Here is a 58,465-nt window from a genome sequence, read left to right on the forward strand (position 1 = left end):
AACTGGTTGGAGTGAAATTGTTTAGAGTTTGAAGACCCAAATTAAGCTTGTAATTTGTTGGCTTGTTTCATGTCTCATTTCTGTTTGGCTGTCATATAATGAAGAAAAGAATCAATTCAGAGCACTGAATCCTTAAAGACAGTGCTATTAAAATGAAGGGAAAAGGAGTTAATTTGCAGTGAAAACTGGTCACCAGTTAGGAAAAGGGTTATAATGAAAACCTAAAGCTACTGCGGCCCACCAGGACTGAATGATTTCAGCTGTTTTCACATAATATAGGAGTTTATATTGCTGCTCAGCATAAAGCATATGTCTAAAAGTTGTGTGTCAGGAAAGCTCGCTTTTTAGAATATCAGAGCCAAAAAAGCATTGAGCACATGTCTTTTCAACTGTAATCTGTGCCTCATTTAAAAAAATTTTTTTTTTGTTTGGGAAAAATCGCTCACTGGAAGAATCTGATGCACACTATGGTGTTAGACCCCTAATTAATTTTTATTTCCTGTATTAGGTACCACTATTAAATGCACACTAGAGCAGACTGGTGATAGAGTAGGTCATTGAAGCAACTGCTGATTTACGTAACTACATTTTCCAATCCAGTAGCTCTACTGTATCTTTACATTTTCACATTTATCTTTAGGTTATTTGATTTTCATAGCCAATACCTTTATTTACTTATGATAGGGAAATTTGGTGAGTTCTGCTTTGCCTGTTCCCACCTGAGCATCTACCAGGACAAGCAGGATGAGAAAGAAAAGGCAGCAGGAGAATGTGTGTGTGGTTCAGCTTCTGTCTGGTACTCATGTGGGTTTCACATGTACAATCTGCTTGCCTTCAATATTCCAAATGACCTGGGACTGATGGATAACTCATGATTAGAAAAAGTATTTGGATTGCTTGAAATTAACTTTGTTTTAATTGGAAAGCATGCTGTAATTGGGTATTGAGAGGAACACAAACTAGAAGGTAAGGTAAAAGAGAATTTTAAGAAAACATAAAGAGAACCATAAAGGTTGCTTCTGGCCTGCAATGGTTTTTCACACTTCCTGTGTTTTATTTAGGGTCAGTGGAAAGGAGGGACCTGCCCAGTACAGTTATGGGTCTTAATCATGGTGGGCAAGTAAATATCAGCAGTTAACATAAGTGTTTCTGTGAAATGGTGCTAAGAGAAAAAGCAAACCATGTAGTGGTGGCATTTCAACCCCCAAATCAAACCAAAATTTGTAATGTTTTGATATGGTTGGGATCATGATAAATGTGACAGAGTGCTGCTGCATTAGAACTTAATACTTCCAGCTTCAAATACTGTATTATGCATACCTATGAGGAGTTTTCAGAGTTTTCCCATGTGCATATTCATTATATCTAGGCAGTCTGGGTTCCTCTCAAATTCAAAATGTGTTCAGGTTAGGTTGATCAGCAACTCTAAGATAATTCTGGTATGAGTAACTAACTGTGTGTGCATGAGTTTGTCCGAAAGTGGACTGCCATGAGGCAAAGGTGCGTAAACTGTTGTTAATCCCGTGGACATTCCTGGCAGGAGGTCTGTGAATTGGCACACACCCACCTCCTAGGAGGCCATTTGCGCACAAAAAAAAAACCCTGGAGAGGATTACGCTCAGATTTTATTGGCCAGGAATTAATGAGGTGGTTTGTTGCTTTTACACATTCTATCCGGAGTGTCAGTTGTATCAGATTCTTAGGAGGGACCATGCTCCTCTAGTTCCCATTCCCCTGAATTATATCCCATTTGAAAGAATCAGGGTCAATCTAGTAGGACCTCTGTAACCCTTAGCTAGAGGACACAAATATATCTTAGTCCTTGTTGATTATACTACCCGATGTCCTGAAGCTGTTCCATTGCGCTCAGCCACTTCTAAAGCCATCGCATGAGAATTGGTAGGGGTCTTTGCGCAAGTTGGCATCCCTAAAGAAGTCCCGAAGGACCAAGGACCATGGTGTATCATCCTCAAACCGATATCTGTTCCTTTTCTGTGTTTCAACGACCTACAATATACAGGGCGGCTACCCCAAATCTTTTTGTGGCTCCTTGGTGTTCCTGTTGTGACACACTCCTAGCAGCTTTACTTCAAAGTCATAGATGCCTGGAAATTTTGTAAACTTATAAAAACTTATAAAGCAATACTATTACATCAAAGCTCCACCTGACTTGGTTCAAATCCTGGTGAGGTCAACATCTGTTTTGAGTACTTTCATTGGCTTGTGCTATAGAATGCAATCAATGACACTTTACAGTATGTACTTTAAAAACAACATAACATTCTCAAACCTGCTTAATCTAATTCAGGGTTATGGTGGGTCTGAGACTATTCAGTATTTACATATACTCATCATATGCAAAGACTCTTTACCATAAGGTCAGAACCATATGAGACTTTAAAATTGGGAAGCTCATGAAAACAGCTCTGTCACAAGTAAATGTTTCCCCAGTTTAACATTCGACAACTATGAGTATTTCTCTCTTTCTGGTATGTTTTCATCAGGATGCACCTTTACCTCTTTCTAAGGAAGAATTGGGATCTGGACATGCAGATATACCTAGGGAAGTGCTGGGGGGAATGACCCTGAAAATTATTTTTAGTGAGTTCCCAAAACAGTCCCTGACGAAGGATAAAAACCCCTTCTGGTCAGTCAGTAATTCAATGTAAGAGCAAGAGGTGAGCAGGACTAGGATTCAGCTGGTTTGAGGAAGACAGATAAGGGTATTGAGAGGGAGAGACAGAGAGGATGAATCGGGAGATAAATGAGAGTGATTTAGTGCAGTATTTAATGATGAGCAAGTGAGTAAGTTACCAAACTCAGACACAGATACCAACCTGTGCAGGATGACTCAAAGAGGCAAGTGAATTTAATTTGTTCTTATTAGTTTGTGCTCTTGTATCTCCCCCTTTGTTTATCCTTTCATTAGGTTTGTTTTTATAAAACTAAAACACCTTTATTTTTTAATTTACCTACATTCTGAAACAGATCAAACACTCTTCCAATCTCTCTCTATGTAAGTATATATATATATATATATATATATATATATATATATATATATATATATATATATATATAAATAAATACATATATATGTGTATATATATATATATAAATACATATATATGTATTTATATATATATATATATATATATATATATATATATATATATATATATGTGTGTGTGTGTGTGTGTGTGTGTGTGTGAATTTAAGGATTGTGTATTCTGTTCCTTCTACTGAATGTCAATCATCAGCAAAGTGCTTAAAGAAAAGAAAAAAGTGCTGGGATTGTTCTCCCCATTGGCAGCCCTGCATCCCACTTTCTTTATGTCCATTGCATTCCACTAAAAAGGAGGCCTGAGAATTTTATAATGTGCCAGCTGTCCATTTGCCAGCACTATTCTACTGAGCCTGGAACATGTCCACTATTCTCCCCACGCCCAAGTGTTACTCTCTGCTCTTTAGAAGGGCAGCAATGCAATCAAATGCCTCCTTCTGATTGGTCAAAATCGTTGCCTTGTTGCTATGGAAGGAAAATGGGAAGGTAACTCAAGGGCAGTGAGCAGAAGAAGAAAGCAAAGTGTGTTCTCATAGGCTACCGAGACAAAGAAAAGGGCAGATCACAATTCTTTGACAAAAAAGTCAAAAAGTGATGATACATCCAGCATTTAGAATATGTTAACTACACCTCTCACCCCCTGCCAAACCTCAATTTACACTTTCTTTTGGGAAGAAATATCAATGCATAATTAGGAGTAAAACTTGATGTTAAAAGCAAAAAAACAAATAAGTGCCTTTCATTAATGAATAATATCCCATGCAGCCTCATGAGTGCAGAATTATGGTAGATTTATTTTCATATTACTTTACTTGCTAAGAGTTACACAGCGTGTCACTGGTGTAAAACAAACTTTACATGGTATTTACTTTGTAAACTATGTCTAGACTATGTCAGAGCAAATTCTCTAATTAATATATATTATATACATATACATATATAGTGGCAAATGTAAGAATGATTGCATTAAGGAGGTTGAGTTTTTTTTTTTTTTTTTAATATAAAAGTATAGACAGTACAATGCCACTGATTACTATAGCACACGCTGATTAGAGGAGGGATGAGAGTAGTCTTATACAGGAAGGGAGGCAGAGTTTGAATCTGCACTGTTTTCCTCTTTAGGATCTGTAGGCCTCTCTCAGTTGCTTCAGACTAAATGCCTTCTTAGGTAACTTAACTGGCCTTGAATAAGTGCCAAAAGGTGCTACCTTTTCCCCCTCTAATCTCTAGTCACTTTTTTCAAAAAGGCAGTTTTAAAAAGCAGATTTGTGCTACAATATTGTCTAAATAGCTTAAACAGTACAATACTAGCATTAATAAACTGAACAAACAAGCACACAACATTTTTTCAAGGACCTTTTTTCTAAACTGTGTACATCACTTTGAAACATCCTGTATAAACAGATATGAGTTTAAAGTCAATACACTGTCACTGTCTGTAATACATGCAATAAACAAGCATACAATCAATTCAGCCATAAAGTGAAGGTGTCACATACAGTAGGTCTGTCAGCATTTCAGTTTATGTGCTTTCAAAACACCAGCAATAGAAACAACTCTTTTATATCAATCAGCCAGGTAAACATCTATTGTCTAAAAGTTACCCTATCTTCACACTCTGTCTTAAAACACAACAGATTTTTCACCAGGAGCTACACCAGCAGTGAAATAACCTTTTATGTTTCTGCATGTAAAGCAGGTTTTCACACAACCTGTCTGTTTTTTTTCGTGTAGTTTCCTTTCCAGGAACTTCTTATTTAAAGAAGTTCCTTATTTATCTATTCAGTGCTCAAAGTATCCAAATCTGCTTTTCAAAGCACATATATATTTCATCCTTTGTCATACTAGCTGTACACATCACATTTTTACATCCAATTAGAAATTTGGTGAATAACGTTATCTCTGGGCCTGCACACTGCATTTGAACACCTTGACATGCCATACAAAATGTGTTAGGATGCTCTTCACTCTGTCATACATCTAAACTAGTCTTAAAACTATGCGATTTGAGCCTATGTAACTCTATTTATAACTGAATGCTGCATTTCTTATTGGGCACAACACAGGTATCAGAATAAATGCAATTAATCACATCTTCACGGCCTGGGAGCCTGCAACTGTACTAGCTCTTTACCCATTGCCAATATATAAGAAAAAGAATAAGAAAAACATCACTTGAGTTGCCACTTCAGAGACTAAAATGATTAAGAAATAGGCCATACATGGGAATTTAGAGGGGAGGCAATCTTGTCCTTGACATTATTGAGACAAAAGTATTCATTTGCCACTTTACCACCTGCTCGGGGAAGGTTCATGTTTTATTTGTGTTTTTTTTCCCCTTTCTGAAACTACCCACAAAATTTTTTACAGGCTTGCTTGATTCCCTCTCCTTTTGTATTATCTTCTGTGCCAATTGAAATGCCATTAACAAAGTGAAGGTTTTAAATGTCTAAAAAAGCATTGTAATTAAAAGCACCGTTTTTAACTCTCATTTTAGTTCATTAGCTCCTGGTTGTTTGTTGTGCTAGGTAAGCTGCACCAAGTTTAAACTTCAGAGGACAGAGAGAGAAAGAGAAATCAATCCAAGTGACCATCAATGGATGGAGCAAAGGCAAAAACTGTCAGGTTGTTCAGATAACTTGGATTGCAAATTACAAATAATCTGGACAGACTCACAACACTTAAAAGCCACAAGTACTATCTGAGGCAGATCAGAAAATTCAAATCAAGCAAATGAACACTGTGAACCTTATCATCGAACCACTGAAAGTGTCTAGAGTAGACTGATGCCAGAACTATATTTTACAGTAACATGACCAAAAAAAAGACACAAGGCCTTCTACAGAGTTGTGAGAATTGCTCCAAAAAATGACCATGGTATGTGCCTTACTTTTACTGATGAAATGATGACTGTGTAAAAATGAAGCATCTACTGCAGTGTTATAGTCTAGGCCACCAGACCCAAAAACAGGTTTTATGTCATGAACTGGTGGGCCACCTCGATTGCCAGACTGCAATACTTTTACACAAGAGCTAGCCAAAATCATAATTTTTGTCTTGGCTTACTGCACATTTTCCACACATTGCTGTAAGCTTTGTGTTCAGTATTTCACTGCCTTTCTATATGTTGCACCAATAAGTATGTTTTACGACTTGTTTATTTTCCCATTTTACTGTACTGTTACTAAGAAAAGAAATATGAGTTAGAATTCCAATCTATCGATTACATGACAAATAAAAGCTGACCTTCTGTCTTAAGTTCAGCAGACAGCAAAAGCCACGACCAGTACCTGATGAGAACATATACAAATTACATTGAGTCATGACAAAGAAACCGAGCATACGGACATGTGAAAAAATAAAAGTCAATAAAACAATGAAGTCTGCTTCATTGATAAGTAAACTGATTAAAATTCTCAAAATATCCTTTTTCTGAACCTGCTTATTCCAGCATATGGCCAGAGAGAGTGAAAGTACACGTCTGCAGCATCTGATTGTAACACTCTGTAACACACACTCACTCATACCAACTGAATTTAGAAATTCAGAACCATCAGTTAATTTAGTGGGTTTGTCTTTGGGCTGCGTGACTAAACCAGAGAGGACATGGGTATAATAAAAACAGATCCTTGGCTGCAAACTGAGCCCATGGTACAGCAGCACGAACCACTGCCACGTCTTTAGTGTCATAGCTTTCCACTTGGGAGGATACTACTTATTAGTTACTTCAGACAGGCACGCCAATCTGGTTTGGTTCTCACTTTATATGCAACAAAGCTGGCAAAGGTAACAGCACCTGAAAATATAAGAAACTTAGATAATGAATTAGTGTATGGATTTTGGAAAATTCATGTTTGTATTTAAACTTTTTTTTTTTTTTTTAAAAGAAAACACAGGACTGCTCAAGTTTCATATATCTGATATTGTATTGCAATCTTGGTGGTCATTCAATTTGTTTTATGATGTACATGGGTAGTAGCATTACAGTGGCTGGACTGTTTTCATATACCAGTGTGTTTCTCATGAAACAGTACACTATTCAAAAACTTTAATCTTGTTAAAACCATCTGAATACTAAGAGTTCTAAGAAAACAAAGGTTCTGTGTTGTTTTGATCAGTTATTTTAATGGTTTATCATCTAAATTATATCTCCACTCTAGTAATTCATGTTCATGCAACACATAATGGGGCAGGGAGAGAGGAGAACGGCAATCAGGTGAGGGTTAGTAAAGGCGAACACAAAACATGGCTCAGTTTCCTACATCAAAGAATGCTATCAATGTTTGTGATCTTCAGTCCTTTAATTTGAAGGCACTGAGCCTTATTGGTGAAGGGAAACTTGAGGGGTTATCGGTTTTCATTCCTCAATGAAATGATCGGTTATGCTCAAGCCTTGCCTCAATTAGCATGGTCAGAGTGCTACAGATCATTCACTTTACTACAATATGTGCTGCCCACTTATTCCCATGATGTAATTATTAAATTACCTCTAATTATAAGTTAGATGAAAATGTTTAAGGCAGCTTTTTTCTCTCTGAACACCCACCTCCCTTTTTACCCTTAACTGGATGGCAAGAGTGTGAAAACACAATGGAACTTGGCTTTGCTTGATCAATGGGGGAAGGCAAAGCTATTTCACTGCATATAATATGAAAAAAAAACCAAAAAAAAAAAAACCCTTGTATTCATTTCATCCTTAATATACAGATAATTAGCACAGTAGTGGATAGCAGATTACTTAGTGGCTCCAGAAGATCAGGCTCCTATTGTGGCCTGGTTGGTGCCCATGTGTTGCATCATATTTTTTTCCTCTGGGTATTATGGAATCCTAGACTAGATGGATGCTCAAAACCGAGTTAAGTATACTTCATGATGGATGGACACCCCAAAGAAGGTTGGCTGCACACAGGCTACATTTCCATTATGTAGTTTCAGTAAATGGGTGGACCTGGTGTGTGAGAACATTGCTCAATAGATACAACAAATGGACACAAGGTCCTCAGATTTATATCTAGAACAACAAAGCTTGTTCATTGGTTGATAAATTAAAAAAAAATATAATTTCTAGAAAAGTTACCACCAAAAATTGATTCATCTACTGCAGTCCATTTCTCACTTGTCATAAGTACCCCTTCACCACTCCGCCAAACTACTGATAGATATGGAAAAAATACAACACTTAAATGAAAACAAGCAAAACACTGATTAAGAGATAAAGACTTTTTAAATTTTATTTTAGAAATATGAAAATGTGCAATACAATTAAGATTAGGTAAAAAAAAAAATACAGAAAGGTGAAACAAACAAACAAAAAAAAAAACACCACTACGTTTAAATTCAACTACTACCTCTTATGGAAGTGGAAGCAACCCAAATCTTAATGAATTCTCTGAATCATCCATCGCATCTGACATGTAAATTAAAGAGTTCTTACAAAATGCTGGAAATGGACAAAATTTTTTAAAAAGTCAATGTTAAACTCATGTCATATTAGTCAGTGTACATTCAGATATTCAAACTTTTAAGGCTTCTTACTGTTATGGAGGAGATAGATGACAATTATGCAAAGAGAGAATATGGTGAAAGTCACTGGCAAAACAAGGTTCTCTCAGTGGGTAAAGCATTTTCAGGACAATACAACATCTCTGTTTTTCTCAGAACATGTGTAACCACTCATCTGCTTTAATATTTTGTCAAGGGTACCAAATACTTCCACTGAGCTTGAAAATGTTTAGGTTATAACTACCTTATCCTCTTTTCTTTTTTAAAAAATAGTTTAATGTAGAAACAGATAGGTTTTTTTTATTTTTAAAAAGCACAAGCTTATAAATAATTATTCTTTGAGGCCTTAAAATAACTAGGGACGGAGAGAAAGATGTATTCCCCATAGCCATTCCCAACCAATGATGATAACCAAAGGCTGACATTTCCATACCACTCCTAACAGATGGGGAGTAAGTGGGAGTAGCGATGAGAACATTGTGGCATTTACTTCTGACTATGTATTCATTCAAGTATATGCAATCATCATTCTCAAAAAAAAAAAAAAAATAGATTACTCTTCAAATGTTAATTTCTGTGCTTCAGTGGTTGTACGTATTCAAACCCATCTTCTTCCTGCAAGAGGCAGGTACACTTCCGAAATACCGCTGAAACTTTGGCAAAAGTACCTCAACTCCAATTAAAAAAACAAAAAAAAACAAAAAAAAAACCACACACACACACAAGATTGTACAGGTGCTTCCAGTCCACTGAAAAAGATCCATCCAGTGCATGAATAAACAAAAAAAAAAAAATTATATACCTTATATACCTTACATATAGTCTTTTTCAACTCAAATTGTAAAACTTCCACCACCAATCTCCTGCTTGTAGCGAGTGGTAAGGTGATTAGCCTGAATAGTCAATTTGGAAAGGACTCCAAAGAGCCCACGAAGGTGGTAATGAAGCTGACTTTCAAGATCTTTGCCTTCTTCTCCTTCTCGGGACTCCAGCTCCCTTAAACTTATTCCTCCATTCATCTCTCTCTTCAGCAGGCCCCACTCAATGTCGTTCCTGATGGACTTCAGTAAGAGGTAGCGTTCATACATGTCCCGGTGTTTGCTCGTTCCTGCACTGCCCACATTGTTGTTGAGTTCTGAGTCACATTCCTCCCCATCTGCTTCTACAGGTACATCTCGCAGGAGAGTGGGGACCATGACGGTTTCATCCATGTTGTTGGTGGCAGCAATAAACTTGTTCATGATATCGAGGAGGGAATGCTTCGGGTTCACATATTCACTAGTGGACTGCATCATCTTGAGAACTTAATTTGAGGAAGAGAGCAGGTTGCTTTGTCTGTATAAAAAGTTACAAAACTAAAAATTAGTCAGGACACCTTGGCGGAAATAGCTTTTAGGATTTCTTAATACTCAATACTCAGAAATGATTCATCAAGGCATACTTTGTAATCTAAGAGAAAGTAAATAAGTTCCTGGAAGGCTAAATTAGCTCACCTCACTCTCAACCCCCCACCCCTTTACTCTTTCTACAGTCATAGTAATACATACTCTGTACTCTAAGTATCTGGCATCTGAGTTTCCATTATTTTTCTAAGGAATATCTGCTCTGACTTGTATTGGTTTCCACAGTTTCATATAGGGTTCAATGTCTTTCATGCCCAGACAAAGTTTATGAAGATCATAAAAAAGTAAACATTAGGGGTGGCCAGTATATTTGGGCTAGACAATTGTCTACACTATGTGACTCTTCAATTCCACCCGGAGGGTTAAACGCTAACATTATTCCCACTTATTGTCCGTTTTTTTTTTTTTGTATCAGTATACTGCTGCTGGATTATGTAAATTTCCCTTTGGGATTAATAAAGTATCTATCTATTTATACCAGTTACATACCAGGATATAGATTTCTTACTGGAGAAAATAGTAGGAGAATGGAATTTAATGTTTATAAAGATTGCACTGCACACATTGCAAAAATAGGGTATGGACATTTCTGTCATATTTTAAATCCATTATACATAATTCTAATTATGTTTATCTAGCTAATATGAAAATCAAATAAGTTCAAAATTATTGATTTCTGGCCATTTAGATGTCCATTTATCATGCATTGGAAGTTTTTAAAAATAAAATTAAAAAAAAAAAATCAATCCACAACCACACCACATACAAAATCACACAGATGCCTAGTTTCCTTTCCAAGAACAAAAAGTACACATTGACTATTTGCAAAACACAAATATGCCACATTTGCGAGATGGAAATAAGAGATGAAGTAGTTGAAATGAAAGATGCTTCAGCGTTTTTTGGATAAGATTTGTAATGGAAAAGCTGGGCCAGAAAAGTGGTGCAGGTAGATGCATATTATGCTGAGTGACAATATTAGCTAGAGTGGTTTATACACCTAGGGATGGAAACAACAAGTGTTGACCGCCACATATAAAAGAGTACAAACGTGTCAAAGCTGTGCATCTTAACCTGAAAACACTACAGAGTTTTGTACACAGACTTCACATTACTTTGCTATTGTAATGTAAATTCTGATCCAACATCATGTATTTGAATGCTTGGAGTCAATACATTAATGCTACAAGTTTAAAGTATATTCAAGTTTAAGATTGTTACTTTGCATATTACAGATTTAATTAAGACTCCTAATTGTATTGTTTCAATTCTAGAAATGTTTTTAAAATGCTCAATGTTTATTTCATTAAGAAAGTTAATAACTTACAGTTAACTCCAGGCATTAATAACTTCCATTTAAGTCATGTTTTATTGAAATTGAGACAAATCTAGATCACAATACAAAATCCCAGTAACACTCAAAATTATAACTATGCTGTACATGTAATATAAATGTAGGCCAGATCACCCTGCCCTAAAACATTACAACCCAATCAGTGGACACTTCATGTTTGTGAATCGACTTGGCTTTGATAGAGAAGCTGCCACTGTCCTGTCAATCCCTGCCTAACAAGTCAAGCATTTAAAAACAGATACACAACTACACCGTAAATTATTCATACTGCCTTTTTGTAAAATGAGGAAAATTAATCTGTCAAAAAGTTAAAAAAAGTTAAATGTACTTTGAAGGTCTAGATTTCCCCATAAAACTCAATCCAAATCATATTAAAATTCCAAGGCGCTCAATTTTTCATTTTTCCTCCCCAAATTTTTCCTCACACATTGTTCCCAATTCTATTTCATTGGATGACTGGGATTATTGCTGGGCAGACATTAAAGCTTTCATCTGTGCATCTCTCTCTATATATATATTTATTATACAGTGTATTATAGTATTATATTATAGATCACTTGAATGACTTTCGGTGAAATTCCTAGTCTTTTGATATTAAAATGTTTAAACCTCAACATCCCTATTCAAACCCAAAGGTTTGAAGGAAAAAAAAAATTCACTATCATGTTTATCTGTTCAGAATAGTGCTGCCTTACTAGGTATTTTACTTTATGCCAATGATTTCGTTCTTGAGGGAGACATATGAAATTCCTTCCAAAAAGAAGAAGGCAGCCTGAGAACTTCTTTGGAGGAGTTTCTAGCCAACAATCGCGTACCCCACCGACTATCAGCAACGATTATCTGGCTAATAAACGGGTTGATAAGCTGCGGTTTAGCAGGATCAGGTGTGCTAGTGGTGCAAACCAACAAGAATGTGGACAGGTTTGGGCTACCTGTAGGACTTGTTAGGGAAATACTCGTTTATGAGACGTGGTGGACACCCTTGAGATAACCACACAGAACGATAAATGCACTAGGATTACCGATCTATCAAATATATTAAAAGGAGTACATAATGGTGTACCCTTTCAATGGGGTGCTAAAATGGCCATGCGCTGTCACAGCTTCTAGGGCTACCTGATGACTGACAATCGTGCATACTCAACAGGACGGGCTGACTCCACTTAGCCTTGGCAACCACGCAACAGGTTTCTGCCTAATTAAATATGCAGAAGCCGGAAGATGCACGCCATTTAAAACGGCGGCTGTTACAACTTTCAAGATATTACCTGAATTACAGAAATGTCAGCCCACCCGGCGCACAAACAAAATGATCGAGACGCGCTTCTCGGCAATATCGGCGCAGCAAGTAGCAAGCAAGGCTTCGGCGGCGCAGCCTACTGCCTGCTTTGAAATCAACACGTTAACCACTTAGCCTTTAGCGACTAAACTAGAAGCGACATATGGAACACGTACAGTGCAAACAAGCCGGAAGTTGCCTGGACATACTGGCGTTCTAGAGAACTAAAACAGCGAAATGCAAGGCTAATATTTTGAAACAAGAAGCTAATCTCCTTTGATGTCTATGGCTTTTGCAAAACACATACTGTATGTATTGTCTATTAAGATGGGGGGCGGGGGGCATGCTATAGCCTATACTTGAATTGTACCAGACGTGTCGGTATTTAAATACAAGGAACAAAATTATTTTTACTAGATTAAAAAAGTTAGAATCAAATGCAGTTTTATTATGGACACTACAGGTCTGCGTTGCTCACGTCCATACTCCTCGATGAGCTAGAATATTCCGTCTTTACGCCGTGACGGGCGAGTGATACGGTACAAGACAAATAGGTCTACTCACCTGGCAATAGAGCCCAAGTCTGCAACTTGTTTCTCCTTAATTTTCCCCAGCCCCCCCTAAACCTCACCCTCTTCCAAACCCGTTTCCAACAGCATACACAGACGCTCCCTGAGCGCTTTATACATCTCCAGGACTCTGCACAAAACACCGCCTTCGCAGCTGTTTCCTTCACGCCACAGAGCCTGTAGTTTGACTGACACTTCTTAGAGCCAATAGGAAATTTATTTTACCCCCCCCTCCAAACTCTGCGATTATAAGCCGGGGGAAGCCTTGGTCTGAAACCCCGCCCATCTGATGAAACTTTTCTTGCAAACTTTTCCTGCGTGTCCTTGCTTATCCAGAACGCGTGCGATCCAATTGGATGACAACTGGCAGGGCAAGTACAGCATTTTAAAGCCGCCTGGATGAGGGCAGATCTTGCATCAGAAACACTTTAAAATAAAGTCTTGCATCAGACAAGCTCGGGTTATTTCGTGGCTGACCACACACTGTGTAAAAGTACAAACGTTTTAATATGTACACATTCACTTTATGCCGTATTTTAAGTAAAATAGGACAGGAAAATAGTTTACAACAACAAATATATTAATGTCAATAAAACCATATACTGTATAAAAACTCTTGTAGGCCTACCACTTAGAAATTGTTAACGTTAAACCTCTGTTTCTTCACGTTTATGATGGCAATGAATAATATTTGTCAAAACAAATAAGCAGTGGCCCATTCGAAAAATCACAATACATAACTGGGGACTTTTAAAACGCATTTTAGGAGCAAAGGATGTTCCAACATGGGCGGATGTGTGCTGGTGGTTTGTATAAAAAAACTCGCCATGACTGACACTTCAAACAGATATACACAACAGCGTTGAGCCTTATAAGCACACAAAAGTACTGTATATGGCGGCACATCCATATAGTCACTGTGCATGTTCATTTGCAATGGAGAGTGTGCAGTGGACTGTAGTTGTTGCATAAAAGCCTTCTACCCATATTTTGTTATACCTCAACTATCCAGGGATGAAGACTGATGACACATTGGCATTTGCACACATGGCCATGGACAATGATGAGATGTAAGCTGTAAGACAGGCGACCCGGCGGTTGAACCGTCCTTAGAAGCAATTAGGTAAATCCACTGTTTCTGATGATGGTGCCTCACACCTCAATACTTACTGTTTGAGGCCACTATACAGCATGCTGTACTGTCTGCACTGTCTTCACATTCAGGTCCATCCCCTATGGCAGAAATGGGAATTGTTGCCGACGATGACCATAGATGCCAGTCCACAGCAGGCCAGGGTGCCGAGGTGGAGACCATTCCAGATTTAGTCAGCAATGATGAGCAGTTAGGACAGAAGGCCTCCTTATCTCTCTTGGCCTTGGCTTCAAGACTGATCGAATGACATGGAATTTGAGAAAGAGTACTTCTTTGTTGCGGGTGCAAAATGTAGTACAGGTGCTGTGGGCATCTGATTTTACTGTGTACTTCTCATGTAATCCTTCCTTATAGTCATACGAGTCTTCAGCCAACACTGTTGTTAGCAGTCTCATCTGTACAGCTAGCTGTGAAGTACTATAATATGCTGTGCTGGCCACCCAGCCTAAGGAAGGCCGAAGATTCTGTCCCTGGCCTCATCAGACACAGTCTCTGTTCACATGAATGTCAAACAGGATATATTGGCAGTCACAACATTCTGCAGAAGTGCAGACAGCATTGCATTATGGTATATTTGACGTAGTTGTCTGTCAAGTCTGAGGTAGGCCCTCTAGAGGTAGTCAAGTGCATAACTGAAATGCAACCTTTGCATACCTGGCAGCAATTCCCTCACATACTGGACGACTGCTTGTGGTCTAAAATGTATATTGTAATAGATATTCCGTTTGTAAGCCAGTATGCTACAATCATGAAATAGTGTAAAGGCTTAAATCAGGGAAGCATGGGGGACACCATTCTTTCCTTTTGTATTCAGCCCTAAACCTTTCCCTCTAGGTGCCCCATCTGTTCTCCATAATTAAAGGTGTTTCTGCCATGCTGTACATTCTAAATAGGTCACAAATGAGCAAGAAGGTTCATCTGTGAGGAATCACTGCTAGGACATGTTGTGAGAAAGACATCTTGTGTCTGATGAGTGTGTGTGCAGCATGGGCAGCACTTGTGAACCAGCATCTCTTAGAGCACTGATGGTTAAAGCTGGGCAAAAAAAAAAAAGTGGTGGGCCGCTGGGCGACTCTCAACATTAACTGTATTGTCCAATGGTCGCGATGTGTTTTTATCTGTGAACCCCGAATACAGTTGTTTCAAGTATTGCTTACAGCCTTTAAAGGTTTATGGGCATCTAGAAATTTAGACATTACTAAACCTTTAGGTGACACCCTCATGGTTGAAGACATGATTAGCCTTGACAAGAAGCAAGGTTAGTTCTTCTACTCAGAGTTCATGAGCTGGTGACTGGGATTCATTGTAAAGGGGCAGAAAGGCGCTTGTAAATGGGACTCAAATTCCATTTGATTTAATGTAGGCCTAGTGTTGTAGCCACGCTTTACTGATTCGGTTATTGAGTGGGGTGTATTATTCTGTGGGCAGTTAACATGTTGTTCCTGTGTTCATGCGAGTACAAAAAGGCACTTCCATTATACCAGAAACATTTTTATGTCCATGAAGGATGCGTTTTGATATTAGATCTCTGATCATAAGCCCAATTTTCATTTATGAAAATAGACAGAAATGTGAATGTTTTACAACACATATGGGGGAAAAAAAGAAATGTGACCAGTAGGCCACAAGCCTTGCAATACAAAATGAAAAGAAAACAAAAAAAAGTGTCACAAACAAATATATCGAGAAGTCACAGTTCACTCCATACAGCCTGTCTACCAACTCCGTCACATTCTATAAATATCTGGGTCTCTGGCAAGGCCATGCTGCACACAGACAAACCTCCTGGCTTTAACATCTCATTTAAGGGCTCTTTATTTGTGGGAATATAACTTTGGAATGCCCCTTCTTTAAGTGCCAAATGTTTCATGTTTTAAGTATTTATTATAATTGCTGTTCTGACTAAAACTTGCAGAAGAGCACCCTTTTTGTGCTAGAAAGGAGGTTCGGTTCAGGTCAACTCAATGTTTTCTTTAGTTGGGCTTCATCCAAAGAAAACATTCAGTCACATTTGCTGAAATGCAAGAGGATAATCATGAGAGTCTGGCATAATAAAGATCAGACTACTAGTCAGGTAATGTGGAGAGCACGTGATCACTCTGGACTGTAAACATAACTACCAAGGCCGTCTTCCAAAGTTTACAGAAAGATGGAGGCTGGTCCTATCCAGAACAACAGTTGTATAGTTAAACACAGCAAAGAGCTACCTATGCAACTACAGCAGAAGTTTTCATTACAAAGGAACTGTTCTTTATGTGCAAGCATTATGTAATTACTAATTTGTAAAATCTGTAATTGCATTTACATGTGAACTGTTACACCGTTCTGAGCTTGCACTTGATCATGAGTGCTATACAAAAACAAACTGGAGGGGGTGCATTAATATAACACATCCACTTTACGGCACAGGATGACTACACTGAGGAGGTATGGAACATCACAGCACAAACAGTGATGGCAAGTGGGAATGTCATTGGGTAATGCAGCACCACAGCATCTTAAAAGGGCAAAATGACAAATACTCACATAGCGGGGGATAACTTACGCACCCCTCTTTAAAACAAATAATTCTGGCAAGTCATGGGCATTTGCACATCATACATATTAAGTTGCACAATGTACCTGCTTTCTTGAAGGCTACAGATGCCTGAAGGAAGTCATTTCTAAACCAACACATACTCTCTTTATATACTTTACTGGTTGTCACATACAATAAAGACCACAACATCAAAATGACACATTTTAAACAGTAACTTAGAAATACATCCAGAAAATATAAAAATAATCTTTTTAAATTTCTTATTCATTGGGTGATTCTGAAACATCCCCATAGGGAATGGCAGTTGAAACTCTGTAAATTAAAGCAACACTGGTGTCAAACAGCTAGCCACCCATGTATATTTTGTTATTACTTACACTGTATGTCTTGTTATTAGGCAAAATGTTTACTGTGAACTTTTACTTCATACAATAAGTTTATGACAGGCTTGAAGGTGACATTCATACTTTGATGCTGGTATTGTTTAGCCAGCAAAGACGGGGTATAATTATGGCAAACAACCTGATAAATAAATAAAATGTATTATCTCAACTGTTTAAATAGGAATAATGGGATGCTTGTCTATGCAGACCTCTGATTAGCAATTATTTACTGCACTACTTTATTGGTCTTTGATATGGTTATCAGACTTATCTTACTATAGTCTATAATTTCTATTTTTGAAAAGCAGCAGCAACTGCTGTATAACAATATAGGAGCACTTGTAAATTAGCTGCAGTTTCACAGAACAGCTCAGGAGTGCCACCCTCTGGGCTACTAGTGAATAAGTAGCCAGGCTCAATATGACAGCATGCCTTACTCAACTTTCATTTTATGCAAGTCCCACTCTCCAAGCCAGCTATCCACAAATACCTACTGTAATCACATATTTATTTGTACATTTTCTGTTGCATGTCCCTTTATGTAACTGTAATTGTACTGTAATGACTGACTGGCAGGCAGGCAGGCAGAGACGGAACCTGAACTCGATTAAGTGGGGATGAGTGTGAAGTTGCATCTGCTGTACACTGTGCTGGGCTTATTAAACAGGAGTGTGCATTGTATGTATAAACAGAACTGAACAAATATATTACCACATACCTTATGAAGGCTAAGCGTAACAGATGTAATGTTGTCGCTAACCTTTGTTTTACTTTTTCACTACAGTAATAACCTTTTACCTATTTTTCCTTTTACTCAAACTCTCATATGTCCCTTTCCTACTACAGGCCCATACATACATGAAAAGCAGTATTTCATGTCAAGTAACATTATACAACTAGCATAGATAAAAAGACACACAATCTGAAGGAAATTGAAAAGTACTTTTATTTCAAGTATAATTCATTACATACTGTTTCTGTTAACTGGTAGCATTTAACACTGATAGCTCTGCAATTGCAAAGTACATAAACATCCTTTCTATACTTAAATGCACCCACTGCACAAATCTACAGTTGTCTGCAAAATGGACTAAAGTGGAACACATCTACTGGCAAAGAACATTTAAATAGGAAAAATTAGTGAGGTATTTATAGTCACTGCCGATAAGAATAAAGGGCAATCCATTCACTGCAAAAGTGTCTAAATGATCAAACAGATCATTTGATTTGATTATAAGCTAAAAAAACCTCTGTAGTGTATTTTTTCAAATTAAATGGGCTAAAATAGTTATACTGTATGTAAACACAGCATAATTTACAATGATACCTACTGTAAAAGAACTGTCTTCTTGTTTGGGGTTTATAACATGGAGCCTCAAATCCAAGCAACTCTACACTCCAAACAACTCCTGTAATTCCATGAGAACATACAAGATCTAATAATATTGGCCAGGTGTATTCTTCTATTCTGCATAACAAATGATAAAATGCCTACTGTGCACGAAATAGATCAAGTACAGGTGATGTCTATGATACTAAAAGCAGGTAATAAAAACATTAACTAGAAAAATATTACGCAACTATAAACTATACTTTACTCAGGCAATCTGTAGAATAAATCATCTGACAATATTAGTGTATCAAAATAAAAAAAAAAAACTGGACAAGTGTACATTTCTTTCTTCACAGTCTAAAAGTTATTAGTTTGCTTGTTTTTATAGTACAATACTTTTCTTATAATGCTATTATACAAACAGTAATACAATATCCAATCTAAAAAGGGATAAAATGATTATAGAGTCCAAAAGCAAATGTGCTTCTTCATTACTGAAGCTTCCATAGTGACAATTTACAACATGAACACAGTTTCATCAAACTTTCATTTTTAAATGTAGCAGAACTCTAGTAAATTGTCTGAATAGTGTAATTTGACCAGGTTATTTCATCGAACATGTTACAATAGGCCCCCTATCATATTTTGAAACACTAAGTCACTATATCCCTGGCAAGCCTTGTCCAATGCCTGCATCTAAAATAGCCACAGTCTTAATATTTTTGTGGAGAGATTATAAAAGAATATGGCAACTCAAAAGTAGCTAGCTGTGGCAAGAGGCAAAGTTCATTTACACATGACTTGTTCAAATTTCAAAAGTAAAAACTAGTTCTATACAGAAGTATTGCTTTTGAGTGGGAGACTGCTTGGCAAAAATGCATGCTGCACTATTAAATGTACAGTATATGCTCACATTGACCAGCTCTAAGTCTCACATGCACCTATTATTTGGCAATTAGGAACGCTCCCATATGAGAAAGAATACAAGGAGGCTTGTGGAATGAGCAGAAATGCGCATTGTTATATAAGAAACACCCAAGGATCACCATAACTGCTAAAAACTTTCAAAAAAGTAATGTGAAATTAGAGGTGTAACTTCCAAATACATAATATACACACTATCACCATGGAATTAAAATATATCCTCATTTATCAGTAACAGGTAGCTTATTCCAGGTATTAATTTAAAATATTTAGGTAAAGGGCCGTTTTGCTACAATGCTACTGTTTTTTTTCCTATGGAGTTATAATATCAAAAATACAAAACATACAATTAAAAACAAAAAGTACAAGTAAAAACCAGTCTTCCCTTCAGGTTATCTTCTTGTAGGTGTTTTAAGAAATCATTAAATCCCTGTAAAAGAAAAGATTTAACTTGTATTAGTTGGAGTTCATCACTTAAAAAATAATGTACTTTCACAAATTGACACACATGAAGAGTTGCATGTATGACCTACAATACCATGAAGCTATTGTATCAGCCCTAGAGATGAGACAACTGCGAGAAAGGCAAGGTCAGCATCATTAGGACAATTCAATACCAATTTTGACAAGGAATGGAATTTGTATCTAAACATTTGCTAATACAGCAAGGACAAAGACATTTGGCAGGTGCTATCAAACACTGCCCAATTATTAATTCTTATGAGATATCTACTTGCCATGAATAATAATGCAATTTAAATTAAACTCCTTCATAGTTCATATTTTATTACCATCAATGTGACAAAATATGAGATTTCTAAAACAATTAGATTACTATTACCTGTTTATGACCTGAATGTAGCAGCATGCCAATCACTATAATAAATAAAGCAGCACCATTTTTTGTACATTACCCTACACGCAGAGTAAGGAACTGACACAAGACCGCCAAGCAAATTCTGGGCCCACTCACTGCCTTTCCTTGTCATATCTGAGAAGCTTGGTAGACTTAATCCATGGCAACAAATATCCACAATTTTGTCTTGTTTCAGGAACCTCCATGGCAACTAAACAACTGTGCAAATCTTTGTAATTCAGCATCAGTTTGTTTTCCCATTTACTGTTATGACCAGTTCACTTTTAAACTGCTGTAGCATTTTATACCAAACAGCATGGCCACAGACTCTTTGTGACCGATGTAAGGTAGAGCTTCAATAATAGGGACATTGTTAACAGCACTGCTGCTTTAGTGTACTGGGGCAGGTCCTTCTGGTGACGGGGATGTCAGCTGTGCAGACTTCACCTGTTAATTTATTCACATTCACATTTACTAAGTGGTGCCTCTGGCTCAGTCCTGAAAAATCTGAGGCACCCTATCTGGGTGCTTATCCAGCATTTTTCGCTATGGACATTGTAGACGGTTGGGCACTGCTGGTCAAGGAAAAGTCATGTATCCACACAGATGTAGTTTTGTGCAATATAATAATTTATTTTCTAATTTATTCTCTGAAAATACAGACATATATCATTTTCATGTGTTTGTGTGTATCTAGTTAGCAGTGTATTGGATATGACCACATATTCCTGTTCTAACCCATTTTTCTAGTTTAGTGTCACTGGGATAATCTAGTATAACCTTGCTGTGGTAATTTGAATTTAGCAAAAAAAAAAGTAATTTCACCTAACAAATTATTGTTGATTCTTTTAAAATATCATTATGTAGTCTTTGTCTGTGTAATTTAATCACCCTTTCAATATATCAACTGAGCTTAATTAATTATGGCCAATACTGGTAGGTATTGATGACATAACAACATAAGAAATTTGACAAATGAGAGGAGACCAAGCAGTCCATCAAGCCTGTTTGTTTAGCCAGCCGATAGCTAAGCTGGCCCAATAAAAATGATGGTATGGAATGAAGACAAAGTCCTCTGGGATGAGTACCCAGAACTACTTAGCGCCAGGCAGCTGTGATAGCACTACGCCACCAGGCTACCCAAAAAATTAAAACTTTCATTGCTTGTTTTCTGGATCTGGGATTGAACCACAGTTCTTAGCTTGGCAACACAGCTTTCAACTGATGTGCAACTGGTCAGTACATGACATTGGTCAGTACAGATATACTACCTATTCAATTTGTTAACATGCAGGAAAATAACTGTTTAAAACTTTTGAAGACCTTAATGAAATGTTTATATGAGAAAACATAACACATCCAAGTTTGTGGTGAAAGTATGCCTGGCATAAGATCAGCTTTTATTTACATTCAAACATTATGGTAATTGCTAAAAGGTCAAATAAAAATGGCGTTTTGAAAGTTCATTATTGGTATCCACAGCCTAGCCTTCGTTGACAAGACGTTTTCAAAATGGAAGTACAAACACAAAATTAAAAAGGAAAAAAAAAGGTGCTTTTCTTCATACAACCAAGAACAAGATGGAAAGTAAACACCTACCCAAAGTGCAGCGCTAGAGTACAATTATTTAAATATACATATTTTAAAAAATAAACACAGGTACATTAAGCAAGTTCTTTTGCTTAACTAGATGAATTAGTGGTGGGGAATGAAGAGGAAGCCCTTTGGTTCACAGTCCAGTACCTTTATTGACTAGTCCATAATGCCAACCTAAACTCTCCAATGAATACAATATATTGATTGAACTAAACAGTCTAATGAAGGATTTAGTTTCTTTATTTTACTATTGTATACAAACGATGTTGATCTGTACCACTTATGATGCTCTAATAACTTTGTGTGCTGTTTAAGCATCAGGGCTACTTACAGACTGTAGTGAGTCTCAATCAGATTATATTTGCATATTGTATTTATGATTTTCTTAAATGATACAGATACATTCATATGTTTTTTATCCTGCTACTAGAATGAAGGATCTGTGTCTCTCACATGTTACGTTTTTCTCTAGACACACCTTGCTTTGGAGTTCCCCCTATTTATAGAACTTTCTGTAGACCGATTACTTGCGTCTACCACATTTATAACACATTGAGGTTCACTGTTAATGAAGATCAGTTCGCAGTGTCTTGCTGAAAGAATGTTTGGCAGCTATAAAGCTTTACTCTTACATATCTTTGCTATCTGCTTCAAAATGTCTTCATATGGCCTAAATTAGGAAATAATATCACCTGACTAAAACCCAATGTACCCCACAGTGATGAAATGATGAAAGTCACTGCTTCAAACCGACATTGCATTGTCTTTCCTTGATTCCACGTACAAAAAAAAACATAGTCATACCTGACCGTGAAAGTGATCACACCATTTCGTACTGGTTGTTTGTGATATACCGTGAAAGGCAGCATGCCAAAAATATTCCAATTAACTAAAAATAAAAAGGCAAAAAAATTATTTAAATCCAAAATGTAAAACATGACCAGTTAATGTCACAACCAATCTAGACTTTACATGAGACAGCTTTGAGTTTACAAGTTACAAGTGATTTTTAACAGACAAGTAAAACAATATAAACAGATACAGTATAACATGAAATAATGCACATACTATAGTAGCAGTGTCTTTTTTTTTTTTTGACCTAATGATTTGCTGTAAAAGACACATGACATAACCACCAGGCTTTATAGAATAAGGATCAGTAGAAACAACTCATATAATTATCTGTGAAAATGGCCTTTAAATGCCCTCAATTCACAAATAGCACACTACTAAAAATAATTTAATCACACTATAGGAAATACAATAAGATGAACTGAATATAGAGCATGAAAAAGGCTCTTGTTAGCAGTAACTACCTGGAAGAAAGCAATTCCAAAAGAAATTCCAGCAATGACGCCAAGGTTGGATTCCATCAGATTGGTTATAAAATTGATGCAGCCCTAAGGGAACAAAGGAAGACACCTGTAAATACACTTCTACTAAAATTATATTCTGACCCTATTTATATACGTGAACTATGTAAGTTGAGTGTTTGAAAACCATAAAAATGGTTGATAAAAATTACATCTCTATCATGGGGAAAGAGGGAAACATTTTAAAATACACAAACTAGTCTCTGACTTACAAGACTATTGTTATGGTAAAATGATGACTGTTGCTCTGGCTAAAGTTTATTTTTTATTTACTTAAATATTTTTGTTATGATTTAAATATAATTTTTCATCTTATGTTTTTAATTCTGTTTGTTCTTTGTATTTACAGTATGTAATATGATTTTTTATTAATATGGGGTGATCTATTAGTTATATTTCAATTTTATATTATGTTAATTCACTTCACTAACAGTTAGCCAATTTAAGTTATTCAGTCATCCTGAAAATATGCCAAAATAGGGACAAAAATTCTTACTACTGGCATATACTTTTATGATGTGCTTCCCAGAAGTGTACTGTACATATCTCCTAATGGAGGGCAAATATTTAAGAACACTCCAGTGAATGTAAATATCTGCTCACAATGTTAGTGGATTTAAGAGAACAAAAATTATGTTGTTTCTACCTGGCTTAATTGTGTCAATTGTATATTGTTTCACATGTTAAAAGAAGACCTAAAGTGCAAGTTATACCAAAACTGAGGTATATAATAATTCTAAGAAACTGGAGGGCCTGTGAAGGATACATGTTTTTCTTGCATTTGGAGATTGTTTTATCCCAAGCCTAGATATTGGGGACCAAAATGCTAAATGATTGCCATATTTTACATTTTACACTGTTTTATACTATAATTTTTCAAATTGTATTACAAAGTCCATAATAGGAACACTTGTGACATATAGACATAATACAATTTTATACCCATTTCCTGTATTATGTTCATTAATAATTTATATTTTTCCACCAAAACACATTTTTTCAAATTGACATTAAATATGCTAAAATTACCTCAGCACATAAAAAAAATTGGACCTACTTCTTAATAATAATAATAATTCATTACATTTATATAGCGCTTTTCTCAGTACTCAAAGCGCTATCCACACAGGGAGGAACCAGGAAGCGAACTCACAATCTTCCACAGTCTCCTTACTGCAAAGCAGCAATAGAGATGAGAAGAAGCAACAGTTTTTACAATTTGTCTAGAGAGACAAATAATAAACATATCACTAATACATCACAAAAGGGTCCACATGTCAGGAAAACCTGTACGAATTTGTTGCTGTCCATTGTATTTCTTCACTTGATGTATGTTAAAATGTAAACAGCTTAATTTTAAACTACTGAAATAAATCATAAGTGCTACCATTCAAGCTAAAACGACCATATAAGTGAAGGAGTGCTGGATTATCTGTAAATTATGTCAAATGGGTCTGGACACCAAGTGAGCTTCCACTATAGGTGCAGCTTAAGCTAATTACAGTACATCATGTTGTACAAATAAAAGTGTTTATTCATAATGGTACTGGCCCTGTAAGTGTTATAATAAGCCCATTTATGAATGAAAAAAGCAATCAGTAGCACAAAGATGGCATTGGTTTTGCTTAGCAACACAGATAAAGCAGTGCTCTTGGCTAATATTTACTTTGGAATAAATAACCAAGTGATACAAAAAAGAGAAGTGATTTTGATTGGAAACATGCAGACTACTCAAGTCACAAATAAGTGGTTAATTGCCAATGAAGTTACATTAACATACACATATTACGAACAAATTAATACATTAACATTTTTATTCCTGCACTAATTCTAAAATTAATAAGTAAAAGGGCAAAAAGACAGCAGGACAGACATTGCCATACATGTCATAGACATAAAAAACTCAATCTGTACTTCTCTATATACAAAAAAAAAAAAAACTACTCTCATCAGCATTCAAATAAAAATATCAAATATCTCACCTTATTATGGACAACTTTTTCAGCCATGGTAATGTTTTTCAGAGCATCAGAACTACATTGATCTACTTGAATGCAGCAGCTCTTTGGAATTCCTGCTTGTAAAAAATATTTTGTTTTCTCCCAGTCAGTGAAGTTTGTTGCTCCGCAACACTTCAACTGTAAAAACAGAGGAAAAAGGATATTTTTGATTAAGATTCTCATTTTCTCAATCATTCTAAATAACAGGAGAAAAAAACTAATTAGGTACACAAAAGTCCTTTTAATACTCTACTTGTTAAAACAGTACAGTATTTTAAATCCACACATGTAAATGGTGGTATAGAACCTTAAACAATCGGTGGAAGGAAATAGAAAATAGAGAAGTTAATGATTTTTTGCAGTACAATCTGACCTGTGGAAAGAGCTATTGTAGCATGCTTCCTTAGGATATATCAGAAAGCATTTACATTATGACTTAATAAGATACTGGTACTGTTTAAAGGGCTGCTTCTCTTCTCAGCCAGGAGCCGAAGTGTACTTGATTGTTATACACAGATGATCTAATTTCCACTGCAACACATTCAGGAAGTCTCCTTTTACTTGTAGCGGGCCTCAATTGCACAACAAGATCATGCAATGAAAAGCATGATGAGGAAGAAACAGACTTCACTAGTCGTTGTAAATTTAGTTACATAAATTTAATTCACTGGTATTTTGAGCGCTTTGAGTAGTGAGAAAAGTGCTATATAAATGCAAAGAATTATTATTATTATTATTTTATTGTTCTTATTTGATACCTAACTAATGTGCAATTTAAGTAATATTATAGTAATATTATGATGTAAATAGCAGCAAATGAATGTATATAATCTATAAGCTAATTAGGTATGTCTATTAGCTGAAGTAATGTCACACGTGTAATACACATTATCCATTTAACAAAGTTTCCATGGTATTTTATCAAAATGTACTTTAATGCCATCAGATCAAATGTCACTATTCAAAAATATAAGTTGAATTTATTTGAAAAATATCTTATTTGATGGCAAAAGCTGACATTCAGTTGTAAAAACAACGGTTGCTTACGTAATGCAACAGAATTTTGCACATCACTTCCACTACCTGCCTTTTTGTAATTTTGAATAGATAGACAGAGAGATAGATAGATAGAGATAGATAGATAGATAAAAGAAAGTCTTTTTCTTTGTTTCATTGCAATTTTAGCTTTCTCGTGTTAAACTTCAGTTACTTTCTCTATTTAAAGGTTGTGTTATTTTTCCAAAGGCAAACTAAGCACATTCAGTACATTCTCTATGTATAGTTTGAAACTGTTTGCCCTCCATGCCTTACCAACTGCAAGGCGGATCATAAACTAATAGTAGTCTATTATCAGAGGGACAAGAAACAATCGGAAAATTCCATTTATAATTTAGCTTGTAGGGGTTAATAGAACCTCCCCTTGACTATGCACCAATACTGTATATAAGCATACATTTTAACATAGCTAAGAAAATACATCAATTTAACATAAACTAACTAACCAACAAATGGCTCTTACAGCTCGCTGTCTTAATAAGTAAAACTTACAGCCCACTATTCACTGTCCCTGCTGATGTAATACTTGCTTGTTTTACAGCACAATTAGATGGTCTCTGTAGTGCGATGCAAACAGAATCAATGCTTTAAATGGTTATACAAATATATTTGCATTTTGTCTGCTATATTTAATATACATATTTGGTGTAGTCGTATGTACATATATACTGTACAAAAGCATTTAGCTTATACTAGGTATAGTGCACTACATAAGCTGCAGAAAAAGATTCTTTTGAATGTAAACTGGTGTAACTGATCAGACTTTCAAAATATCAGGTCTTACTGGTGTCCCAATTGTTTTATTTTATATATGATTTAGATAAAAATAAACCAAAAATTATTTAATTTTCCAATTTTCCATTACTAATTTAGACAAAGTAGTAGCAGATACACAACAGCCTGTCCAGAGGCCTTGCAGGTGTAAGTAATAAAAAAAAAAACAGCTTAAAAAAATCATAATCTATTCAAATAGATTTTTGGAGGTCGTGGTGCCTATTTGTTACAATTCTGGGGGAAAACTGCTGTGGTGTTAATATAACAATAATGGAACATTATGAGACTCCAGAGTTTTTATTTTTTTATTTTTGTTCAAATCCTGCACATTCATTATTTTCTATCTGGACTTGTGGTCAGTGTGGTAATCAGGGGAGTCTCATTGGCTGAACGCTAAAATCTTACTTGGGTACTACAGAATGCATGTATAAATTATATATAGAGATTCTTATCTGTTAGGATATGCATAAACTGGGTATATTAGAATTTTGCATTATATATGGATATGCAGTTTGCAAACAAAAATACACCAGCATTACATGGAAAACCGCTTTTCATGACATATAGAACTAAAAAGCTACTATATCTGCTAATGATTGCTGCAGCTTTGCCTGAACCATTTGAATTCCCTCTGAAGTTTAACACCCACTTCTTTTAAAACATGTGTTGACCTACCAGTGGCCCCTGTTCACTACTTACGATTACTGGAAACTGAAATCCCCTTGGTAAGCATTGCTACAGGCTCATCCTAATAATGGGCTTGTTTACTGATCAAATAAATGCAGGAACACTGTGTCACCCGCATTAGAGTTTGATTGTTCATTTCCTAAGATAGCCTCCACCTTCATCCTTGAATCCTCCTGATTTAAAGGATGCAAATATAAATTACCATATTCTCATTGGGTTTTTTTTTTTAGCCTAAAATGCACAAAATATTTATTTCTGTTTAAAAAAAATGTATTAAATTTTCGAGGTTGGATATTTGTGCAGCTCTTACAAGAGGCCACTTTGGGTTTAGAGGCCGGTTGCTGGGACGTCCCCTAGGTCAGTGACAGTACAGCATATGAAATTTAACTACAGATGATATCAGTCAAGTTTAAAGAGGTTTGGGTGACTCATTTGTGAAATCATATACTGTATGGAATATTGTGTGCTGTTCTCTTCTGATCTCCATCTACAGTGCATCCGGAAAGTATTCACAGCACATCACTTTTTCCACATTTTCTTATGTTACAGCCTTATTCCAAAATGGATTAAATTCATTTTTTTCCTCAGAATTCTACACACAACACCCTATAATGACAACGTGAAAAAAGTTTACTTGAGATTTTTGCAAATTTATTAAAAATAAAAAAATTGAGAAAGCACATGTACATAAGTATTCACAGCCTTTGCCATGAAGCATCCTGTTTCCCCTGATCATTCTTGAGATGTTTCTGCAGCTTAATTGGAGTCCACCTGTGGTAAATTCAGTTCATTGGACATGATTTGGAAAGGCACACACCTGTCTATATAAGGTCCCACAGTTCATAGTTCATGTCAGAGCACAAACCAAGCATGAAGTCAAAGAAATTGTCTGTAGACCTCCGAGACAGGATTGTCTTGAGGCACAAAACTGGGGAAGGTTACAGAAAACTTTCTGCTGCTTTGAAGGTCCTAATGAGCACAGTGGCCTCCATCATCCATAAGTGGAAGAAGTTCAAAACCACCAGGACTCTTCCTAGAGCTGGCCGGCCATCTAAACTGAGCGATCGGGGGAGAAGGGCCTTAGTCAGGGAGGTGACCAAGAATCCAATGGTCACTCTGTCAGAGCTCCAGAGGTCCTCTGTGCAGATAGGAGAACCTTCCAGAAGGACAACCATCTCTGCAGCAATCCACCAATCAGGCCTGCATGGTAGAGTGACCAGATGGAAGCCACTCCTTAGTAAAAGGCACATGGCAGCCCGCCTGGAGTTTGCCAAAAGGCACCTGAAGGACAAAATTCTCTGGTCTGATGAGACAAAGATTGAACTCTTTGGTGTGAATGCCAGGTGTCACGTTTATAGGAAACCAGGCACCACTCATCACCAGCCCAATACCATCCCTACAGTGAAGCATGGTGGTGGCAGCATCATGCTGTGGGGATGTTTTTCAGTGGCAGAAACTGGGAGACTAGTCAGGATAAAGGGAAAGATGACTGCAGCAATGTACAGAGACATCCTGGATGAAAACCTGCTCCAGAGCGCTCTTGACCTCAGACTGCGGCGACGCTTCGTCTTTCAGCAGGACAACGACCCTAAGCACACAGCCAAGATATCAAAGGAGTGGCTTCAGGACAACTCTGTGAATGTCCTTGAGTGGCCCAGCCAGAGCCAGACCTGAATCCGGTTGAACATCTCTGGAGAGATCTTAAAATGGCTGTGCACCGACGCTTCCCATCCAACCTGATTTAGCTTGAGAGGTGCTGCAAAGAGGAATGGGTGAAACTGGCCAAGGATAGGTGTGCCAAGCTTGTGGCATCATATTCAAAAAGACTTGAGGCTGTAATTGCTGCCAAAGGTGCATCGACAAAGTATTGAGCAAAGGCAGTGAATACTTATGTACATTTGATTTCTCAGTTTTTTTATTTTTAATATATCTGCAAAAACCTCAAGTAAACTTTTTTCATGTTGTCATTATGGGGTGTTGTGTGTAGAATTCTGAGGAAAAAAATGAATTTAATCCATTTTGGAATAAAGCTGTAACATAACAAAATGTGGAAAAAGTTAAGCGCTGTGAATACTTTCCGGATGCACGGTATATATCTAATATATAAAGCAGACTCGATGTATGTGTGTATGTTTGTCCACCATACAAATCTGCACCGGGCGTCCGATCACCAAACTGGGGATGGGGCTCCTTTGTGAACAGGGGTAGGTCATGGGGTATGTTTGGTTGTGAAAAATGTTCGTGGTGAAGCGCAGGGCACCTTTTCACCGACACAACGTTTGGCACACGCCCCCGTACTTATCATCGTCATTTGCAACAGACGTTCACGGCGGCGCCATCTAGCGGCAGCTTTGCTCCCTGTACGTCGCTCTTTACCCATGTTGCTTTAAATTACCAAGAGATGGCGGAAGTGTCCAACTATGAGAAAGCTGACTGTTTTGATCGGGTGAAGGGGAACTGCCGTATGGATGTAAAAACAGACATTCACAGTGGCGCCATCTAGTGACAGCTTTGGTCCCTGTGCGTCGCTCTTTACCCATGTTTCTTTAAATTGCCAAGAGATGGCAGAAGTGTCCAAGTATTAGAAGGCTGACTGCTTTGATCGGGTGAAGGGGAACTGCTGTATGGATGTAAAACGTGAACGACCCAGTGTGTGTGACCGGCTCACATACCTGCGTTTCCGCACGTCACACTCCCACATGTACTGATACGGCTCTACAGTATTTCATTCTCCAACGTCCTTTATATGGCAGCACGTTTGAATTGAGACTCGCCTTAAAAAGACAGCATCCTTCCCCCACCATTTTCCCCACATGCAGCAGCGGTTGTATGTCACTTCTCTCTGTAGTTACCATCGCCAACGTCCGTTAGATGGCAGCACAGTTCAACACAGACGCTCCTTATAAACAGAGCACTCCTCCCCGCCATTTTTCCCCAGTACAGTTTCAGTGCTACTCTTTCTCACTAGCTTTCCGTATTTGTGGTGCTATTTGCTCACTTTCCGACTCACAGTACGATTTCAGTGTTTCTGACTGACTGGTGCTATTTGTTCGCTTTCCGACGTACTATAAATAACGTAAATTCATCTCACTGTAGTGCTTATTTCGTATATTATAACTGTCCTGCTTTTCACTAATATACCCATGCCACCGAAAAACAGACGTAGAATTGGAAGGTCTACTTCAGATGCCAGAAGAAAGTCTATTTCAACGGCGTCTGAAATGCCACACCAGCCAAAATACACATTACAGGAACTTACAATACAATGAATCAGAAAACTGTTTGTTCTATTTCTTTCATTTGGGAAATTCACTGGTTATAGATTCCTGGGCAATGCCGGGTACTCCTCCTAGTGTGTGTGTGTGTGTATATATATATATATATATATATATATATATATATATATATATATATATATATATATATACACACATACAAAAAAAGTCAGCGTGTAGATGTATGTATGTATGTTCCAGCATCACTCCCGAACGGTTGGAGCGATTTTCATGAAACTTGGTACACATGTTTCTCATTCATTGACTAAAAATACTGTAGGGTCAAATCAACCCTAACCCACCCCCTTCTGGGTAGGGTGGGGGGTGATCTTGTGGTCTTGTATGCATGTTATCATCCAGTTGACACTCGGAATGACCACCAGAGGGCAAACTGGAGGTGACTGCTGGTATTCTTTATGTTTGAGCACCACCACACCCCTGTTGCTTTTGAAATTAAATAGAATTGTCTTCTTCCGAGCGTCAACTGGATGATAACATATCTACAAGACCGTAAGACAAGCACATTAGTGAGTCTTCATTCTTTATTAATTTCTTTTTTTATTTTTAAATTGTGTTTTTTTTTTTTTTTTTTTTTTAATTATATTTTTCTCAAACAATTGAAAAAAACACTTTATTTTCCTCCCGGGCAATGCCAAGTGTTTCAGCTAGTATTCAATAAAAATAAACAAAAACATAAGAATCCAACAGTAAGTCCATAAAAGGATTTGTTACTAGACTTGCTCTAGGACTGACAATTGTGAGATACAAGGAATAATTTTTCAGTCTGCTAGCAGTACATTAATCTACAAATAAAACAATGCAAATTTGACCGACTGACTGACTCACTCACTCACTCATAACAAAAACATTATTTCCTGATTAGTTAGAAAGCTGAAATTTGGCAGAATGATACATTTAGGCCAGTACACATCAGTTCAGAAAGGACATTTTGATATATAAATATTTAGGGGTAAAATCCCTCATAACAATACAAAAACTAAATACCCCAAAATCTGAAAAACACTTTGACCGATTTAATTTAAATTTGGTGGAGTTATAAAAAAATGAAAATGAACTTATACTCATTTTTTGTCTATATTTGTTTATAATTATACTGTACTGAGTACACTATTCTAATGTGCCATACAGCACAGACAGAAGCCCAAAGAGAAAGACTAGGAACCCCTTCTGAAACCTATTTTCAGGTGTGCCGGTGTATGCACATGAAGGTCTCCATGAACAACTGCACTGTCCAATAGGATGGACTGATCAGTGAAGAAAGGCAGGTGTCTTAGACAGGAAAAAGATGATACTGTAAAGCAGAAGGAAGAAGGAAAGTTCTGCTAGAAAACTGTTGATTACATTCACAACGCCCTTTTTAAATGTTATATTGCTTTTGATCACTTAAAATGTAGAATCCCTTTTGAATGATAATGTACTAATTCCACATTGTATAATATGTGTAAAGGCAGATGGAAATTGTTTATTTTTTGACTACAATTGTAGTAATATGGTAGATATGTATATATTATACTCTATTTGGAAGTTTGGCAACAAATTGTCCTGTTATGTAGTGAGACAGTGCACATGATATGATATTTTCTCATATAACACAAATAACAATTAGGATGATGTTGTAATCTATATTAATAATGTGCAAAATATCTTAAAATATGCTAGCACTTGTGAATTGTTAGCGGCATCATTCTGCAGCTGGAGTAAGTTGCTGGACATGTTATATAATGCGATTGCCTTGACAGAAGCATGCCGCCGATTGCCTCCATTTCGCTAAAGATTATGTAAATGAAGGCAACAATTGAAACTTATTGGAAAAGTAATCAAAAGTGACATGGCCTTTAGGAGCATTCCAAAATTTCAGGTCAAGGTCATAGTGAGGGGGGTTTCCAGACTTTGAAGCCTTGTCTAGAGGAGGGGGTCTTCTGGAGTTTTCCCGGTTTTCCTCCCGCTAACCTCTCAGTGTTTGCTTCTAGGTTGGGGTATTCTTATACTCCAGCACATATTTCCAGGAGGTAGCACACCTGAACTGCACTCTTTGCCCTGACAGCACAGCATTCCTTTGCTCAATTTCCTGAAAAAAGGTCCACTTGATTAGTCCACAATTATGAATCCAGCTTTGAACACAATTGAAAGTATAGCAGCCAGAAATTGCTATCAAACAATTTTATCTATCTAATTTGGTAGTTTGAGCAATCTTGCAGTGCAGAATGTGCACTTATTCCGAAAATCTAAAAGATTCCTAAATGTATTGAACTTCTTGTGTTATAGAAAGTAGGAAAAAATTATTTAAATTTTGCATGTGTAACAGGAACAAGATGAGAAAAAAATTCAAGACGCTGAATACTGAAGGCACTTGCAAAAAGACTAACTGATAATCACACTTCTAGCAAAAGGTTAAAAACACAATACAATATGTTAATTTTAGCTGTCACTTTGTTTTTGTGTGTGTTAAAAGCAATATTGCTCAGCTCCACACACCCTAATGTCTTAAATGTCTGTCAAAGATCCTTCTTTTATATGCATATCAAGCAAACTGCACACTACAAACTCAAAAGTGACTGTGGATGTCACTAAATAGGAAGGGTTTAACAATGAAGGAAACCCTCAGATTTACATGGTTGATACAGCATACACTTTGACTGGTCTTTCTATTACACAGCAGTGTACTCAGCATTTTCTCCATTAAACATGAAAATAAATTTTTAATGACATATTGCATTGTTTTGTATACTTGAAAGCATGTTGTCAAACAGCTGGATGTTGTTTAGTGCTTTGTAGTTGCCAGCAAAATTCTCAACAACATTCTTGAATGCATCCCATGCAATTTCCTTCAGCCCCAATATTAGATCTTCAAACTGCCTATCATTGATGATGTGTCTGATTTATGGACCAATACAAATTTCTCCCTCAATCTTGGCATTAGATATCCGTAGAAACATCTGTATCAAATATTGAAATCCTTCACCTTCCTTGATTATTGCTTTGACAACATTGTTTCATCAGTCCCAGTTTTAAATGAAGAGAAGTCAAAAACATTGTTGTTGGCTAGAGTTAATGTCCTCCACTTTTCTGCCCTGGAACCAAATGCTTAGAGTCTCACCAGTTCTTTTTACTGTACTGAGACTCTTTAGTACGGTTTTCCCGTTCACAAATGAAACAACAGTACTTGGTATATCTGATCTGCATTGATAGTAGCAGTGCCACCACTTTTGGATCACCACAGATGTTCCAATTGTAGTTACTGCACTGTATGTGTATATTTATAAATAATAGGAAATCACAAAAACAGGAGACTGAAATAAAAAATATGTGATAGGAAAATGGAAAGATAATTTTGTGATCAGCAGGCCAAAATCCATGCCATACACCCAAAAGTGTTCAGAAAGCAAAGACTTCATTGTCCACTGTAATCATACACCACTAAAATGCATTGCAAAATTAAAAAAAAAAAATTAAATTAGCTATTTACTTTAGAAACACCTATGGTCTGGCTTTACTTGTGAAAAGAAAAGTTAGCCTTTTAATGTTTACAACTTTTCTTTCCTCAATACATTCTAATTGTGTTAATATTCTGTAACTTACTGTTGGAAATACAGAAAGTAAAAAAAAAAATAAAACAAATAAATAGGAGTAATGCACTACAGGGTGACAACAGCCAGGAACAGTTTAATACTGTACATATACAGTAAGTCAATATGTAAAAAAAATTCAAAACGTAAATCTGGGTTTTCAAACCAAGATTATGTAATCTCTTATTTGTAGAGTGGCATATTTGCCACTACTGTACCATGTACAGTATATATATATGACATCTAGCAAATTGGAATCTGCTGTAATTCATTTTAATATTTCGGACAAAAAATGATATTGCAAAGATTGAACATAAGTACGAAAGTAAATGCAATTCCTTACATTGAACTGAATATTGTCAACAGCACTGCTCTGTCGGCTGGAGGCATTGTAGTTTTCCAAAGCTTCACCATACTTGTTGGTTACAACTGCCTTTATCTGAAACGGAAAACAAACCATAGTTTAGTTTTGCATTCTTTATTCTAAAATAGGCACAATTTAGAATTTAAGTGAGGCTCATTTAAAAAATCAAATGATGACTGTAATTTTATAACTGCAATGACAATCTATGTTCATAAAAAGTGAAGTTCAATGTGCAATTAGGTAATAAATTCTAGAATTTGTCTGATGAACCTAAATGTCTGAAACTAAGCTACTACATTAAGTAGCTACAAAATGCACCAAGATTATCTTTAAGTAAAAATGTAAATTAGAAGAATACAAAATTTATATTATCAGAAACATTCCAAAGTAACTTTTTCTTGGATTTTTTTGTTATGTGAGATTTCATCCATCTATTCATCCGCATAAGGGCTGCATTGAGCTTGAGCTCCAAGGCAGAAACCAACTATGAGCAGGGTGTACATGCACACCAATTTAAAGATGTACAAAAAACATAATTAGGACATCTTTTGAAGAAAGTCAGAGTTCTCATAGAAAAATCCACCCAGATTCAAGGAAAACGCACAAACTCCATACAGACTCTGCCTGAGCTGGGACTTGATACCAGGAGCTTTAACATCTTAGTGCTAAACTCATGGTTATTACTAAACATTCACAATAAAGGTCAGTATTTAGCTTCCATTTGGCATTTAGTAATGAATGTGTAAAAAGGATATATAATACTTTAAAAGCATGACCATTTAAAAAAAAAAGCTCTGATGAGCACACACAATTCAGTACAACATAGCTATTAGGCTTCTAATCAGTCTTTTACCCAATAATTTTCTGAACTTGCTTATTTCTAAAGGCTTAAAGGAAGACAGATTCAAAGTAGGACTCCAGTCCTGGATGGGACACCACTTCTTCACAGGTCAGATTTACTTACAATCCCACACTCACTCAAAAGAAGCCAAGTGAAAGTCATAAGTCAACAAGCACAATATTAGGATGTGGAAAAAAACAGGAGTAATAGAGAACTCTGTGATCAGAGAAACAATGTCAAAGCTATACACGGGTTTGAACTCAGGATACAACATTTTTGAAAGGCTCCAACTTTGATTATAGAGTGGGCAAATATATTTACAGTTGTAGATTAAATATTCCAAATTCATTCATTTCAACAACAGTTCTTTATGTCTATAGTTCCATGTGTGAAGAAATGTTTTTGTATTCTTTGTGCAGTAGTTACACTTCGGTGGATTCTGTTTCTTTTTCAGTGGGTGCAATTTGCAGAACTTTATAAAAGTTTAATGGTCAAAGAATCAGTAACTCTAAAAGACAATAAAGAAAATTTAATAACATAGGCTAGGATGGCAAAGCGATGCAGTGGCTAACACTGTTGTCTCATGGATCCATTACCAATGGCTTAGATCTGTCTAAATCCTGTGCCTGTGTGGAGTTCACAACCTCAAGAATGTTAAGAAATGTAATGAGCCTACAATAGCCTCATGCAAATGTGAATGTGTACACAAGAGAGCTCTCTGACAAACTGGCACCTTATCCAGTGTTGCACCTGAAACTACTTGGGTATATTTTGGTCCTTTACGACCCTTAATTGGATTAGGTAAGTTTGAGAATAATCAGTTTTAAAATTTTGAATCCAGTATGTTATATACAAATGTTAAATAACATGCTTAACAGATAAAAGTGAAAAACTACTTGCAGACATTAAAGACAGTCTTGTTTAAGTAGAAATGTCTGAGAAGACCACGTAGAGCAATAAATAGCCGCACTCATAACAACAGAAAACAGGGCAATACAATTTCATTATCACAAAGCAATCCGGTGCTTATAATGTGGGAACCATGAAAATCATTTCTGTAAAGATTTACCTACCTCATGCCTGAAGAGGAAGCCTGAAATACCAGCCACAAGCTCAGAAAGGAAGACAAGGGAAAGGAACATGGCATACTGAGGACAGAGAGAGAAAGGGAGACAAGGCAATAATGTTATCAGTAGTAGCAACATCTTATTAACAACGACTTTACATAAACAGCCCATAAAAGCAATGGCAATTAACCTGCAAATGAAACTTCAACAGTTAAGTACACACATGCATATTATTTTTAACCAATTTTCAAACTCTTCTGGAGATGGATACTGATGTGGGCATCTATAAAAACAGAAGGTTTGTGTGGTTTAATATTGCATGGCTGGAGTCAGGTTGTGGTCCGTCACACAGGGAATGATGGCTGCTGTGTCAACCTTATAAAGCATCTTTCCCTCGATGAAGTGGTGTGCTGTCTGGCCTGTTTGGTGAATGCTGGCCCACACCATTACATTTCTTTCTTTTGACACAAGCATAAGCATACCTTTCTCTTTTTCTCATTCTCAACACTCTGGCATCACCCTTTGCATTGAACATACTGAACTCATCCAAGAAGTGGATTTGATGCCACTGCTGGTGAGTCCATTATAGCTTTGGTATGGCCAAAGAGAATTAGGTGTGAAGTCTAGGTTGTGTGAAAAGAGGCCCTCTGATGTGTCACCTTACTCGAAAGCCAGCAGCACAATGCCTGTCATATCAATGATATGGGCACTGTTTCCTCTAGCTCTTTTCAGGCAGTGTGGATGGCAGATCTGAAATGATCCTTCACATGGATCAGTCTGATGTGCTGGTTCTACTCAGGTATGGTAACTTAAGGGTAACCACATCTTGGATGGTCATCTGTCATGCCAGCCTGCTGAAACCTTACCTGTAGTTGAGACATAATACAGCCACTTAATTCATCATGTCTGGCAATGCTGGCAAACGATATCTTGGGTTTATGCTTAGATTTTTTTATTAATATTTTTCCACAAAAAGTTCACTTTTAAAGTGAGCTGAAACTCTTTGTTAATGCTCATTCTGTTTCTTATTACAAAAAGTAAACAACCTTACTATGTCTCACACTATTCCTTTTTGAAAACACTCTAAATATCTACAGTATAAACATACTCAAATAATTTGCCAAACAGCTTTACAATCAAGCTCCCTACCTCAGGATCATAGTCAGTTAGTCATCTTTTGATTTATAGATGAATTCTTGATGTGCATAAAAACAAAACTATACAAATTCAGAAAAAAGATTTTGGATATAGTTTAGGATGCAAATTTTATATTATAAATATTAATATTATTTTATATATGAAATGTATGTCAAATTTGTATTTCTTTTTGGAGCATAGTTTACTTTTGACAAGAATTAAACTCTGTACTGTAATAATAAAGAAGACCTATGTTTATTTTTCGATTAGCAATTACAATATGGATTGAAAGATGCATTACCTGTATCTAAAAAAAGGCTACACATGAAATATGGCCTAGATCAGAGTGGCTACATCCATAGTATGTATAACCCAAGCTACATCACATTTAAGGCTTTGCTTGGTGAAAGCCATGCATTTATTTGGTCTGACTTCATTAATGCTGATACAGAATGCCTACTGAATATTTGCTTTTGAAATCTATTCAACATAATTACATTTATAAATCTTAAAATTATAATTTACAGAAGTATTCAGGTTTATTTTCTCAAATGCTTAAGCATGTAAATGGCTGCTTTAAGGCATTTTCCCTGAACTAAAAGATAACACCATGCCTAGCCCTCTAAAAACCTTTGTGTTACCTTTGCAACTCAGTGAGGAATACTCATGAATCTAGATAAAACCAGGATTTTTGTTTTATTTTTACACTGCATATCCATCAATTTTATGACCTAAAAGTAAAAAAAAAAAAATCATAAAAGCTATACTGGCCAAAAGAACAGTAGCCTCAATCTTACCTGAAAACATAACCACAATATCCAAATAAGATATGTTTTTTACTTTTACTTAGTTTTCTGAGCACCACTGAGACATTATTATGATTTTTCTATCATTTTAACATTTCTCTAAGAATAACCTGTTAATTCATGCAATGGCAGTCCCCCTTAGAGACAGATCACCAAGTTTTGAAAGATTTTCAAAAGAAAATGCACTTCAGGTAGAGGTGGGGAGATTTAGTTGCACATTATATATTAAAGTATCGCATTTTAAACTAAAGTAGTCCTAGATAAACAAGTTTTTGTTTCTGAAGAGAGACATATGGATGGGTAGACAAGTGTTTATAAAACAGAAGACAGGCAAGATCTAAATGGCACATTAAATTAATCGTATAACTCAAGTAATTACCCAACCATAGCATAACATAAATGAGTATTTCATATTGGAGAAATTGCTGTGAAACCCAAAATGTTAAGAAAATGTCACAGGGAGCTCAACGATATAACCTGGTAGAGTGTATTTATTCACCATATACAATTTCTTATATTAAGAATTGGTCATTTTTCACATACCCCAAATTACTCTCCAGAGAGTTTTGGGGTCAGAGCACAGAATCAGCTATTTGTACAGCACCCATGAGGCAATTACAGGTTAAGGACCTTGCTCAAGAGCCCAATGGAGTAGCATTCCTCCTGTCACTGCCAGGATTTGAACTGGCAGCCTTGAGTTACCAGGCCAAATTTTTTAGCCAGAGAGCCATCACCGTCTTAATGTTCAGTCCTCTGTCTAAATGTTCCTTCCTGCATGAAATGTGCCAGAGATTAATTTGGTTCGGTTCATAAACTATTTGACTTTTCTTTTCAACCTTAGTGTAATTAGAAATATTAAAATTGTCCATAAGCCATCATGAAGTGTTTTGATACATGACCAAAGTGTTTAAATATGAATATATGATAAATAATAAAATGTGATATAAAATGTGATTGCCAAAACCTTTTTAGGTCAACTGAAGATTGCAAACAGTAGACAACATAAATTACAAATAAAAATATTTCTCAATATTGTAACATAATTTATCTCATCAGTTTAAAAGTAGTATTTTAGATTTGTTATATTCATTTTGAAAAATATATTCCATTTGCATCATAAACAAAGGGCCAGATTACACGATTTATTTAATTTTTCTTACCTTGAATCTTTAACCTAAAGTTTTAATTGCTTAACATATGCAGTCACTTAAATGCCATTTTAACACACTGGGGCCTCCCTCATTTTTTAAAGACAAACTTTTGCCATAATACTGTAAGAAATGCTTTTGTGCCTAAACCAACTGAAAGTGCACACTGAGATGTATGCTGGTTGATTGGTTGGTTCAGCTGTGTAATACATATGTTTGTTTGCTGAAAACACTCGGCTTTTTGCATTACACCTCTATATTTGCAAAGCCTGGCTTTTAACAAATAATACAATTACTGTTAGGGTTACATACATAACATCTGGTATGAAAGGAGTGTTTCTTCTACTGAGATATAATAGATTTTAAACAGGATCGAGAGATAGCAGGATCAAGAACATGCAGTATGTGACTGGGAGAGCAGACCCCAGAGTCCCAAGTAAAATTTAGGAGGAAGGTCATCCATACCTAGAGATTTTCAGGAGTTCATATCCCCTTAAACCATCTTACTTTTCAGATAATGTTAACAGATCAATCTAGAAGCATCTTCAGCAGATAATTTGAGGATGTTTAACCTTGACAGAAGAAGAATCTATATGGCCAGGAGCATGATGCATTGGAGAATTTGGAGTTTGGAGAATAAAGAAGTAAAAAAAAATTAAAAGGTTAGTCTGAGTGCTAACTTTGAGAGAAATTTGATCTGGTGTTCAAACGATGCTTCAACATTCAAACTGTACACGCAGTGAAAAAAATGTAGCAGCAAAAGGCACTAATGCAGCAAGCATAAATGTCATATATAAAACCCTTATCTATTAATTATGGCATCCATGAACAGTAGTATTGATGATTGAGGTGAAAATGGAACTTACCGCGAAGTATAGTTATGGAAGGTGACTCCCCTTTCAAACAGTAACACAAGGTAGAGTTAAATGCAAATGTAATTTTATTATATGGTATTTACATATTGTATTTATTGTTTTCATATTTTAATTTACTATTTAGGGCATTTAATTGTGTTATTTCTCTTTTAGATTATGTGTATTTGATGCTTAAGTTTATCGATATAATTATTGTTTAGGGTTTGGGAAGAGTTTAATTCACTTTACATTATTTCTAATTGGGAAAATGGATTCGGACTTTAAACAATTCACAGTTCAAACGCCCTCCTTAAACAAAATAAGTTTGAAGTATAAAACACCACCAATATATATTACAGTTTTAGTGTACAAATAAAACCACATGAATGTAGGATCATCCATGCTGTGAAAAATAAATAACATGAATGCCTTAATTCTTTTCTGTAAGTTGTTCACAGTACGGTACATTCTCCATCTGAATAGTAATGAAATGGCATCTGTAAAAAGAGATTTAGGTGTTACAGGGCCCTCAACTTAGCAAATACAGCTTTTGTAATCAAAACAAGTAGAAAATACTCAAAGTTCCCAACCCACTACCTAGTATCAGCTCTCACTGAAGCAAACAGACAAACAGAAGCTGTCCCCAATTTCCAGCACACAAACACATCCTGTTGTCCTTAGTAATTGCTTCCATTAATTTATCCATGATGCACATTAAGCTTACTTGCATTTAATATTTTGAAATTATTCAGTTGCCTGTTTATTTGAAAAGACAACAGAAAACTACACAGGTGAAGCTTCAGTGCTGTGGCATAAAGTAGAAATGGATGGAAGCTACTTTCTCTTGCCCTATAAATGGCCAGGTTTATGCCTGTTTTTTTGGAGACGTCTCCATGCTCAAGTCTGAGACATAATAAAATACTAAAAATGCAGGATTTTGATGAGAATAACTATTCAGAAAAAAACTCATTAGATCATTCAGTTTTAAGGGTGACACTACTCAGTGCTGGAAACTATTTGGCCAGGCCTTGGCCAGAAAGGAGACCGTCACGTTTTCTAATCAGTTCCATACTTCTTAAATTTCTCCTGATCATCTAAGCCTTATTTTGAGTGCTATAATTTCTTTACACATACCCAAAACTCCTCATCATAACAAGAAACACTAGACTGTACAAAACTTTGTTTCTGCAGTCTGACTTGCTCTGATTAAGTGATAATTATTTATCTCCCTCAATTCAGAAAATTAAATCAATAGAGTAGCATTCAGACAATTAATTTGTTCCAAAAAGATATTTAATCAAGTCCAAATATGATGGGCCCAAATCTGTATCTGATACAGACCTTGATGACTTCTTAGGTGACTTGAAGGCATCAGAATAGCTTCAGTGAGACAGTTCGCCATCATGGACAAAGACTAGGTAAAAGTAGTCACACAAATGTATTAAACTTCTGGAAGGGGTTAGTATTAAAATGGATTGGAGCTCCTATACTGTGCTGCTATCACAGAAAAGGCATCACATGATTCCCCTGTGGGCCATGACATGTCAAAACCATGAAAAGCCATTATGTGATCTCACAGAACCAGAGTTTACCCCAAATGAAACAACAGTTGATTACAGGGCACATTCGTTCAATACACATACATAGCAACATAGGACAAATTAACTCATCTGCCAATATTTTCATCTTTGAAACTGCTTCTCCTTAAGTATACACATCTTTTAAATATTGAAAATCATTTTGCGTTAACTTGTCTTTAGTAATACCAAAGATGTTCAACTTTCCTATGACAATAAAACAGTATAAAATACTTTAAAATGGACACACAGGTGAGTAATAAACACAGGAACCTACAAAATAAATAATAAAATACTTCCTTCAGGTCTCGTATTTGTTCTTTATCAAGGGAAAAAAGAGCATGGATATATATTTTTTTTTATCTATTAAGCAATACTATTGTATAGTTTATTCTGTATTGTACATGTTATTCTAAAATACAGGTAGCAACTATCTATAAATGATATCAACTCATACAAGCAGACAAATAAAAGTTTATACCTACCAACTTTAGCATCCAAGGGCTGCCTCGGCATGTTGCAAAGCATCCAAACAAGCCAAAAATGACAATGATCGCGCCAGTTCCAATCAGAACATAAGGAGCATTGGTGCTCTGATCTGTGACCAGGGAGAAGTAGCCTTCCAGGCTCACCTTTCCCCAAACACCAACAGCAAGCAGAATAACTCCTGTAAACTGAGGAAAAAATGTAATCAGATGAAAATACTGTCACGTTACTAAAGACCAAATTATTTTATAGTCAACATTTTACAACCACATGCAGTAACAAATTCAAATGAGTTATAGCAGAAGTGAAAAAGTCAAACAAGTAACAACACATGGCAAAGTCTCTTCTTCAAGAAATAATCCACACAAAAATTATATTCTTTTTATATGTTACTTATCCAATGTACTTTGTAGGTTTGACAGAGAAAGAATTTTAATTTCATATTTTTATGCAGAGTGGAGAAAAATAAGTTTATGATATAATAGAAGTCAATAGTGACCAGTGCTGAACAACAGCAAAAAATGTAACAAGGTCAATAAAAAAAAAAAAAAAAACTCTTGTTACTTGTGTTGCATAATTCACATCTGTCACTGTCAAACAAATGGTTTTTTGCTAAAATACTGTTAAGTAAGTACTTTTAGAATTAGCAGTACATATATGAATACGAAATCTAAAGGCTCAAGGGAAGGACTTTTTGACTTGAAGACCTGCCTCTCCCTGTCATTCATTGGTCAAGAGTCCTGTCTCCCATTCAAAAAGTCTCTACTGTGAGTCTAAGGTTCCTGTTTACAGACATGCTGATAATTCTGGAAGTGCTTAATTAACAATATTTTAGCAAAAAACATTCATTTTGCATGTTTTGAGCAAACAACTGGATAACAGACATGTAGATTATGCAACACTAGTGATGTAGGATTTTCTTTTTCTCCCCATGGATGTTTTTCCACATCATTTGCTGTTGAACAGCACTGGTTACTATTGACTCCTGTTGTACTGTAAATAACTTTATCTTCATGAAAACATGACATTACTATTTTCCTCTGTTATCACTATAAAGTACATGTGGTAATTAATATATAAAGAATAATTTTTCAGTTAAGTATTTCTTTAAATAAAATATTCTTAATGTATTACAATGAACATTAAAGTGTTAAACGTGGGGAGTTAAGGGGTTTGTGCTTCTCCAGCATTAAAACTGTTCCCACCAAGCCTTGCTGTGTGCTCTACAACTGCACAACTCTACAATGTGCTTTCCATTACATACTCAATGACAGCTTTGTTGCCAGTGTTTTGTTCAGTTGTCCGACATCAATCTCAAATAAAATGATGATAAAATAAAGTACAATTAATTGAGTTCTTTACTAATATTACCATGCAAGACATTTAATTAACCACCTAAAAACCGTAAAGTTGGCGAGGTGGTTTTCCTTTTGTGCCTGTGGTGAACTGAACTTCATTTATGGTCTGTTACCACCTTGTGCCTAGCGCTTGCCAAGTACATTTTTGTAAGTGAACCTCTCTTTTGGAGAATGAATGAATGTTTGAATGCTTTAGTTACTTCATGTGAGCTCTTCTAAATATTCTTTGTGCAAGTTAATTGGGCATGCAAGTAAGAATGTCACTGTACTACTACCATTATTCTGTACTTTTAAAGCCATGACTTTTTTCCTATTAAATCACAGTAAAATGTGCTGTTTGTTACACATTCATCCGTTTTCTGTAACTGTTGTATTACTATCCACAATTGAACATATTTATCTTTATTATTACATGTTTTGTTACTATTATATAAATGGATGCATGTTGATTATTTAGCCAGTGTCACTAACATACATTTTAAACTTTATTTGAAACAAATGTGACAAAGGAAAAACACAGTGTACGTTTCATCAATACAATGCTTGATTAATTGTGAATTTTTATCACTTTTTATCACTGACATTATGCTCACTATGGCAGCTATTCTAAAGATGGATTTAAAAGGAGATACAACAATAAGCCTAAAACAACATCTCTACTGCAAATGAAAAAAATTTAAAAAACCAACATGTCCCCAACAGGCTCTGAAACATTAGCAAGATAAGGCCTAGCACTGAGTGAAGATGTTGGCCAACTTTTACCTGCTATCACCAGTAAGAAACAATTAATAAGTAATCAGATGTTATCTGTAAACTCTGAACCTGACTATTTTACGTGGCAAGCCACGTTGATAATCTGATTTGAGCAACAGCCATAACTCAAGGGTAGTCTGACTAAGAGGTGAAAAAATGAGAGCAAAACCACCATCAGCTTGTGTCTAAAGACACACTGGTACCTAACAAGATTTGCAAACTGTTGAATGCAGACATACCTAAAAGCTCTTAGTTATGTATTGTGACATTTCATTTGAGAAACTGGTATATCTTATATGTACAAATATGCATGTATTAGGTCACTGAAATGTGACAGTGCCTAAATATATAAATATAAGCCCTGAAATTGTAGGCTATCTATACACTTCTGTTGTGACTGACAGTTGCTATTTCATACAGATAATTTAAGTGTGATGACAGCTGTGATTTCAAGACCTTCCTAAATACCCACTGAATAGACTTCAGTTTCTACTGCACCCAAACTTTAGGCTCATGCAAACTGTAAGCAAGTGGCTAAAAAACAGATTAAATATCAAAGATATCTATCTGTTGAACAGCTGGCAATAACCATCTTTAAATGTGTTATAATAGAATACAAAAATGATAAAAATCAACATTTCTACCAATTAGTTAAATTGCTAAAAATGTATTTTTCTTTAGAAATGAGTAAAAAGTGAATGAAGATGACCATGGCCATATTACTTGGTTTGGAAATAGTTATATGCTACGGTGTACCCGCGATGGATGGGCACCTTGCTCAGGACTAGTTCCTGTCCTCCACCTAGAATTGTCAGGATATGCCTCACAACTTCTTCCAGGGACTAAGTTCAAACTCCAGTCTGAACATTGTCACATTCTTCCCCTATTTGTGTGGGTGCTTCAGTTTTCTCTTCCATTCCAAAAATGGCAACTTTAAAGTGGCAGACTGAGTGTGACCAAAGGGTGTGTACCAGATTTGCCTTATGATAACTACTGTAAGCTCCACGGTAGGCTGCCTCTTTAAATCCATTACATTATAGACAGCAAGACAACTTATTACAGTACTCTAATTATTCTACAGACTATTGAGTAGTATGACTGGCTCAGTAGTATAGAAATTGCATGTCCTAATCTGGCATGACACACATTATTAGACAGCAAATAGTGAAACATGTGGTCTGTTTTTGTTTGATAAATGATACACTGCACAATTATTTATTACAGAAATAAAGCAGTTCACTAACTCACATATTTTTTACATTTTTGGTCTGTATATTCCATCTGCCTACGAGTGCTGCAATCACCTAATTTCCTTATTGTTGTGACCAGCTGAGCACATTCTGTATCATAAAGCCAATATGGACTACAGCCAAAATACTGTAACATGCACAATATTTATGTACAGAGTGAACTTTGCTCTTTAGTAGTACATGATAAAGAGGAAAGGAAAAAAAGATATTTTATAATAAATAAAAAATATAATCTAAGCATACCCTGTCACCAGTGTAATATTAGAAGGAGGCTAGGTGGTGCAGTGGTTAGCACTGCTGGCCTACAGCCCCAAATTTGGATGGAGTTGGTATGTCCTTCCCATTTCCACTTGCTTCACCCTCTTCCCAATTTGTGCCAGTTGGAGGCCACATGCCAAAAATGACCAAATGAACCTAAATGGCAACCCAAAGTTTGTCTGCTGTGATTGTGGATGTGCACTCTGCTGAACTGGGATCCTTTCTAGAGTTGGTTTCTGCTTTATGCCTTCATGTTCCTGAGATTCAGCAATTGAAAAAAAAGGGGGTTGAGAAATATGACCTTATCTGTATATAATTAAAGTCACATTAAAATATAAATTCATATTATTCATGTAAATTGTTAAAAAATGTTGATTTTTCTTCCTACATTATTGGCCATAACTATTATAGTAGATTTTATATAAAAAAATAAGAGAGCGAGAGAGATGGATAGATACTACTATAGGGTTATATCTCATAACTGATTTTAAAACTTAACATCAGCGCCCCATCGCCCTCCCTTCACTCCTGATGTGCTGGAATCTGTTGCTGAGGAAAGAGAAATCAGTCTAATCTGTTCAGCTGTCTGCCACGGCAAGGTTCACTAAAACTTAATAAAGGTACAAAACACTATATGAAAAAATGTACAGATTTGCATAATAGAAAAAATATCAATATAAACGGTACAGTACGTCACAACTTGAATATTAATCTTTATATTAGAACCTTCCAGTGTACAATTAGAAAGTGAACTAAAAATCAGTTGTGATAAAAAAAACTACGATGAATAATTTAATATGCAATGTATGGATTATACAAAAAGGTTACTCTCACGATACGTACCTTTATACAGCATACTTTATAATGAGTCCATAAATGATTTATTTGAGAGATGCATGACGTGTATTACTTGGTGGGTACACATATTTAAATGTATTCTACAAATATAAAAATACCCAACGTCTTCATCTCAGCGATATCAAATACGATCATTTTTCTAGCAATGCTGACTGACGTTTTTACTTGTCACCATACTAATTATACGAGTACATTATACAGATCACATTATAAATAGCACTTAGAAGTTTTCGCGTCCAGACAAAAGACACACTTAGTTTAGGTCCTCCTAGGTCTCAGTCCTGTACACCCTGCACGTACGTAGTGCCCGTTACTTGTCCAAACCCCGTCGAGTCACTATTGTTCGTATCCAATGTACTTACCCAGAAAATGAGACTGTAAGAAATTAGAAAAGTTTTAAGGCAGGTTATAACCGGCTTAGTCTGTAGCCTCCGGGAAGGCGAAGACATCCTGAATATCGATTTCTTTTTAGCCTTTTCGCAATTTTATTGGAATGTTTTTGCTTCTCCTTTCTTTTAACTTTGGGCGCTTTCGGCTTAACAACTTTCTCAAACTTCTCCTTGTATTATGTGGCAAAAACTTTCCAAAGAGCTGAGGGCGACGAAAGAAAAAAAAGAAAAGGGAAGTGTCGTCAGTAGTTTTCCGGGGAGAAGACGATACCCACGACCCGCTTGTTGTCCTTTGTTTTGCTTCGTTTTGTTTGTCTTATTATTCGGAGGAGTGGAGCGCCATGTGGCAGCGTGGCAAACAGCGTCACAGTGACCTCAACCACGACTGTGATCTCCGGCCATGCTCAGCTGCTCCCCCTGTCGGTCCATCGGCTCCAATACAGACTTGTGGCTGACGAGAAATTCTTAAGCCTCAAACACATTCTCAATAGACTTGGATTTGTAACTCTTAAACTGCAATTGTGCTGGTATGAGCTCTGAAGCAAGATACAACACCTCAGGTTTGAATTCTCACACCTTAAGTTTATTTTTTAACGAACTTGACCGTTTAAGCTGTATCGCAGGCAGTGTAATAGCTGTTAAGTCACTGGACTTCAAATCCTAAGGTTGTTGGTTAAAATTAAAATCCTGCTACTGACACTGAGTTACCATGTACTAGACACTTCACCTACCTGCGTAGTTGGTAAAAAAAAAAAAAGAAACGTATTTCAAATGTTGTAAGTCACTTTGGATAAAGGCATTAACCAAATAAATATACAATAACAGTAAATGTGACTCATATGTTAAATGTTAAGAATAAAATACAAATATGCCTCTTATTCTGCTCTGTGATGCTACTAAGAAGCCAATAGTTTAGACAGTTTAACTGGCATAATTCTCATCCATTGGTGTTTTAGTTAAAGAACTTAAATTGTGAGCAATAAGAAACATGACATTCTGAAACCTGAATGCAATGTGTATTTGCTGTTAAAATAATCATAACAACAAAATGAAAAAAAAAAACCACTCTTGTAAAATTATGCTGGAAAACAGTTCCATTTCTGGCAAATAGACTTATAAAATATTGAAGATCTAAATTTTATACAGAACAGCTATAAAAGAGCAGTGATATTTCTGTATTAGGGGACATTGATGTTGTGTACAGTAGTAATAAGCCTCTCTCAATAATATCAAAAGATCAATATCAAGAAATCTACAAGACATTATGCTGCATCTTGATTTTTATCCATTGCTGAGGAGGTCAGCTCTAAATATGAAAAAATTACCAGAGACTCCTACATGTTCTTCTGCTTCATGGAAAAAAAACAGGATTGTGATGTTCCAATTTTAAATTAATGCAGAGTCCTGGTGCAGAAAGAACAGGTATTTATGTAAAAAATTTTTTTTTTTTCATTTGTTTGTTGGCCTCGTGTTGATCAGAAAACATGGTAGTTAGCACTTCTACTGCACATGCAGTGTATAGTTTGAGTTATGCAGTAGGTGTACTGTAGTCTGTGTGTTCTTTCCAGGTTATTGTGGTTTGTCCATTTTCACATCAAAGTCATTTGATTCTAAACCTGAGGATTTGTTGTTTCAAACTATTCAGTTCATAATCAATAGGTTTTCCTGAACAGTGTGTGTTTGCAAGGCTTTTACTTTACTTAGTTTTTAAATCTATTTCTGTATTTTCCCAGATGATGACGATGATGTCAAAAGGCATCACAAAGATCCCAATGAGAATGAGATAGAGCAGATATGCCACTGTTTAATTGATTTTTTGTGACACAAACAGGGCATGAACTTCAGCATGTTTCACTATTCTATAACAAAAGGGTGACAGATATTATTAGTTACTTAAGTTCATGAAAATGTTAGGAAAATCCACACACATACAGGAATATTATGGTATAGCCCACCAGGATTTTAATGCCATAAACATCCTTGTAAATAGCAATAACAATGATTAATATGGTTGGGTTGGGTTGTGTTATGGATTAGTAGGTTTGTGGTGCTGATCATGGGGTTTTACCTTATTGTAAAGTTCAAGTCCATAAAAATGTATGCATTTCTGTGCCCCATTTAACAATTACAGAACTAGGCTATCCTGATGGTTCTAGTATTGTCTGCCCACCCAAACTTACAGCAAGTCCCTGCCTGTACCACTGCTACAAATGAACTGTTCGGTGGAATTCCTTTGGCCTTCAGTCCACGTTCCATGACTTTTCTTCTACATAAGTAACCACAGATTAATCACGTTTGTCTCAGTTTTCAGAGATATACATATACATATACCCGATGGAGACGCTCTTCAGTTACCAGTGTAGATTTCTCTTCTAAAGTACAGACCATACAGGGCATATACCTTGTTATGTTTCTGTCATTTGCTACTTATGCATTTATTAGGTCTTTCTCAGACACAAACATCATCACAATACATACAAAGATATTTTCATAATGCTCTTTTACAAATAATTAATAAAATATAATAATAGCTAGCTGCATTGCATTTGTCATTCTAATATATGCAAACAAATGAAAAAGGGTGACTTTTTATTCAAATATTGAGGGCTTTTTCAATATGAATTTTCATTTTATGAATATGAAATTAGTATTATGCTAACATTTCACATTTAAAACTAATAAATGAGTATTGTCCACCTTAATTAAAGGAAAAATGTCTGTGTGTCTATCCATTGTTATGTGTCTGTCATTTCAACAGATGGCACTTCACAAGCATTTGTACTAATAAAATACATTACTACAAATGTTAGTGATGCACCATCTGTTGGAATAACAAATTCAATGCATATGTCTCTATTATATGACATTTGGTGTGGAATTTGTAAAAGTAGTGTTAATATTTGTTTGGAGCTATCTGTTGGAATGGCAGAGAAATAACAATCAGATGGGCACACAGATGCACAGGTGCTTGTTTATTTATTAAGTTGGATAGTATTCATTTATTACTTTTAAATGTTAAGTCAAATGAAGTAACAAGTGTTCCAGATGATTGCCTCTTAGCATAATATTCATTTCATATTCATAAAATGAAATTTTCAAATTTAAAACCATGTAATATATGAATAATGAAAAGTTTCTCTTTTTGATTTGTTTACTTTCTACAGAGCTCACAGCTTGATGATGAGTGTGGTATATGCCTTTAAAGAGTGTACCTATGTCCATTACAGGTTCCATAGTTAAATCTGAATGACAGGAAGCAGAATATAGTGATGTTACCTGGGGGACCCTTCTGATTTTATTCATATGTTGCTTGGCAACAGCTTTACTATTTCAGGCCACACTTGATAATCATCTGTAAATAAACATGGTATGTAAGCTTGTACTTTGTACTTGCTGACATTTGTGAGTCCTCATGTTGGTTATGTCTAGTACATCTTTACTTCTTATCCCTGTCATGTTTTGACCAGTTTGCTTCATTTTTTTATGATTTATCTTAGTCTACATGTACAGTATATTATCATTCCCTTGTCCCATAATGTCTCTGCTTTCTCATACCATCTGTAATTTGGCCATTAATCTCAAATTGTGCTGTGCATGAATTTTTCAAGCTATCACCCTTATAAGATGTTCAAACAACTATTGCATACCAGTAGCTCTATCAGTGGTATCAGCTGGCAGCAAATGTCAGAAATATTCACCTTTTGAAGGGACCAATCAACCAGTATCAGATGATATACAGGTTGCTGTACTAAAAATAAAGCCAATGAAAAGCCTGAAGCGAAAGGATTTTAACAATTAATTTACTTGAAAAATGTCTTCAAAACATGGCAGACAAACATCAGTGGACGATTATAAATAAAAAATACAAAGAAGGCAACTACGGAATATATAGTAACATCCTAGTACATTAGTGGTGGTATGGTGGCACAGAGATTAGTGCTGCTGCTGATAGTGAAACTAAAACTGATAGTGCCCTGTATTTTTTGTTTATTAAGTAAATTAAGCTTTTTAATTACCTTGCCTTGCACTTCCCATAGACATTTCCAATTAAAGTGAATTGGCAACACTAAAGTGTATGTTTGGTTGTGTATTCTCACCCTGTAATGGAATGGTTCCCTGTCCATGGTTTGTTCCAGCTTTTTGTCTCAAGCTAGCTTGGATAGATATCATAATGACCCCCCTACCCTGCAACCATGGTCTGGATTTAACTGGGTTAGAAAATGATAATTACAACAACTGTGCACGGTCCATGTATATTCTTGCATTAACATTTATACATTGTCTTGCACATGAATCATTGAAGGTGAATCTAGGAGGAAATCAAAGGTGCAACCATATTATTTGAATTGATAACATTAACATAATAATAAAATAACAATTACATTGTAATTAAATAAAGAATAAGGCTGATTTTACTATAACTAATTTTAGCTGGGAGTATTCTTTGTTATTTCACTGTTTAGTGGCACTGAAAGTGTAACTAATGTTTTACTTAAGTATTGAAAACAGTTCATTTGAGTCAAAATATTGCCACCCCCTTCAATATTTTCCCTGGTTCCAGTTTTGGTCCTGAGTGCCAATCCTGGTTGTTGTCTGTTGTGCAATTTGTGTTTTCTATTTTTGTCAGTGGGGTTTGATGGGGGGTACTCTGATTTTCTTCCCACATCCTAAATACATGCATGCCAGGTTGTAATTATTGATAAACCTGTCCTGTGTGAGTTCGGGTCTGTGTGTGAGTCCCTGTAATGATTAGTTGTCCTGTCCAGACTTTTTCTCTGCCTTGTGCCAGATGTTCTGGTCCACCCTGCATTCCCAAATTGGAAAACAGGCTCAAAAATATATCATATTTGAGCATGATTTTTTAAAACACCCTTAACTTAATTGATTTCACCTCATCCATTATTCATTATGTTTTTTTTTTTCCAATACAGGAGCCAAAACCTTTCTCAGTAATGTCAAGCCAGCAGCCACCCATTGTGGGTGTCAGATACAAGTTAAGTGCAGGACCCACTGTGTTCACATTCATACCCATTGTAGGCCAATTTAGAGATCCCATTTAACCTCACATGCCGTTTTTGTAATGTGAGAGAAAACTGAGAGAAACCCCTTACAAAGATATATAGAAATGTGAGATGACATTACTAACCTCTATGTCAGTATTCCACCACATCCCATTACTCAATTAGTCAATCATTATTTCAAAATCAGCTTCCATGCCAAGTGCTGTCACAAAACTTTCATTGTAAAGATCATATTAGTAGCATTTGGCACTTGTGTTTAAGTCTGCACAAACCATTATGATGACTCGTGCACCATTATGTCAAAAAGAAATTCAAGGGTGGGCTTTTTGTCTCCTTTTCCTCAGTTCATATAATCACTTAATAAATTATAAAAATATTTAATATTCATTTTTATATTTTATGTATTATAATGGCCACTTGGGCACAGCCATCAGCAGTGTGTCTGTCAGCGGAGGAAATGATGATCACGTCAAGAGGTTTACTTACCTTGGCAGTGACATTTATGTCTTTGGTGACTGTTCCTATGAAGTCTGTAGATGGATTGGGAGAGCATGGGGGTCACGGGGTCGTTGGAAAGGAGTGTGTGGTGCTCCCAATATCTTTGCAAAAGGATGACAGTCCATGTCTTTAGAGTCCTGGTGCTTCCTGTTTTCCTATATAGTTGCAAGACATGGACGCTATCCAGTGACCTGAGACGAAGACTGGACTTGTTTGGTATTGTGTCTCTTTGGAGAATTCTTGACTACCGCTGGTTTGACTTTGTGTCCCGAATGACGCACGTTACCTGCATTGTGAGGGAGTGTCCAGTGTTACTCCAGTAGATCTATGAATGTTGGTATTACTTTGATCCTACATACAGTACTGGCCCACCTGGACAATTCTAGAGGAAGTTATACATTAATGCAATTTATAGACTATAGTTTTGCATTTTACACAACAAACCCCTCTAAGCTCATCACCAAGCTCAGAGACCTGCACTTCATTGTGCAGCTGGGTTTTAACTTCATTGTCAAGTGTGCTGATGAAACAGCTGTGGTAGGCCTGACCTCTAACAACAATCAGCAGGCTTACCTGGATGAAGCAGAGAGTCTCTCACTCTCGTATGAGGACAGCAGTCTTCTCTTGAATGTAAGCAAGACAAAGGAGCTTATTGGAGACTCTGGGAGAAAACAGCAAAGGCACTACCACCCCTTTAGTATCAATGGTACTCCGCCAGAGAGGGTGGACAGTTTTAGATACCTTCGTGTCCAGATCATGCAGGGTGTGACTTGGTCCAAGCATATTGACAGCTTGGTGAAGAAGGCACGGCAACGTCTTCACCACCTAAAACTCCTCTGGGATTTTAGACTTCCCTCCCAAATACTGAAGAACTTTTACATATCCATTTCTACTTGATGCCATATTGTTAATTATCTTAAGTTATTTATTATTTATGCTGTCAATGTATATTTTGATTTTATTCTTTGTTGTCTTTTATATTCTTTTTCTAATGCAGTTTTGGAGTTTAGCAACTAAGCATTTTGATACATATTTTACAGTGTGTATAACTGTATGTAACAAATACAGTTTGATTTGATTTTTACTTAGTTTGCATTGAAGAATTTTTTAGCATACAAATCTGCAATCAATCTCTGCCAGGAGATCCCAAGTAAATGTTTACAGAGATAAATGCAGTGGTTAACTGAGATGCTCTGGATGCTCAGGCTGCTATGTTCTCCAGGTGCCATTGTATCATGCAGAAGTTTAGAGGGTGGAAAGTTACAGATGGCCACAATTTTCAAGTCCCAATGCTGAGTAAATCAGCAGATGTGGTGTTCCAATATGTCCGGGGTACAGCTAGTGTGTAGTAACACTTTTTTGTAACTTTAAGATAATATTGTTTTAGTGCAATAAACGAAGAACCTTTGTCCTCCTCTCATGCTAAAAAAAAACAACTGCAAGAATGTATAATAAAAAAGAAAAGAAAGCAATGTAGTATATTGATAATAAGCAAAAATGGTATATGGAAAAATAAAATTTCAATATGAGTGCAAAGATTATTGAATACACAGACCACAGTGACACACTGAATTTTAATTGGCTGCCTATAGTCAAAGTAAGCATGTCATGAAAAAGAATGGATGAAGCAGCTTGAATTATACTTAGTTTATAAACTCAAGTCCAATGCTGCCCTCAATAAAGACATAAAGCTTAGTGAAATGTGAGTAGACCCCTTATCTCAGTGAAGCTATAAATGCCCTTTAACCCCAGCATGATTTTCACAAAGAAGCTCACTTTAAGAAGAACTGTAAACTAATTAACAGACCCTCAATTACATATGTAGAACGAGACACACATTTTATAGTCGTAAGCCTAATAGAATGTAACACGTAATGACCACATACTGCAGCTGAGCAGATTTTTCAACAGTGTTATAACAATTGCAGTTAAGTTGCTAAATGGAAAGAATTACATACTAAACAATTATCTAATTTAATGCCACACTGCCATCTACAGTTCTTCATGCAATTTAAAATGTAGCTATGTTAAAATTAAGGTTCAAATTTTCACTGGCACCAAAAAATCACTGTTACCTTTCATTTGCTATGTTAAACAGTATCTGTGTTCTATGTACAAAAATGATGTTACTTTGGAGATATTTTTAAAAAATAAGGGTGAATGCCTAGATTATTTGTATAAATGCATCTTTAAATATTAAATGGCTTTTCAGGAAGACATACGACTCATTAATCACTCAGTCACTACTTAAACTGCTTCCTTATTTTCCAAAATTTCCAGTTTTCCTCCTCCCTTGCCATCACTGACACAGCTCCATTGTAGATAAGTGGGTCTGGGGTGGGCTGGTGCCATTTGCCCCTTAGGGCATAAGTCTACGCGCCAAAATTAGATCAGGATTCAATTTCCCAAACATCTCCAGTACCCAAGAGTTGTTTTTTTATATACTTTTAAATTGATCTGACAGATGTTATTCATCATTACAAGACATGTATAGAAAATGGCAAACTAACCACTGTAACTTATAATAAAGTGAGTGTAAGTACAGTATTTTGTGAAAGGTTTCCAAGATGGCACAAGGCACAGTAAAATCCACACTTGGAAAAGGAGATTGGGTCAATGCCAGTAAGGGCAGACAAGGACTGTGAAGGGACACTAGTTCTCATCATGTGCAGTGCTCTTATAATGAGCACTTTAGTGGTAGTAGAGCATGGAAGAAGAGTGAGTATAAAGTATACTTAGGAACCAGAAGAGATTCCTCACAAATGCATGAATGCAGCATCATGGCAATCTAGTGGATATCAGGGGTGCCTGACTCATCCCTTGAAGAGAGAGAAAGAGAGAGTGGTGTCATGGAGAGCTTGGTAAGGTGAATATACTGCAGTACAATGTCTTTTACTGTGAAAAAATGGGGAAGATTTGTGGGTTAAGGAGCTACAAGCTTTTCCCCTAGCCTCTAGAAGGCAACATGCAAACCCTGAAAGGAAGAACTAGTACTGTTTTAACTGTGGAGGTTGCCTTGCATGTAGAATCTTTAAGGACTATGCAGGGCTACGGATTTCAGGGAAATCTGTCACCAGAGGCAGTTACAACTGGTTGTTCCTTTAGTGAAAACAGACCATCTCTAGCCTCAGAAATTATTTTTGGTTTGGCCTGGAATCTTGCCTTGCACAAAGATGACTATAATGGTCAGTGGAAATGATAATGATAAAAGTTCACTGCCAGCAGTGGAGAAGGAAATAGGAAGGTTCTTTATGAAAAGAGAGAGACCTTTAGTGTGTCATTTGGTAAAAATGGGCAATGAATTATTTTGGCAGGCAAGCCCAGTGAGCCAGTAAGAATTCTTTTTGTTTAAACTTTGCTGTCTTGCTACATGTTTTCCCTTGTGCAACCCGTCTCTAATGCTTTGTCTGGGAACAGTCCATGAGCCCCACCTAGTGGTTTCTTTTGGCTATGCATAGAATAGTTCTAATAGTATACAGTATATCCCAAATACCAGTACAAAATCTCTGAGCCTCCAAGTCAGAGCACCTTCTGATGCTCCCAGAATTATTTGTTCCCTGATATTGGCCTTGTTTATAAATTGTAGGGCCCATTTGTTCTTTGAGTACTTTAGCTGCTGCTGCTGCTGCCCAGCATCCTAGAGGAATCGTCTGATTATTCCTCAGTGTTTCATGCTCCTGAAGAATTCTAGTTCTAGGAAACTTGTACTCTTGTGTCATTGATTACATTCTTCTTTTATTTTTCATCCATTTTATTTATTGAATATTATGTTGTGTTTTAAGTATTTTCAGTCTTAGTATTAATGTGTTTCTCTTCTATGTCCTGTCTCCTGTATGTGAAGCCTAAGGAGTGGTTCTACTTAATGATGTAGCTAGGAAACTAATCTTACCAAGTACATTGATTTTGATATTTGTTTTGGATTTGTGTCTTTTTCTACTGTTTGGATTTCCTGATTTTTTGACTATTATTTTTTAAAGGTATTGTTTCTTGCTTGTGATTACCTGGGCCTGCTTGTTTTTAGGGCTATGTTTTCTTGTTTATCTTTTTAAATTATCACTAATAAATCTTTATAAAACCATTATGAATAATTACAAATAAAGTCCTAGGTTTTCACTCAAAATTTAATTATGAGACTTCACCAAAAGAAATTACTTATATTTTTCACAAACTGCAGGATTTTGATTTAAAACTTATGAAGTCATCCTCCTTTGTAGGCTCCAGCCTGGGGCTCTAGCGTCTGCTTTTGCAGTCCAGCTTTTTCTTCCATTTTATGCCTTCCTCACCCAGCCTAGACCTCCAGATCTTGACATTAATGTTCTCCCCGAGTCTACTGCATCCCCAGGAGGGTTTGCTTCTAAGTTGTTACACATGTCCTAAGATGAGGTTGCCTATGAGTTGATGCTGTTGCTTAAGTGCTGTGGAGGGGACACTCTTGCTACTTCCATGTTGTTCCTTCTGTCATGTCTCCTTAGATGGAGGTGCAACATTTTTGAAAGCTTTGAGAATCCCTTGTTGTTTGAGAGTCCCAACCTGATCTCCTTGTTGTCTGAGTACATCAAGGTGCAAAGTGTGAGTAACTATTCAAACCATTCACCTTTTAGCTTATATATTACAGCCCTATCATCCCTGCTGGAAAATGAGCTGCTTGCCTTTTCTTGTGCTTGTGAGAAGATGATCTTCTTGCCTCTTTGTTGTCCCAGTTTAAAGATGGGCTTCTCACCTATTTGCCTTTTTGGCCTTTTGGACTTTTGTGGGGTGTTTGGAAGCCATCCCTTAGAGGCAGAGCTATATTATGTTTTAGCCAGAGTCTTCTCCCTGGTTCAAGTACATTTTGTGTTTATTTCATTATTGTGCTTTTTTCAAGTTTTTTTCAATAATATGTTATGAATTCTCTTTTTGAAACACAACCCATGCAGTATCACATAACTCAAAGGTAACATTCATGTAAACAGCACTACTAACATTGTGCCTTAAAAAAGGAAGAAACACCTGATGAAAACTCCATCAAACTAAAAAGAAAACACACAACACCATTTCCTATCCACAATAGAGAGTCGTATATCAACTAAGGCCTATTAAAATTCCTCATAAGT

The 58,465-nt window shown here is 36.2% G+C and overlaps 2 protein-coding genes across 2 annotated transcripts; both read right to left on the minus strand.

Annotated features, from left to right (window-relative positions):
* Positions 1–8,331: 8,331 nt before the first annotated feature.
* Positions 8,332–13,302, minus strand: mid1ip1l (MID1 interacting protein 1, like). The gene is made up of 2 exons (XM_039766048.1): positions 13,167–13,302; positions 8,332–9,901 (listed from the first exon to the last, which is right to left on the minus strand). Exon 2 carries the CDS (start codon positions 9,859–9,861, stop codon positions 9,400–9,402), a length of 462 nt encoding a protein of 153 aa, XP_039621982.1. The 5' UTR covers positions 9,862–9,901; positions 13,167–13,302; the 3' UTR covers positions 8,332–9,399.
* Positions 13,303–18,169: 4,867 nt separating this feature from the next.
* On the minus strand, positions 18,170–48,258 carry tspan7 (tetraspanin 7). Its single transcript, XM_039766049.1, has 8 exons — positions 47,827–48,258; positions 42,987–43,175; positions 36,986–37,060; positions 35,051–35,146; positions 25,311–25,466; positions 23,272–23,355; positions 22,760–22,844; positions 18,170–19,933 (listed from the first exon to the last, which is right to left on the minus strand). The coding sequence occupies exons 1-7, from the start codon at positions 47,911–47,913 to the stop codon at positions 22,776–22,778; spliced, it is 756 nt and encodes a 251-aa protein (XP_039621983.1). The 5' UTR covers positions 47,914–48,258; the 3' UTR covers positions 18,170–19,933; positions 22,760–22,775.
* Between the last annotated feature and the right edge of the window lie 10,207 nt (positions 48,259–58,465).

This window comes from Polypterus senegalus, chromosome 10 (assembly GCF_016835505.1).
Source record: "Polypterus senegalus isolate Bchr_013 chromosome 10, ASM1683550v1, whole genome shotgun sequence".
Classification (NCBI taxonomy): domain Eukaryota; kingdom Metazoa; phylum Chordata; class Cladistia; order Polypteriformes; family Polypteridae; genus Polypterus; species Polypterus senegalus.

Bases quoted from the DNA above. Each gene is read 5' to 3' on its own strand.
- mid1ip1l (XM_039766048.1), bottom strand. From the start codon at position 9,861: ATGATGCAGTCCACTAGTGAATATGTGAACCCGAAGCATTCCCTCCTC.
- tspan7 (XM_039766049.1), bottom strand. From the start codon at position 47,913: ATGTCTTCGCCTTCCCGGAGGCTACAGACTAAGCCGGTTATAACCTGC. The intron at 23,356-25,310 runs GTGAGATATTTG...TTGTTCCCTTAG, and splicing joins AAAAAGTTGTCCATAATAAG to GGCTGCATCAATTTTATAAC. The intron at 22,845-23,271 runs GTAGTTACTGCT...TTTTATTTTTAG, and splicing joins TTGGAATTGCTTTCTTCCAG to TTAATTGGAATATTTTTGGC.